Genomic DNA, 60948 nt, shown 5'->3' on the forward strand with positions numbered 1-60948 from the left:
TTTAAATAAAATGAAAAAAATGAAAAATCACATATTGGTATATAATATAGAGAATGATAAGTAAAATTTTTCTATGTATATATGTTCTTCTACATGGAAGCCAGTGTGCAAAGCACACCCTCTATTTTATTGACATGACATGAGACTTGATTTGTAAGAGATTTTAATTTTAAATTTCTCTAGTAAATTAAGTCTTATCACGTCAATTAAATAGAGTGTGTACTTTGCACACCGGCTTTCAAATAGAATATATATATATATATTTAAGAATATAATACAAATATTAAAATCTGCATATTCCAATCAGCTTAACATTTTAGGACAAGTGATGATTTCACATAGTATCAGAGCAAAAGTCCTGAATTCAAACCCTAACCCTACACTCTATCCCATTTAATTAAATATTCTATGTGTTAGGCAACCCATGAAAATGTATATTTAATTATTTGTATTATTATCTTAACATTCTCCCTCACGTGTAGGTCAGACTCTTCCGTCCCAAAAGTTTAAACTAATGGAAAGAATTAATTTGTATTATTTGTATTATTATCTTAACACTCTCCCTCATGTGTAGGTCAAACTCCCCCTTCCCAAAAGTTTAAACTAATAGAAAGAATTAGATTTAATTATTTATATTATATTCTTAACGATATAATATATATATATATATATATATATATATATAAGGATTGGAAGATAATTCAATGAATTGAAATGAACAAATATAAATCTTCTACCAGCAGCCAGGAATAGTAGCTATGATACCATAACAGATATGAATGGATATAGATCTTACCACCGTTTTTTCTTCTTCTTTGATAAAATTTGTTTTAACAACATTCAAACTATTTTTAAAAGCATAATAATTTTCAACAAAGTCAAAGAATAATATATAGTACTTTCATAAGGCATACATTTGGTCTTTCTATTTTCATTTAATACGTAATTTTTCTGAATAAAAAAATAGTAACATGATAAGATTATATATATATAAACGTCACTGGGATGGACCGAAGTAGTTAATTACTTTTGATACCCAATTAGCCCCCTTTATTGAAAATTGTTGCCTGCTTTTGCTGACTGAGACCTTTCAAGGAGATTTACCAATTGCCCTTCATGTTCTTAGGACTTTTCGGCTTTCATTTTTATAATCCAAGTAATTAGAGGCCTTGGTGAAGATCGTGGATTTCTGAAGGATGGGAGAAACCTTAAGGCAGTCAAGAGTCATAACTCATGAGCAGTATATTCTCATTATTAGCTTATTCTTATTAGAATAAAAGGGATTAAAATTTATTTTGCTTTTCCGATCCAAAAAAGAAATGCAAATTGGATACTGATATTCTAATTTCTTGTGACTATAAGGTTATACTCTTTATCTATTGAGACACTATAAGGATAAATGAGAAATGATATTTACAGTCATAGAGCACGTAAGCACCGCACAATCTCTTTAAAAAAATAAATAAATACATGATACATATGATAAAAAAAAAAATTAATTCTTTTACAAATAGACATCACTCTTTTCAAAACTATTATGTAGCGCTTGTATTATCCACAACTGTATGTAGCATCACGCAGGATAAATATACAATCTGCAAACGTTTTCTCGAGTCGAGCTAAAACATAGCTTAACCCACCAACCTTATCAAGGATGATATAATTGGAAGTCGAGCAATAAATAAATAAATAGACAATATTTTGGTAGTCCACTTCAGGCAGGGAAGAACATATTATTCATTATTTATTGTTTACTCTGTGGAAAGGAAAAAGAAAAAAAAAAAGAGTAGAAAATTATTCCTTTATTAATAAGCGTGTTTTCAGTCACAACACCAACTGGCCATGACAAGCAAAGTATGGGAATCAAACGGAAATCATTGGAAAATATCCTTATGGAAATAAGAGGAGAGAGGGAGGGAGGGAGGGAGGGAAGGGAAAGGAGGTTCAAAAGGAGGAAAGATTGAGATCATCAATTCAAGCAAGTCTTCAGATGCCACAATTGGCCTAATATTCCAGTAACCATACAAAATAATAGCAGCAGCTGGTCCTGTGTCAAGTCTACAATTATAACCAACAAAATTGAACAGCTGAGACAATAGTATCATCAAAGAGGGAGGAGGGGAAGGGGGGATGCAAAAGCAAAGAACAAAAACCTTTCCTTTGCCGAGATTATCGCGCAGTTGGTGCCATATATACACTAACTTACAATAGATATGTGAAGGCAGATACCCAGAGATTTAATTGGACAGAACAAAATAATTCTAGGAAAGAAGAAGAATAAAAGGGAAGGAAGAGAATGATGGAAAATAAAAGTACAAAAAATGTGTTTTGCTTCAAAGTCATCATCAATTACAACGCAAAATGTGGCTCCCTTCCTCCCTTTATGCTAAAATTGGGAAGCTGGTGAGACAGCTCCCTCTGATCTGCGAGCAGCCTGGCTAGAAATCGACAACTTGTCCGACCCCCGAACATTATACCTCTCATACACCCTATCACGATTCTCTGACCACCAAGCTTCAGCTTGGTGCTCACCAAATTTTCTTCGGCTGCAGATGCATTTACTATATCAGCTTGCAAAAATACAATTACCATATTGCAATATTTAAACTCAAGCTTGGACGTATAAAGTAAGGGGAGAGCAAATTGGAAATACGTCGTGGCTGCAGGGCCAGACCCAAAATACCAGGTCCGTTTATTATATGCACCATATTTAGGAGGCTTAATTGCCACAGATTTATCGTGAAAAAACCATTCTCAACCACCTAAGGTGGATAACATTTTCATGACTTCTTGTCAACACCAAATCTAAATCATGTAATTCTCTAACATTTGACACCCATTGATCCAAAGAATTAAGCTCCAAGTACCTGAAGCGAACTCGTTTGAGATCTCTAGTCCCGTCTCGCAAGGCCACAAGAGTTATATACACACCAGGCTCATACTGTTCTATCCATTCTGCCTCAACTTCATTGCCGCTAACACATAGTGTCGAATTTCTAGATCTCATTCCATTCTCACCGTCTTGGAAAGGCTCAGATGCCTTGCCATCAACTGCCTCTGATAGAACACTGCCACTTTCCTGAAACCCTCCTCCGCCATTTGGCAGCCTTACATCTGGATGTTCATCTGTTCCGCTGGAGGTTATGGGCTCCCGGTTTTGTTGGTATGTGTTAGATTCAATGTTTCCAGCCAGATCCCTAGGATGAGTTGGGCCCTGAGTTCCATTTATTAAAACAGAGTCGATTTCTGGGGTTGAAGCCAAATAAGAGCTGCTGCTTGAATCAGATCTGGAATGGCGCTCTCCATGTGTGTCTGGATAATGAATGCCATTTGGCTCTAGACCATTTGGTAGGTAAGCAGGCCTCATGCTCTCAGGGTCATAAACCCCAGGTGGCAGCCTCTCAGCCATATCTTTAAGCTAGAACATAGTGAAAGGCTGGTTAATTAAAGATTACTAGTGCATGCAATGTTCTAGCAGGGGGAAAGATAGCATTAACTGAAGATAGACAAAGAAGTTCCAAGGAATTAAGTTCCAAACCATCACATATAGAAACCAGAAAATAACCTGTGCAGTCAGTGACTTTATAACTTCTTTAGCAGCTCTAGATTTAGCAGATTCCTCTGCAGCGATGGTCATGGCCTCTTGAGCCCTTTTTGCTGATTTCTGAAGCTCCAGTTCTTGAAATTCACATCTCTGCCTCAGGCTCTCCACCTAGCCAGAATCAAAATCATCAAAATACACTGTTCAAAACTAAAATTATATATGTTTGAACACAAAAACTCTGCTGCCCGCTCTCAGAAGTTAATAAAATTATTAATATAAGCATGTGAAACATGAAACCATATACCTGTGCCCGTAACTTGAGCACTTCGTGATTCAATAGCTCATTTGTTTTCTTCAAACCATCACTCATACTTTTAGAGAAGGAAAGTCCTGATGTCGTAGGAACAGGTGTGGCAGAGCGCGGGGGGCTGGGTCTCCTCGAGAAAGGAGACACAGACCTAGAACTTACTCCAGATGGCGTGAGAGCTGGTCTGGGAACAGTTCGTCGCAGATCAACAGCACTAGACAAAACAACATCTTTCAGCTGCAGTAAAGAAGGTGCTTGAGAAGAGCGAACTAGGGAGAACGTATCAGCCTTCTTTCCTTGCTTGGCTGCTTTGCTATCTAATTGCTTTATCAAGTCCATATTAGAAGGCACTGACTTAGACAATCTTATATCAGCTTTGTCTAACCTGTCCTTGTTTTCACCCGACAAGCGAGGTAGAGCATTCTTCCGGTTATTACCATTAGCTTCTAACACCTTGTTAAGCTTTGCATAACAAGAATCACAAACACGATATGGCTTGCTAGGATAAGGAGCCAGTGCTGCTCTTAATGCTTTTCTGGAACTGCAAGAATGGCAGTGCACAAGTCCACAATTATAGCAGTTGTGCCTCTTTCTGGTAAACCCAAAAGCCTGTCTACAAGCAGAGCACTGTGACTGCTCCGCGCCAGAAACCCATTTATGAAGACATATAGCAGCTGAATAGTTTGAACCACAAGCAATATATTTTACATGTCTATCCTTTAAAGCTTCAACCAGAGTCGGTGTTTTCCGATCTTCAACATCTCCATGACCCAACCTCCCATTAGCACCCTTTCCCCATGTATAAACCTCATTCTTGGAAGTTAATACCGCCACATGATATGCACCACAGGCGATTTCTTCAATGACTTCAACAGCAAGCTTTCCTTCAACCAAGCAAGGTAACTTTCCATCAGCATGGGGATTCCCAAGTTGACCATAAACAGTACTCCCCATAGTAAAAACATGTCCCGATGTGGTCAGGCCAACAGTTAAACTGTGCCCACAAGCAATTTTGTGAAAATTGTAATCAATAAGTGCTGGCACACACATAGGTTTAAGACGAGCTTCCTTGTCCCCATGACCAAGACGACTTTTATCTCCATCACCCCATGTAAACAATTTACCAGATGAAACACTAGCACTAGACTGTGTCATGATAACCTCCACCACAGCAGCTGTATGCCACACCCCACATGCAACAGCAATTGTCCTCAAACCAGAGAGAGATTCTACTTCTCTTGGGTAGGAAACACTTTCCCTATCTCCATGGCCCAAGACACCAAATGTTCCATCACCAAAAGTGAAGAGCTGCCCCATTGATGTTACCAAAGCCGTATGCCATGGACCACAAGTAACTGAAGCAACTTGAAGTCCCTCAAGAGGACCAGAGATCCTCTTGGGTATCCAATGGCTGACATCGGTGCCATGTCCAAGGAGCCCAGCATTATGTGTACCATCTCCCCACGTATAGAGTTCCCCAGCCATTGTCACAGCACAAGTATGAAACTCCCCACAGGCCACAAAATCAACACTACTAGCAGCCAAAGATTCAACAAGACGGGGTTGACTAACATCCTTTCCAACACCATGACCAAGCCGCCCTCCAGATTCTTCTCCCCATGTAAAAAGTTCACCTTGCCTGGTGACTAGTGCAGTATGCCTGACTCCACAGGCTATATAATGTACATCCAAAACTACAGTGGACTCTAAAGGCTTGGGTAGAAGCACATCTGCTCTTGGGATCAAATAATTAGTATTTCTTTCAGCTCCGACCTTCACAACAGTATCACAGATAACTTCACCCCATATATATATATCCCCTAACGCATCACAATCATCTGGTGCAGAGCCATGACTGGAGGTACTGGGTGCACTAGAAACACTAACACGAAAAGCATCTGAACCAGATCCTTTTACTTGCATATTTGTCTCGTCTGATGCATGTGACCTTCCACAATGCACAGAATTGTCAGGCTGCGAACTCTTTGGAGACATAATTGGGTTCAAGGTGACCGAAATCTCTGGTGAGCTAATATCTCGACTAGCACTAAGTGAACTGTCACTTGCACTATTTGATGTCAAGTCTCCACTGTCCTGAAAAAGCAATTCAGCACAAGATGTGATATGCAGCTGACCATATAACAGACAACTTCATATAAACTTACCCTCAATAAGTCAGAAAACTTCATATAAACTACATTAAGCAACTTGAGTGCAACAATAATTAAAAAAAAAAAGTTTTGACTTGCAAGACATCTTGTGCCTTTTATTATAGGTAATAGTAGATTTTATTGATAACCATAGGCATAGCCCAAGTACACATGTTGCACATTTTGGGCCTGTTCATGGTATAACAGAGAATATCACTGAGCCAGATGCAAGTCAAGTATAAACAAAAAAGTCTGTAAGTTTTACTGGTAATAAGATAACAATGAGCATATTATGATCCTTCGAAACTCTAAACAAACCAAAAATGGAAAGAACAGCATTTGACCTAGAGACAAATCTTTTCCAAAAAGCTGTCCAATCTCTATTTACTACATACATTTATTCTTAGGGATAATGCTCAAACCTTTTTCAACAATGCAGTGGTATACTCCTTATGTCTAGGGAATTATACTCTAAAAGCACACAACAAATGATGAACTTAAGAAGTTTTGAAGTAGGAAGATTTACATCAAGGTAAAGGCCTCCGTCTCCCCGTCCATCAATTTTGGAGCGCCCACCTTGACCTGAAGATATTAATGCCTTGAGGCCTCCAATCCACACTTCCGCCTCAACTCTATCCTTGCAAATCTGGGAAAAGCAACAACATATTACAATCCTAATTAAAGCAAAAAGAAAGTAAATATAAAAATGACAACATAATTATAGAGAGAACTTCAAAATATTGTCACCAACCAGATCAAGGGACCGCTTTCCGTTGTTATATATAAGAGAAAAAGATAAATAGTCCTTTTCAGGACGCAGATACCGTTGGAAGACAGCCTGGTGGTAAATTAAAGCAATTAAATTAGATTCAGTTTATTTGGATAAGTTAAGTACAATAAAATTTTAAAAAAAAAAAAGTACCAAAAACTTTAAACTAGTTAGGTAGTATATGTAAAATATCAACAATAAGCATTAGTAGGATATCAAATAGAAACACAGTGATCTCACTGTTCTTTGTCCAGGAATAATTCTCGAGACAGAAGCTAACTTCAAAGTTCTTTCTTCACCACTTGAAATCCAAATTAAAGATGATTCATCCTGCCATTTTCAAATACAAAAATAAGTAGAAATTAAAAGGAATTCAACCAAGAACAGGGACTACTGTTTCACATTAGAATCAATAAGATCAAAGACAGAATATTGAGAAATTTAACAAAGAAGAAATTTATTAACAACCGTACACTGAGCCTATTACATTGAGCACAAAGCGCTGCAGAGGGATAGGAAGCATTAGACTAATGGAATTTTAAATGGTAAGTCGTACCTCTGCTCTATGGAAAACCTATACTTTTTCCTAATTAATGGCTTTTCTTTGGGGTAAATATTAAATGACTAAACTATAACTGCCTAACTTTAAAAACTGCATATCCACTAGAAAATTTTGAAATGAAGTTCACATATAGATTCAAGCGTTCAACAGATAACATATTTTCTAACAAATACATTTACTATAAATGCAATTGAGGTCATTGTCACCTAATCTTCACTGTTATTGACTTGCACTGGAAGAAACAGGTGATTCTTTACAAATAGAACTCCTGCAATTTCTAAAACAGAGCTACCCTAGCAAACCAAGATCTGGATCACAGAATGAGAAATTCTGTACACTTGCTTTCAAATAATTTATTTCTAGTTATCCCTCATTTTTCCCATTATTTAGCCCTTTCAGAGGAAACATAACAAGTCCTGTCAAAATATTATAGATTTTCAGAAATTCTCGAAAAAAGCAAGCAATCGCGAATGGTTTTAAGTTAGGGCTACTTTATTACGGTCTTACTAATTAAACAACCCAAAATTAGCTGTAGGAGAAGGCTGTGACAAGCTCTTTGTAACCGTGAGCTCTCTCCGGTATTACTTCAATTTTATGAACAGTGTTAGACAATCCATACCATTTCATAGATAACTGTATAAAGATTCTGTGACCAAACATGCACAGAAGGTTTCATAAAGATTACAGCAAACATTCCAGTCAATAGCGCCTCTGTTGTTGACCGAGTTTGAGCGTCATAATGCCATCAACTTTGATCTTTGATGCATTTAGATGTGAACCAAATTCATGCTAAATTTTGATCAGTTGAGTCTTCTAATGATGCTCTACCTGATGAGCAGAACTAGTTTTACCTTTTAAGGATCATGATTTTTTTGGGTAAATAATTGTATTGCCTAACTTGATGTTACAGCATCATTGTAATTGAATTAAAAAACACGAAAGCAAAGAAGAAGAGACTTTAGTCAGTTCTTTTATCAACATATGAACAGTTTATAATTAGAATCAATTTTCTAAGCACCAAAATATTCAAAAGAAGACTAGAGAAATAAACTTACATTTGACAATCTAAATGGACAGAACTTCGGCTTTCCCTTCCGACCATATTTAAGCAGTTGAGCACCCTTCTTCAAAGCAATTAATGCCTGCGTGGGGTAAAAGAATCAATAAAAAAAATGACAAAGAAATGAGGGCAAGCGAACTCGGTCACTAAAATGTTAAGGCCCAGAGGTATCTACACACAGCATCTTTTGACATATATCATTAAGCACAAATTCAATGAAGTTCCTTAGGAAACGTAAATGTTAGTACTCAAAAAGTTATGACCTTTCTAAAGGAATATACGTAACTATCCATAAATTAGTAAATCAGAGTCTGAGGAGCATTCTTCTTCTTCTTCTTCTTCTTCTTCTTTTTTTGTTGGGGTATGGGTCGCCTCTATTTGGATTAGCTTGAAAAGTTTACTAATTTAAGTAGCAGCCAATGAACTCTAGATAAAATGGCACTTCCCCCGTAAAGAATGGAGTCAAGCGTGAAGTCTTGGGTTTAAGAACCACTGGGTGCCTGTAACTTCCTATGTACAATAATCTCTAGCTTTTGCTATTCCGGCTTTAAGAAACCCAGAGATTCCAGAATTTCTCTCGGTGTCCACAAATCCACTGATATAAAAACCATCTTACGACATCTATAAAAGTTCTATTCATGACACTGAATTAAATAATTGAACGTCCAAAATCCTGCCAAGAACAAGTTCTTCTGTGGGTGCATGCAATAACATTTAACATCCCCACAGATACCCCACAATCACCCCTGAGACGAGAATAATGACCAGAATTCAGCACACATCCCCTTGAACCAAAGTTCCATCGTAGATGACAACCATCAGGAAACATTATAGCAAAGCCTTTCAGAACAGAGCACATAAATGTCCACAGTTTCCCATTTCAAAACCAAATTACGCTAAATCCGTCTTAAATTTTTCATTATCTGTGACCCAGCGTAGCATTAAACCTCTGTTATACTCGTTCAAATTTCCACCATTTCTCTCTCTCTCTCTCTCTCTCTCTCTCCCCCCCCCCCCCCCCCTTCTCACCCTGGTGGAAGATAAGAAAAACTGAAGCAAAGCAATGAAATTTAAAATAAAAACCAAGTCTTGCCAACAAAAGAAAACAGGAAAAGAGAATCATTTCAAGCTTAACGCAGAAAGACCGGAGAGAGAGAGAGAGAGAGAGAGACAGAGAGAGAGACCTGTTCGATGTCACGGTCTGCATTCCCGTAGCTAACAAGATCGGCCATTCCATGTGAGAGATTTACCAAAATGCCACCACCCTGTCAGATCGCTCGCCGGAGCACCGGTCATCATAGACTACCGCTGCCTCGTCCGTACACTACCATCAACTCCCGCTGCTCACATCACACGGCTTCACCGCAGATCCGAGACTCTTCTCCGATACCAAAGCCCTAGGGCCTCCACTGACATTTCCAAGTCAAAGCAAGCACTGGTTCCACCTCGTGGACTCGCTCGGAGTGGCAAAGAAATAAATACCGGTTTTCAGGGTAGGAATAAGCTGCTTACCGTCGACTAAAAGTGGTTTCGAAGGCTAGAAGCGGGTTCCGGAAAAGAAATTCCGGCTCGAAATGGATGTTCCGCTGTAAGAGAAGAACTGGACGAACAGAACGGAGGAGACAAAGGAGAGAGAAATCTCTGAAAAAGAGAGAATCGGAGTCTGTAAAAGTACAAAGAGTAGTCAAATATCAGGAAAAAAAAAAAACATATATTAAAAAAAACAAAAATGTAAATGAAACAAAAATAGATAAAAAAAAAGTAAAAAAATAGGAGAGAAAGCATGAGTGAGAGAACTTTGCCACAATCCATAAGATTGAAAATATTTAAAAAAATGTTAAATATTTAAAAAAAATTTACAAAAAACTTACTTTTCAATATATTTATATTTCAAATTTAAAATTTGAATTTAAAAAAAAATTATCTACAAAAAATAAAACTGCAAGTACATATAGCATTACTTTTAAAAAAATTAATAAATAAGATAGAACAAACTAGTAAAGTATTTATTTTTAAAGTTTTATTAATTTTTTTAATAAAAAAATGTGAATATTTTAAAATAAATAGATATTAACCATTTAAAATGAAGTGATGAACATTTTAATGGATGTTATGGTGGACGAATAATCTCCAACACGTCCTAAATGTAAAAGATATTTTTTAATTAACAAGAAATATTTTATTAAAAAAAAAAGTAAAAATAAATTCTTATGCAAAGAAAACGTTGTGCAAGTTCTTCCAAACTACGGACTACTTGTTAGACAAAAAGAATTTTAGCATTTATAAGACTATCTTGTAGTTTTCCACTTTCTCCTATTCATGTAAAGAGTAATTGGCCATATATAAAATTATGTTTCTAAGAATTTTTTATATAATATATTAAATATATAAAGATGGAAATAAACAACCTAGGCACAACCACTTTGGTTTTCTTTTTTTTTTTTTTTTAATGATGGTGGTCAAATTTAATCAATAAATAAAGATATATACATATATACAGTAAAGAATAATTGGGCATATATACACTAAACAACCTGGCTAGTTTGTTTTTACAAATCATTTTATCTGTAAAAATAAATGAGTATTTAGATAGTGAGTTGAGACGAGATGAGATGAATTAAAATAAAATATAAAGAAAATATTGTTACAATATTATTTTTAATATTATTATTATTTTGAAAATTAAAAAAGTTGAATTTTTTATTATATTTTATGTGAAAATTTAAAAAATATAATAATTAAATGAAATGAAACAATTTCATTATCTAAACGAGACTTAAGAAAAGTATTCATAATATTTTAATGGTTAAATTGTGTTGTCATGGGAGTGAATAATTTGTAACCAATTTTCAATGTTGTAATCACTAATCTTAAAGAGAAGTGATACAATTACAAAGATATCTCACAAACGTAAATTTACAAATTAATATGATTTTATATGATCTGCTAAATCTATTTCACAATAAAAATAATTTTATAATTTAACATACAATATCAAATCACATTAACTTGACAACAAAGGAACTTAGGGATGAAATAACAAACTCAAAGTTGGTAAAGGATTGGAGTTAATTCATCTCTAAAGTTAATAAAAGATCGTAATAAGTTTAATTCTTTATTTTTATCTTATCATCTCAGTCATACAAATTATCGTATTATGTGTTAAATGGCTTGTATTTGATACATCAGCTTATATAATTAGAGATAATTAAATTCATAATCAAGAATAATATTTTTCTTTTTCGTTTTTTTATAAAACAAGTATATATGAATTTTTGAATGAGAGAAGTGTGGAAAAAAAAAAAGTGGGGAAAAAAGGTACAAAAATCATACAATCATTAGTCATTTTTGTCATATCAAGCCGCATGTCATAGTCATGTAATAATTTTCTTTTAACAAATATAAACATTTATCTTACCTGAATGCCACGAGGCGACAATCTCATTACCAAGGTAGGTGAAAAATACGGAAATTAAAAATTAAGTTATTGTTTGAATAGTAAAAGTATTTTATTTTATCTAATTTTATTATTATAATTTTTCTAAATTTTTATATAAAATATAATAAATTAATTAATTTTTTCAAATCTCAAAACAATAATAATATTAAAAAATAATATTTTAACATGTAATATTTTATTTAATTTTTAATTTTTATTTCATTTCATCTCAAGTCACTATATAAACGACACCTTAATCAACCTAATTTGAACCTGAAAATTGTTTAAAAAAACTTGTGGTTTATCTCAAAAGCAAATAATGGAACCATGCATGTTCAATGATCTTTTATAGATAATTTTCAAAAGACTTGTGTTCTTTACAAGTCAATATATCAATATATTATTTATTTTAAAATTTATTATAATTATTAAAAAAAAAAGAAGGCAGATATTTTTTTTATTAATTATGTGAAAGACTTTCACACTTAGTATTAGTCAATAAATGAATTTGTAAATATATTTTTTCTATCAAGAAAAAACATTACATTCATAATTCTCTTAAATCTCTCACATCAAACATCACAACACTAGAAGATTAAGATTGTGTTTGGATGTTGAACTGAGTTGAATTGAGATGAGTTGAGATGATTAAATATTGTTAGAATATTATTTTTTAATGTTATTATTTTTTTGAAATTTGAAAAATTGAATTGTTTATTATATTTTATGTTGAGATTTGAAAAAGTTGTAATGATGAGTTGAGAGGAGTTTAGTTACCAAACAAAGCCGTACATAGTAAAAGTGTTTTATCTCATCTCATTATTATAATTTTTTTAAATTCTCACACAATATAATAAACAATTTAACTTTTTCAAATTCTAAAATAATAATAAAATTAAAAAATAAAATTATAATAATATTTTATTTAATTTTCATCTCAATTCAACTCAACTCACTATCTAAATGATACCTAATATGATAGCACCAAATACTATTTTTCTTATTTTTATTTAAGAAGAAAGAATCGCAATTTGTATGAGAGTGATTATGATTATTTTATTTTTTATTTTTTTGCAATGAATAAAAGTTGAAGAGGTAGTTGAAAAGCGGGTGAGAGAAGGATCCGATTAAGGGGTACCCTAAAGGCATTATCAGACTATCAGTATAGAAAGAAATAATTATTATTAAAAAAGAAAATTTCCATATACCAAATTCTTCAGTCTATCCTTTGGAATAAAAGAGAGGGAGATTTTGGAAAATAAAAATAATATTTATATATACATTATTTCTAGTCTTTCAAGCCTTCAAGGTAGAGCCAACTTTTTCTATTTCCAACAAAATAAAAAGAGGTGGGCCCATCAAATATTTTAATATTAAAGCATTCACCCATTAGCAAAACCCAAATTATTTTAAAGGGTGTGGCAAAGTAGTCAATGAAGTCTTATTTGATTGCTAGACAAGGGAACACAAAAGGGATTAATAAAAGGGACAAAACCCGTGGATCCATGATTTTGGTAATCGGGTCATATCATGGCTTTTCAGAAATTGAGGGCAGGAAGGTGACATTTTTAAAGGCATTAGATTTGGATGGGAACAAATAGTTTATGTGACAAATCGAATCTTGATAAATACTTCTAACATGATCACTTAACGAAGTTTATGGAGAGCATGAGGCTGTATCTGGATATTGAGGTGATTTCAGATAATCTGAATTGATCTATGTGAGTTTTTTATTAGCTTGATTTTAATTTTTTTGGATGAGTTTTCAAATTGATTGTGAGTTCAAGGAATTCTATTCATGCAAGTTCATATCAATCTGTAAGTAGTAGTGCTTTGTGAGTCCCATTGAGATGTATTTGAATGTATGAAATAAATTGAAATATATGTTTGAATGTATGTAGTAAGTTAGTATGAGTTTAACTTTTGATGTGAAGTTGAAAAGGTAGTGGATCTCATCAATTATTGATTTAAGATGAATTAAAGTGATCTTGACATCTAAACATAGTCTAATAGTACTCTATCTTAAAATTTAATTATAACTTTTTCAAATTTTCATACAAAATATAATAAAAATTTGACTTTTTCAAATCTCAAAACAAAAATAATATTCTAATAATATTTTATTCAACTCATGATCTTATCTCATTTGTGTAATCAAATTAGATCTTAATGTGCTCACATAACATATTGAATGAGTACATGATGCTAAATTCTCTAAAATAACGGGGAGATTACCTAATTATTCAATCAAAGAGTACTATCTCAACCACCAAGCCAAAGTGTTTTAAATTACAATATTTTGACTTGGACTGAAGTGCGTATTTGATTATTCTAGACAAGAAAATGCTTAGCAAAGAGGAAATATTATCTTAAAGGTTGGTCAAAATCATTTTGAGTCACGTTAGTTTACTTGCTATTTCTCTCTTTGAATGATTTTAATATGCTAAGATTTGATTAATTTGTAAGAAAAATACAAAACATGTTAAAATGACTCGTTTTACATATTACTTTGGATGGTGCATGTATTTTCAACCTCTTATATATATATATATATATATATATATATATAATATATATAATAGATTTCTATTTGTGAACATTTTATAGTTTTTAATAATTTTACGTAGTTTTAATGAATTTTTAGTTTTGGAAAATTTGAATATAACTCTTAAGCTTCCTCTTATAGAACTATTCATCTGCGTCATAAGTGATTAACATCAATAAAATTAGGTATCGTCTTCTTCTCTAAAAGAAAATCTAGTTAATTTTGTTTACCCTAAAGTCATGTTTAGATTTAGTTAGTAACCTAAAAGTAATTTACATGAACCTTCCTGTAACGAATACTTTCTCATTGAGAAAAGGTGAATAAGTAGACCCACATAACAACCATAAATTAATTAGATAATTATTTTGTACAGATTACTACTTTTGCCACTTGCCAAGCAAACGAAAGCCTGAAAACTTAGCTGTGTGAGGATGTTATGATGGACTTTCTGAAAATCTCAAGCAATTTTGAATGAAACTGCAATGTATTGTTCCATATTGAAGGAAACGTATGAAACAAAAAACTAAGGAGCAGCAAAGTTTTGAACTCATAATGGGAGTCTGAGTGGCTGCTCCTATATTAATTGGTTGTGATTTCCCACAATGATTGTTCACATGATATATATATATATATATATATATATATATAGGTAATGCTAAATTAAGATATATGTAAGTTCTGCATTTTGTTTTTTAAAAATAGAGTTTTTTATTAAAAAAATAAATTTTTTATTTGAATTTTAAATTTATTTATTTTTTTAAAAGAATACGAGAAATTTGAACACTTTAAAATTATAAATATAATTTATATACACACTTACATTTTCCATTTGAGTAATGCCATGGTAACTTCCTCTAGTGCTCGGGTTAGAAACTGTTCATGGCTACCCTACTCGATACTGATTAAAGTGTGCATTAAAGTGTTGATAAAATGGTGAGGCATTAATGTAAGAGTATTTGTAGGGTCATTTTGGTTGTTTTTTTCCCTCTAGAATTTCCATTTCCATTTCATTTCATGAGAAAAAGTTACAAAGAAAAACAACAATACACGAGGTAAGAACAAAGCAATAACTAAAACATATAGCAACAACAAAAAAAGTCAAAATAGAGCCATTACAATCTAGAATATCCTCAAATAATAACATGCTATTCTTGCAAGAATAAGAAGTACTAAACATATTGCATGAAGTCATGTTGATGCTGTTAGCAAAGATCTCTTATCGTGACGAGGCTGTAGGATAGAGGATATAGACAAAGAAAATGAGGATATCCAAGCTCTGTAATTGGTAACTAGATTATGATATTGTTCATGAAGCTAACAAAATTTGGCTATGACCGCTCAATAAGAGAGGTGGAGTACTTGGCGAGTTATCTTGGATGATATGGTGTGGAGTTATATTATATACAATTATTTTTTTGTATTCTTTTTACACTCAACTGAGGTAATTGAATAAAATAATTATTTTATATTAAAAAAAATGATGCAGTTAATCACATTAATAAAATGTATAAAAAGTACGTAAAATTAATTGAACATAAAATTTTTGCATGGTGTATGAGCATCGCGCATGTGTACACTGAAACATAAACATCATGCGTCTATAGATTGGCAGGCAAGTAGGCAAGCATGAAAATTGAGCAGGGAGAAAATTGAAAAAAAAAAAGAAGATAAAAGAAAAGAAAAATAAGGGAAAGAGGGCGGTAATAGGGTGGAAGGGGAGGCCGTGAATACTCTAGTCCCTTGGTAGAAAGCCACTAACAATATTGATCAAAGAGTTTTATTATTCATCATCTTCGCATATCACACACCACATTTATTTATATTATTCTTTTTAAATTAATTAAATTATTATATTCATCATTCATTTATTAAACAATTGGTAAGGCAAAATAAAAAAATATATATATATGTGTAGTATATGACGTGAAGATAATGAGTAAAATTTTTCTTAATCGAAAAGAAGTAAGAATTTATAGTGAGATGGTAAATTAAAAAGGTATATGGGAGTTAATAATTAATGGTGGAGACTAATAATACAATTATGAAATAAACAACTTTGAGAAACACCATGAAAGCCGCAACATTAGAATCATGTAGTAAAATTAATTTGATGGGTATAATATAGAGTATAGTGCTTGTGGAAGGGAAATTATAAAGCATAAATAAATGAAGAAAAAGATAGAAAGAGAGTGAGTCGGTAGGGGTGGTGGAGAGGCTTCCAAAGGCTAACTTTGCGTAGAAGAAGCCAAAATTGTAAGGCGGAACTAGGGCCTCTTGATTTGACACAATTACGCAACCTACATTCACATTTGTGGGTCCTAATTTACATCTATCAAGGTCTGACTGTTGGGGGCTTTTTGTATTTAATTTTTATTTAAAATCATATTATTTTATCTCACTATTTAGACTGTACTTCGAGAGTATTCCGATTCTAGTTTAGATTCTAGGGTTTTCAAAACCAGAATGACAATATTTAATACTATCTAAAATATTTATACAGTTATAATAAATATCGTGGGCTTGCTTCATATATCTATCTTTCTTATTCGAAATCTTCGTATTTATACAAAAATTTGAGTAGATTTGTTAAGAGAATATTGTAAAAAAGCTCAGCAATTGTACTTACCTTATATTCAAGTATTCTTATCTGTTAAAAATGAAAACAAACTCATGAAGTTTATAGATCCCTCCCTATATAGGTCAAAAAGTTTATGTTGAAGTTCAAGTCCAATTAGTTCCTAGAAAGAATTAAGAGTAATCAGACAGACAATCAAAGACAAGACTGATCGAAATGAAAAGGGTTCTGAGCTATTTCTTGTACAAACCAAATGAGTGCATAGATCTAGCTAGAACTCACATTGAAAACATGTATATGACAATAGAACTCACAATCATATGCTGCCGCCATTTATGACCTGAGCACTTCGATCTGTATGATGTTTTTTTTTTATTTTTTATCTTTTCTTTCCTTTTGGCTTCAAATATACACAATAAGTTTGGCAGAAATATCTGCATGTTGCTTATTTTCTGCGTCACGATCCGCTTTCTTGACCTTCTTTATTTGTTGCAATTCTGTGTTTATTTCATTTTCTTTTGTTTTGGCCATGCATCAGGTTGTATTGGAAGGTGTGCACAAAGCATGCAACAGTCTGGCTCCTGGTCCTAATCACTGTCTAAGCGAGAGCTGGTTGAGACAAAGGGAAGAGAGAGAAAGGAACCCTCAAAACTGTTGGAGACGAATGTCGAAACATGCATGAGTGCAGAAATGAAGGGAGGATTAGGTGAAAAGAATTCTGCAAAATCTTGTGCCCACATCTATTTATTTTTTTCTCTTTTGCTTTACTTTTTCTTTTCAGCTTTCTTTTATGCTAAAAGCAGTAAGGAACCATACATATACGCATGATTACGTTCTCACAACTCCGCAGACTCCTGGAAAACTCATTCTAAAAATAAAAAATAAAAATAAAAATAACCAAGTTAGAACCATATACGCCCCCTACGTTCTGTTCGGATGTTAAGGGTGTGGTTTGGATTCGAAGATGAGTTAAGATAAATTATGAATAGTAATAAGATGAGTTGTGAATAATAGTGAGATTTGTAAGTTAAAATTAATGAATAATAATTAATAGTAGTGAGATGAGTTAAAATGAATTGAAATGAGTTGAGATAACTTAATCTAATTTTAAGTTAAGTTTAATATTTAAATATCCAATTCTCAAATTATTAAACTCATCTCAACTCAAAATCTTTTTACATGTGAGATCCACAACCTTTTTAATTCAACACTTCTTTACACGTGAGATCCATAATTTTTTTCAATTTCTTATAAATACATCTAAATTCATTTTAACATTTAAATGAATTTAAACTCACTTTAAGTAGATTCATAAAATTTACTCTACTATTTCAATTTATTACTATTTATAAAAAAATTCAATTTAATTTAACACAATTCATCATTTAAACTAAACTTTATACAAGTAATTCCCAATCTGTACGTGCATCTTCAAAAATTGTCACAGAATATACGGATACAGGACCCAATTTTCAAGGAAAAGAGAAAGCTGTTTTTGGTTCAAGTGGCCCAGTGGGTGCACTTTGGGGGGGACCCAAACTTGCTGTGTCTGCATCATTCCTGACATGAGCTGCCCTTTTCCAAGAGGTAATTGGAGTGTGAGTGTGATCTTCATGTACTGCACATTCTTGGTTATGGATTTTGTTCATCATGGAGGATTTATTACTTTCTTTTCATATCATGATCGTTTGGATGAGTAAAGCTTGTTTTGGAAGTAATTCCTAAACGAGAGCCATATGGGAAACTTGGACAGTTTGAAAGAAACATATGTGACTAAAAAGAATGTATTCTTTATCTAATGGATCATGTTTCAATTCGGATTTAATATGGGCCTAAGTTGTGTCCTAAATCATTGAAATTATTTTATACCTAACTCATAATTTCTCATTTTCTTTTATCTGGATAATGCCTTGTACTCTTTTTTAACTATTAAAAACATAATAATGGGTTGTATTTTCTCGAAGAGTAATGTTAAATATAGGCTTCGGATGTATAAGTCATGCATATCTGTTTGAAAAAATAGTGTCCACTAATTAAAAATTAGATTTTTTTTTCATGTTACTCTTAGATTTGTCCACTTTCTTTTAAAGGGAATATGCAGTATTTGCATATCCTAAAACTTTACAAATTATTTGCGGTTCTTAAATGACCAAAAATATCATGTCTTTTAAAAGATTTTATGCATCATTTTTCTTGATTTAATTATCTAAGGACATGTTTGGATATTTCAAAATTTTGTGAATAGTAGTTAAATGGTACTTGGGTTTTGAAGAATAATGTTAAATACAACCTTCAGATAAGTCTTGTATGTCTGTTTGAAAAAAATAGTGTCCACTATTAAAAATTAGACTTTTTCATGTAACTCTCATATTTGCCCACTTTATTTTAAAGGAAGTACTATGCAGTGCTGCATATCCTAGAACTGTACAAATTATTTGCATTTCTTAAATGACTAGAAATATCATGTCTTTTAAAAGATTGTATGCATCATTTTTCTTGATTTAGTTATCAAAGGGCATGTTTGAACACTTGGGTTTTAAAAAATAAGACAGAAAAAGTTGAATAAAATATTATAAAGTTAAAAAACTAATTGAATATAACTTTTTTAATATTATTTTTATTTGAAAGTTTGTAAAAATTGCATTGATCTTTGTGTTTAGATAGTGATTAGATCAAAAAATTGATTTTGAAATTAGAAAGTATTTTGTATTTGAGTGACGTTTAAGAATGAAATTATGAGAAATTTTAAAAATTTTAAGAATTGTGTAAATTCTTTGTTAATCTAAACTTTCCCTAAAATTATGTGTGCTATCTGCACCATCCGGATGGGTGGCCGTCAGCCCCACCCCTCTCCCCTGCATGAGAGGGGGGAGGGGGGAGTTAGGCCCCAGGCCTGCTCCTCATATGCGAGTGCTCCCATCCGGATGGTGGGGTGAGGATTAGCCCTCAGGATCGTTCACCTCCTGTCATTGGCAAGAATTGAGAGAGAACTTCTAGAGAGAAAGAGAGTGAGCACTTCCATAGAAAGAGACACCTGAGTGCCCCAAAACGATGGCGAGAGAGAGAGAGTATGACGGTGACAGGATGAGGTTAGGGGCAACGATGACCAGATGAAACAAAGGGAAGAGATACTAAGAAAGGAAAGAAAGCGAGATGTGAGGGGGGAGGGAGGTTTTAAAACAAACTCTTATACCAAAACGACTATCATTTTGAAGAAACTCTAGGCGGGTTTCGGCTCAGCTCATTCCCAAGGCTAGGCACTTAGTTGTGTGTATTTCCATGCAGATGGATGCTCTTGCCTACCCTAGACAGAGGCCAAGCGGGGGTGGTGGATGGGCTGGATGTGGTTGCTGCCGCACAACCCTACCTAAAACTAACGACTCGTTTAGTTGATAGACTCAAGTGAGATCAATTTAGTTGAGTTTAATTTTAAACTGAGTCTAACATCCAAATCAATATTTTGAATATCGTACCGGACGTCGTACCGGTCAAGACACTGGAACGAAATATTTCGGTACCGGTACCGTTTCGGGATAGTCGATATATAAGTAAATTATATATATAAAAATTATATTCTAAAATAATAGTCTATATATAAATAAATTATATATAAATACATATATATATATAAATTATAAATAGTCTAGTCTGAATTGAGGGTTAAAAAATAAGTTTCTAGTTTGAAAAAATGAAAAAAAAAAAACACAGGCCGAAATATCTGCCGGTACGAAACAAATATAGTACTTGTACTGGCCGGACAGCCGGTATGAAAAATTTTGACCGTATTGGCCGATACGGTACGAAATTTAAAATACTGATCTAAATACTCAACTATCAAATTACTAAACTTATCTCAATTTAAAACTTATTTATATGTGGGACTCACAACTTTTTTCAATTCAATACTTCTTTATACGCGGGACTCATAACTTTTTTTAATTTTTTATAAATATATATAAACTTATTTTAATATCAAAACATATTTAAACTCATTTTATATGAATCATACAAAACTCATTTAATTATTTTAATTTATTATTATTTATAAAAAATTTAATCCAACTCAACGTATAAACGCAACCTAAATGAAAGTGAAGTTCCTTGAAAATAAATGACAAGGTCCACAATTTCTTCCGACATTATGACACAATGAGGCATGATGGGTACAGGTCTTTGTCATACATTATGTCATCTAGAAGACTTCTAGGTGTGGTGTGCATCATACCAAGCCTTCGGTTTTTATTCGTTGGCTCAAAAATTAAAAGGAAAATAAAATGCATGACAGCCAAATCTCGATAATCGATTATCTTGTGTGTGAGATTGGAAGACAGCACGTATCTACAGTTGTAATGGGAGATAACATTTTTCATTTCCGTCAATTAGATTATTATAGTCCCTTGAATCATTTTTTTCATTTCTTTCAAAATACTTAAAATATACTAAAAGAAAAATATTATGTACAGTGGAAGGAGAATTTCCCTCCCAGCCCACGAGTTGGACTTGTGCAAGAAAGTGAGGCCCGTCTCGATCCAGGCCTCATCCTCTTGTATTCTAGGATCGTCAAAGGAGCTCGGCCCACAAATTATACCAGCTAAAAGAGGGTACATCGCATTGGAAACAAGACTGAGTGGGACAAACAAGACATGCCGATCTTGACATCCCTTGTGACACCTAACATTAAAGCATCTACGCTGGCAAGTGAACGAGAAGCTTAGACAGTCCTCAATTCTCTAACGATAGGCATGAAGAGTAGCAGCACCGATCATCTACCTGAGAAGCCACTTCGCATTAATGACGCCATCTCAAACTCCACGAGCATTAAAGGCCCTGACTAGGGCTATTGTCAGGGTGACGTGAACCCCCTGACATGAGATCCCCTATAAATCTCGTATAAAAGTCGCGCCCTAAGTACAACTCTATCTAAACTCTATAATTTATCTCACAATTTGTCTAAAACGATATACTAATTTTGACATCAGAGGCTCCCCAGGCCACCACCAAGCCACACCCTTTTCTATCTACAGGTAGGAAGACATTGACTCGAGTTGCCATAATCTTGCCCAGACATATGAAACAAGACGTTAATATACAATACACTCAATCATTTTATACATGTTTTACCAAAAAAAAAATCATTTAATAAAAGTTGATCGATATTATGCATTAATTATTGGATTTTTTTATTTTAAATAATAAGAGCTAATTTAATGGATAATAGATGATGTCACGTTCATTTTTTTTTTTTTAAGCGATGTCACGTTCATATAGCATGACAAGTTCACAAAAGCATGACTGAGTGTTTCATATAATAAGAGCTAATTTAATGGATATATGAACTTGTCATGCTATAACTTGTCATATAGCATGACAAGTTCATATATAGATGTCACGTTCATATAGTGATAATAACACAGTATATCTCACTCGTTTTAAAAATAAAACTGACACAATAAATATCTAACATTTAATTTAAAAACAATATTTAATTTAAATAAGTTTACTTCCAAATTTATGTGAAATGGCAACTAGGCTCAAAATAATGAGATTCTACAAAAAATTGAAAAATAAGCAAATTTTTACACAAAACATGGAAACAAAGAGTACAAATTAGATACTAGAAGTGTTTCGTATCATCTTATCATGATAATTTTTTTAAGTTTTCACATAAAATATAATAAACAGTTCATATTTTTTAAATTTTAAAATAATAATATTATTAAAAATAATATTTTAATAATATTTTATTTAACTTTTAACTTTTATCTCAACTCACTGTCCAAACAATATTACGAGATTCTGGTTGATGGATGTGTCACATATTAGAACGGGTTTCTATTATCCCCTCGTAATAGTCAATGATAGAATATTTAGATGGGATTCTTTGATTATTTTTAAGTTTCGATATTTAAGGTTTATGACTTTAAGAGATTTTCGATTTCTTGAATTGCAAAGAGTTAAAAGGGTTCAAGACTTCAGAATTTTTGTCATTTCATTACTATGTGGGGAAAAATAGTTTTTAAATATTAATCTTAGAGAATGGACCAAATTGAATTGTGCATCAAGGGGATGATAAATTCAGTAAACAACCTAGTTGAAATAATTCATGAATCGACTCGAAAATGAAATAATCATTAATCAGATCAATTTAAATTTGTGTTGAATTTTATGATCAATGAATCGACTAAAAAATGACATAATTATTAACCAGATCAAAATGAAAATGCTAAGGAGTTCGATGAAGTACATTTATTCGATGCAATTTAGTACCACCCTAATTTAAATTTGTATCGAATTCATCGATCAAATTAAGCTTGATCCTATCCAACTACTTCATGTTATGTTGTGTTGTTTCATGTAAAAAAATTAGAAGTTTAAGGTCTCGTACGCCTATACAGATAAAATAATATAAGATGAGATGAAAATTGAAAGTTAAATAAAATATTATTAGAATTTAATTTTTTAATATAAATTTTATTTTTATCATTTTAAAAAATTTAAATTATTTATTATATTTGAGATAAGAGTTTTAAAAAGTTGTAAATATTAGACTGAAATTGGAAAAAAATATCAACGCTCTTTTCAATGAGAACGGTGCCGTTTCCTTTTGCCTTCCAGATCAGAATGTACAGTTTCTGATCGCCGCTCGACATTTCTCCGCCTCCATTTTCCATTAGATTGAAAAGCTCAGGTCCGAAAAGCAGGGGACCAGAGGGCAAAGCAAATAGCTTTCCCATGGACACCCGACTCTCGGCCTCTCTCGGTCTCCCCTTTCAAACCTCCAAGCCCCACCCACCACCTGATTTCGCTTCCCTCTTCACCCACCTGACCACCGCTCTCACATCCCCTGCAAACCCCATCTCAAAACCCAAATCCCTCTCCCGACGAAAACCGCCCAAATCACCTCTCAATCACGCCAATTCTACTACCTACCTCTCCTTCGCCTCCACATCCTTAAAACCCATCTCGGCCAAACCCCAAAAGACCCTTCTCAAGAGCCTCTCCGTCCTCGAGCGCGCCCTCATCGGCGCTGCTGGTGGTGGCATTGCCGGAGCTTTCACCTACGTCTGTCTCCACCCACTTGACACTATCAAAACCAAGCTCCAGACCAAAGGCGCGTCCCAACTCTACGCCAACACCTTCGACGCCATCGTCAAGACCTTCCAGACTAAAGGGATCCTCGGCTTCTACAGCGGCGTTTCCGCCGTTATCGTCGGATCAACAGCATCTTCCGCTGTGTACTTCGGTACCTGCGAGCTGGGCAAGTCGATCTTAGGTGGTTTCGATCGGTACCCATCCGTGCTCATTCCCCCGACGGCCGGGGCGATGGGGAATATCGTTTCGTCGGCGATAATGGTGCCCAAGGAGTTGATCACGCAGCGAATGCAGGCCGGGGCAAAGGGACGGTCTTGGGAGGTCTTGTTAAGGATTTTGGAGAAAGACGGTGTGCTGGGTTTGTATGCGGGTTACTCTGCGACATTGCTAAGGAATTTGCCTGCTGGGGTGCTGAGCTATTCTTCGTTTGAGTACTTAAAAGCTGCGGTGCTGCGAAGGACGAGTAAGACTCACCTGGAGCCCATTCAAAGCGTGTGTTGTGGGGCACTGGCCGGAGCGATATCCGCGTCTATTACAACGCCGCTTGACGTGGTGAAGACGAGGTTGATGACTCAGCTTCATGGGGAGGCTGCGAATAAAGTTGCCACGGCAATGTATAAAGGGGTTGCCGGCACGGTGAAGCAAATACTGAAGGAGGAGGGGTGGGTTGGGCTTACTAGAGGAATGGGGCCTAGAGTTGTTCATAGTGCGTGTTTCTCGGCTTTGGGATACTTTGCATTCGAGACGGCTAGGCTTGCTGTGTTGCAGCAGTATCTCAGAAGGAAGGAGCTGCGCGAGGCGTCTGTTGCTCCTGCTTGATTTGGTGGATTTGATTGGATTATCCCCCTACTCTACTCTACTGTCATACCTATGTTTTTGGTGATATATTTTCCTTCTTATTGACTTCCTTTGTTGAGGTTTTTTGATATATATTTAAGCTTTGCTTGGGCATTCTTATGCGCAAGGCACTTGGAATTGTTCTCCGTTTCCTTCGTATGGTACCCATTTTTCGTTTTATATTTTTTGAATGGTTTGTTGCTGATAGACACACCGTAGATCAATGCCACATGATATGAAGGGCTTTTTATGTCGCAGAAGCATGGGAGATGACATAACTGGTTATACACAATGAAAATTGATAATCATAGAAATTATAATGGTATACCTAAGATATCTCACTATTAAATGAAGTTATGGTTTTCTAGTGTGGAAGGGTTATGGCTTGACGGGTTTAATAATATATGTTAATCCCAATTTCAACTAATTTCTGTTTCCTTCAGTTGGTTCTTTTGTGCTCCTCTTGTAGCCATTTGTAGCAGAAGCTACAACTGATTGTTTCCTTTAACTTGCTGCATCTTCAATGGTAAATGGGGGAGTCGGGGTGGGGGTTCATGGAATGTGAATTCTAAATATTATAGAGGACTAAATAGCTTTTTATTTTGGATGCACTTGATTGGAGTTCTTTAGTTTATATGTTGTTTGGGATTCACTATCAGCAAATGATATTATGACAAGCTTAGGATAAAGATGTCTTCTGCTGGTATTTTTTTAAGTGTAAGAGATATATCAAACTATTTATTTTTGTGTTGATTGAAAATGAGAAGCCGGATACTAGATCCTCGTGTTTGCATCCAAGGAGATCTACGTTACAAAGATAGAATAATCCTCGTGTTTGCATCCAAGGAGATCTACGTTGCAAAGATAGAATAAAGTGACTTCATATGTTGCTCTAGCTAGGTGCTTACTCTTCTATATGTGTACTCAGGTTCGCCTAGTCTTTTATTCATATTAATAAAATTGTTATACAAAATGTGATTTCAGATTCAAATCGAAGAATAGTCTGTGGTTTGATTCTAGTCCTTAAAAGCATATATGTTTGCGAGGTCCCTGGTTCATATAGAATAAATATGGATGGGTACATGTATTCATCACATGGTCTTGTCAAAGTTCAATTGTTGTGAGCCATGGAGAAATTGGTACCTCTTCTTTCTCCGGAAAACTTGTTTGTGATAGTGGAACTTCTTCTACTATTCCAAGCACCTTGCTTGAGCTTTGTTTGATAGCATATAAGGCTGCTGAAGCTTGGAAATGAATACTTTCATTGGGTCTTTCTCTATGGCTCATTAATATAGGCAAACATTGATTAAATAGAAAGTTTTCATAGATTGTCTGAACCAATGGATGAGAACATTGTCTTGATTGCTTCTTAAGGTCTTACTAGTTTTTCAACTTTTGGTGGGGTGGAGAAGCAGCTTGGTGACCAATTGAACAGGAGACCCACAATTGGTGAGCACTTGCTCGGTTTGATGGGGTTTGAAATTGGGGATTAGTCAGTCGTTTATGGTTTCTCGCTTCCTTGCATGGTCTGGATCCTACCAAACATATTAGATTAGTGTGAGGGCTAGAAGTAGAGAAGAGACTTGAAATAACGTTTGATTGAACTTACACTCATCTCTGTGTGTTAGCAGTCAGACTCGATGAATCCAAATTTCAAAAACTTCTAAGTATCTGATTTCATCTCATGAACTATAACAGTGCTCAAATAAATGGATATGAACCTCTACAGAAAATGGTTTTATTGAAATAATCTAAACTTATAGATTGGATTTCAGCACACAAACCACAGTAACTGAAGGAGCGACAAAGGGTTCAATTTTTTTTTTTAGTTTTAGCAAACATTCCGTTAATCAGTAGCATCATCTTCCCATCATCTTATGATGTGACATTAGATGATTGAAGATTATTTATTATATCCTATCATCTAATGCTACATCATGAGATGAGATGATGAGAAAATGGATGATGAATAGATTTTTTTCTAATCTAAAAGGAGAGATATGAATGGAGGAACTGGGGGGCTCCAACAAATTTGTCATCACAACCAATCTAGTGCATAAAATTACAATTAACAAAAGGGCAATGATATCATGACAATGGTCTGGGCCCATATTCCGGCTTCTTCCTTCCTCCGGTACCAGGAGGTTGGGGCTTGGTTTTGGCTGGAGAGAGAGAGAGAGAGAGAGAGAGAGTCATTGAGTAAAGGAAAACGCCGGTTCATGTACTTCCTTTGGCAAAAGGGTTCAACTTGTACTACTATGTTTCAACCTGGTACCGATAAAAATTTGAGGAATCCTCCTAAGTTTGTGACCACAACTTTTGCACAAACTCTTATCAGATCTTACTCGTAACATACACGCCCACCGCATGTTGTAATAATAGTTCTATTTAGAGAGTTTTACACTACTCACCATTCGCATGTCATAATTTAATTTGGTGATAAATTTTAAAATTTGTTAGGCCTAAAAATATGATAGTTTCGTTTAATAATCATAACCATCAATCTCTCTTTAACGTGATAGGACCGTCCAAAACCCATGATTGACTTCACTGTCTACGTACCATACTCTTCCTAGAAAATCGGATTTGGTGCCTCCGATCGCTCCTTCCTCCTTTTGATTGATTATTTTCCATCCCAAGTCTCTGTTTCAAGCTTAGAAGTGGAAACGACCTGTTGCACTTCCTAGAGATACAAAGACTCACCGTGACTGAATCATATGTTGAAGATCAAGTTATCAGGCAAGAAAATCTAACCCAACCCAAGATTTGTCTGCTTTCATAGTCTCGGTTTCTGCGTTAGTAATATCTCTCTGTTCACTACGCTAGGATGCGTTCTTCTTTTCTCTTCTTCTGGGTCCATTTCTTTCTGTTCTTGAACTTCATTTTTCCTTCAAATTCTCTTCCTTCATCGCCTGCTAATAATGTCACGCTCTCTGGTGACGCCTACTTCGGAAACAATGCCATTAGTCTCACCAAAGAATCCAGCTGCGTCTCTTCCCCTTCTTCTTCTGGGGTTGGAAGAGCTTTCTACGTCCACCCAGTTCGTTTTCTTGATTCTGTGACCAACTCCACTGCATCTTTCTCTTGCCGTTTCTCCTTCTCCATCGTACCTTCTCCGGTTTGCCCTTCCGGAGATGGGATTGCGTTTTTGATAACTGCCAATACCGAATATTCTAGCACTTCTCGTGGCTCCATGGGTCTTCCGGAGCATGCCTTAATAGCAGAGGACCCCTTTTTCGCTGTGGAATTTGATACAAGTTATGATCCTTCCGTTGGAGACATCAGTGGGAATCATGCAGGCATCGATGTCAGTACGATCATATCTTTCGTTTCAGTCGATGTCTCTTCGAGGGGGATTGATTTGAAAAGCGGGAGGCAGATTACGGCTTGGATTGAATACAGAGAGGCCATCAAAATGATCCGAGTATGGCTTGGGTACTCGCAGATTAGGCCTTCAAGTCCCATTCTCATTTCCCAGATTGATCTCTCCAACCAATTCAAGGAGTTCATGCATGTTGGGTTCTCTGCTTCTAATGGCCAGGGCTCTTCAATTCACATTATTGATAATTGGCGATTCAAAACTTTTTGGTCTCTCCCCTCTGTGATTACGATGGATACTCTGGAAGAAGGGGACTGTTTCGTTTGCTTTTCTGAGGACCAAAGCATCACAAATGCCAGCATCTCTGTAGATGATCATGCAAGAAGAAAGAAAGTCGAAGAGCTAGCTTACGGATTGGGAGGATTAGCAGCATTTCTCTTCTCCGCATCTGCAATTTTTGCTGTAGTCCTTTTTTTCTTGATAAAGAGCAGAAGACTCCATATCAGAAAAAGCAAAGAAGGCCCAAGTTGTAGATATCAGACGAATAGAGCACCGGAAAGGTTGTCACTTTCCGAGATAAAGGCAGCTACAATGGCGTTTAATCGAAACAGAATTATTGGAGAAGGGGCATCGGCTACAGTTTATAAAGGGTCTCTCCCATCTTGGGGAGAGGTGGCTGTTAAAAGATTTGATAGGGGCAATGAGATTGATTGTATGCCCAATCCTTTCACTACTGAGTTTGCAACAATGATGGGTTGCCTAAGGCACAAGAATTTGGTTCGACTTCAAGGATGGTGCTGCGAGAGAAGTGAGCTAGTCCTGGTTTATGAGTACTTACCCAATGGAAGCCTCAACAAAATCCTGCACAAACACTCAAATTCAACAATCCATCTGTCATGGCAGCAAAGACTGAATATAGTTCTAGGAGTCGCCTCTGCTCTTACTTATCTGCACGATGAATGCGAGAGGCAAATAATTCACAGAGATGTCAAGACTTGCAACATAATGCTTGATGCTGAGTTCAATGCCAAACTCGGAGATTTTGGTTTGGCAGCAGTCTATGAACATAGTTCTGTGACGAGGGAAGCAACTATACCAGCAGGAACAATGGGATATCTGGCTCCTGAGTATGTCTATTCTGGGGTCCCAACTAAGAAAACTGATGTTTACAGCTTTGGTGTTGTGGTGCTGGAGGTAGCAACAGGGAGAAAGCCTGTTGATGATGATGGAACAGTGCTTGTTGATTGGGTTTGGGACTTGTGGGAAAATGGGAAACTTAATGAGGCTGCTGATCCCAAGTTGATGGGTAAGTTTGATGAGGTGAAAATGGAGAGGATGTTAATAGTGGGACTTTCTTGTGTGCATCCAGACCCCGAAAAGCGGTCACCGGTGAAGGAAGCTGCAAGGATTCTCAGAGGTGAAGCACCACTTCCATTGTTGCCAACAAGGAAACCCAGAATTAGAATTCGACCTGTTTTTCCTGAAGATGTATTTGGTGAAGACATTGATGATATGCCATGGATGACCCCAAAGAGCCATCTGAGCAAGGACTAGCTTAGAATTCTTTTATAGTTTTTCTGAGGCCAATTGTTCTCTTGATGATTCAACAAAGACTCATTTGAATCATTAGGATATGCTTTTGGATGATGGATATCATAGAGAACAGAACAGGATCTTCTGATCTCTATTGGGTATTTTAAAGATATTTTTTTTACGAGTCCATTTTGTTTTTTCTTTTCTCGTAGGCAAGTTATTTGGCATGCCATTTTACTCTGCTACTCACCTCTGTTCGAAACTCCTCTTTCCGACTTCAAAAAGTCTCTCTCTATGGCATTGTGTTGAGGAAGATAAACCAATGATTCAAATTGGGTACAGTGGCGTCCTAAAATTCTATATTCTCTTCACAGATTGAATTTGTATCCGAAATAATACCGACTTTTTTGGTGACAATTATAGAACTCTCTTCCCACAATGTTAACATTTGTTGTTTTAAATTAAAAACTCAAAACTTGAGTTGAATTGAAATTCTAAAAGTTATTAATACATAGTTATGCTTTAGTCACAAATAAAGCATATCTATAAAATTATAAAATTATTTTTATTATAAGGACTCATTTGGATAGTGAGATGAAAAGAAATGATTTTAAATAAGTTGAATAAAATATTGTTAGAATATTATTTTTTAATATTATTATTATTTTAAAATTTGAAAAAATTAATTGTTTATTATATTTTGTGTGAAAATTTAAAAAAATTATAAAGATGAGATCATTTCTTTATCCCAACAAGCCCTAAATCAAATTTAAGGTATTATATAAATATTTATTTTTCCCAAACTTTTTAGCTGCCACTTTTCAAAAAAATAACTTAAATGTATCAAAACTTATAAATATATTTGATGTGGATTATAATTTTTTATTATAAATATATATGGACACCTCAAAAAATTATTTTGAAATTACTCAAATGTTCCTGTAACTTAACACAAAGATATATCAATTCACTCAACAAATTGGTTAATTGTCAACCATGCATTTATTTAATAATAAAGCAATAACATAAAGTAAATAAATTGAATAACACGAAAATTGGTAACGAAGGGAAACCTTTTAAAGAACTATTTAAAGGTAAAACCCTACGGGATACTCAAATCCATAAAAGTCAATTTTATTATTTGAAAATCAATTACAAGCAAGTTTCAATTACAAATCTTTGTCAATTGATACTCATACTTGACCAGACAAATATGTCGTTTGTCTCTACTGCAGTAGTAGCCATAACCTCTGAAGATCTTCAAACATTGATTTTTCTCCTGGAATTCCAGTGACTGACTCACGATCACTCAATCTCCAACATGGAGCACGATCACACTTTTTGGAAGAAATAATATGAAAATTCTCTAAAGAATTTTCTCACCAAAATATGCACTGAAAAGTGTTCTAAAAAAATATCCAGAACTAAGTCTCTACAGATCTTAACCAATATGATCCCTTAAATAAATAATTCGAAAGCAGTTTGAATTGTAGTAGGACTCTGCTGAACAGAGTGACTCTATCGCGAGAGACTCTTCTAACGTGATGCTGACACCTGTCACTAAATCTTCTTAGCAATAACAATTTTTCATTCAAACTCTTCTCTGGATAATTACAAACCCTTGGAACTTGATTTTCACACTCTATACTTATCTAAAATACTTCGTAATAACTTCTAGATAAACTCAAAATAGTTATAGATAAACTCAAAATATTTTACATTCATACAAATTATAAAATTAAAAATAAGATAAAGCCTATCATTTTAGTCATATAATCCTATCCAAACTTATCAACTAATCCTAACCAAACTTTTGTATCTACAATTTTATATTATTTCTCTGTTTTGTTAATTCTGCAGGTCAGATGAAAGTCTCGCTTTTTGTTGGGGAAATCACACAGTGGAATAAATAAACATACCCACGCACACAGTGACACCAAAAATTTAACGTGGCTTGGCAACTGCCTACATTCACAAAAAGAGTTTCACTAATAAATAGTGAAATACAAAAAAATATTACAAAGGATGAGGATCACACTTCACTCAACTCAACTCTCTTCTTTTTCTTCAGAGCTTTCTCTGACTCTCTCTCTTTTCTCTCCTGTTTGGTGTGTTTGAGACTCTCGATATTTATAGGTAGAGGATGAGAATAGAAGGCTGTGTGAAAGCACACAAATTTACGAAAAATCATCCACTCTAGCCATGCACTACTGTGGAACAACTCCCACTGCCTAGCCACCTTGCCTCCTCCACGGTCAAGCAAACACCGAAGGTGCCTCTGTTTTACTTCTCGAAAATAGAGCAATTTTTCTTTTCTGCTTGCAGCCGATCAACGCAACCCAACCGAGCCACATCGTCGTCAACCTCCATCCAAACCACTGTCGCGTGCATCCTTCTCCTCGTGATTGACCATCGCACGCACCACCTTCAGCCAGCTTCCACCGTGTCTCTCTGCTCCGTGCCCAACGTTAACTTCGACTGAGTGCTTAGCCACATGGAGCCTTTGGTTCTGGTTTCTTGCTTGGGTAGGTACAACTGCACAACACTGCTGAAGTTTTTTGTTTCTTTGAATCATTTAGGTCCTCCATTTTCAGAATATACATTCATATCTTCGATATTTACAAGTTTTCCATTAAAGCCATGGGCTTAACTCGTGTTGGGCTTATTTTTGGTTAAGGCTTGGTTTATTTCAAAAGCTTGTTAATGTTTTAAGGTGTATTGGGCTTAACTTTTAAGTTGGATCTGTTTTATGATGAGCTTAGTTATTGGATATTGATGAATTTAGTAAACGAGAGTATTTTAGGATTAAGAGAATTTTTAAGATTTTAAGAAACTAAAATAGATATTTAAAATGTAAATATGAGGTAACTGTGTAATTGGAGATTTACTCAAACTACATATTTTTGTCATTAGATGACGATTGATATTCCCTTAAAACCGTTGTGAAGAAATTCAAAAAAACTAAGAAGTCCAGGTAAACGAGGTTTCTATGCTAGATTTTGCATAAAATTAAAATGGGCTGAAGTCAATTTTGAAAAATATGCATGTTTTGTTATGAAAAGAAATTTAGATCAACCTCAGTTATTTATTCTACATTACTCATGAAATTCTGTATAAGAATAAAATATTTTCTGGCATGACTGGTGCAGACATATGCTTATTTTTTTAGCATTTTGTTTTTGAACTGTACAAAAGAGAGTGAATATGAAATTTTGTGCATAAATTATATTTTGTAATCTGATTTTATTCTGTTCTAAAGATGTTCTGTACTTTGATATAATATTATGTAATTTTTGAAAACCTCTAGCATGACATTCTCTTTCTGTTTTGTTCTGACCTTAGCACGGGTGTAAAATTGTTGCCCTTGTTTGGGTTGGTACTAGCTTTTCTGTTTCCAGTGCACCCACTTTAGAAGAAAAATAATTTTTTAAGTGGCCTTTCCTGTGTGCACACTCGGGGCTCTGAGAATAATAAAGGAGAAGATTCACATTCTGTTTCTACTCGGTTGACCGTCGAGGTTTGCACAACCCTACCATGGGGTTAAACATGGTCTCTATTCTGATATGATAAGATAAGATGAAGATGTTTAGTTTTACTATGGCAAAGGAATTTTGAATAAGAATATTTTTAAACTTTTGCTCTGACATTTTTGATAACATGTTCCGGCTCTGCATTTTGAAAATTAAATGTGTTTTTGCTATGCATTCTGAACTCTGTAAATGCTCATGTTTGCATACCAGTATATGTTCTATACTTATTTAGTTGTTAATAACTCATCCCTTATCTCTATAATATTTTTCAGATAATTTTAATAGTTTAGCTGGAGAACAAGAGTAGAAAGTTTGAATAAGATGTAATGATTGTAGAGGAATAAGTGTCATTTGGTACAATTATTTATTGGGTCATATTTAGTAGAGCTATTGTTTTCGATTATTTTGATATGTTAAGTTATGGATATTTTTGAGTCTTTGGTGAGTTTTTAATTTATTTTATTGAGGATTTTCTTTAGTGTCCCATGAAAGAATATGTATATTTGTATATTTGTGCTGAATATTTTATGGAGTTTCTGGATTATATATAATTGTGCTATTTGAGAGGATATTAAGCATTATGAGCTAACTCTTCAGACCTACGGGACCGGAGCGTTACAGCTTGGTGCGAGAATGGTACATTGAATATTCTTGCTCAAGTCTAGAGCACTTTGATTGTCACAATGTACCTTGTAGTCTTTTTTACTAACCCCCAGTTCTTGGAGAAAATGCTTCATCCATAACATCTATTTTCCAACTTCTACTGCGGCAATGTACTCTGCCTATGTTGTAGATAAAGCAACACACTTCTGCAATTTGGACTGCCAAGAGACAGCTCCTCCTATAAAGGTGAAGAGAAATATCGAAATAGATTTCCTACTATTCAGATCTCCTGCCATATCTGAATCAGTATAGCCTTCCAAAACTGGTTTAGATTTCTCACATAAGCGCATTTTCGACGTACCTTTCAAGTACCTAAGAATCCACTTGACTACTTCCCAATGATCATTTCTTGAATTTGAAAGGAATCTGCTCACCATGCCTACAACATGAGCAATATCTGGTCTAGTACAAACCATTGCGTACGTCAGGCTTCCTATTGCTAAAAAGTAGGGAACTACTTTCATCTCTTCAATATCTTTCTTTGAAGAGGAACACGAGCTCTTGCTCAACTTAAAGCGGTTAGCTAGTGGAGTATTGACTTGCTTAGCATCTCTCATGTTGAAACGTCTGATTACCTGTTCAACATATTTTTGTTGTGATAGCCGCAACCTTTTAGCTTTCTTATCATGAACAATCTTTATACCCAAAATTTGCTACGCAGGGCCTAAGTACTTCATGTCAAAGGACTTGGATAGTTTCTTCTTTAGTTTGTTAATCATGGACCTATCCTCACCTATGATTAACATATCATCAACATAAAGAAGAAGTACGACAAATTTGTCATTCTGGAATCTTCAAACATAGACACACTGATCTGCAACAAGTCTTTTGTAACCATGACTCACTATGAATGAGTCGAACTTCTTGTACCATTACCTCGGCGCTTGCTTGAGGCCGTAGAGACTCTTCCATACTAGGTGATATTTCCATGTAGCTTCAAACTCTTTTGGCTACTTCATATAAATTTCCTCCTCCAAATTTCTATAGAGAAAGATTGTCTTTACATCCATTTGTTTGAGTTTCAAATTCAAGCTAGCTACCAATTCTAGTGTGACTCGAATTGACATCATCTTCACTACCGGTGAAAATATCTCGTCAAAGTCGATTCATTTCTTTTGCTGGAATCCTTAGACAACCAATCTGGCCTTGTGCTTCTTCAACTTTCATTGGCCATCTTTCTTCAACTTGAACACCTATTTATTCTTTAGGGCTTTCTTTCCTTCAGGAAGTTTCACTAACTCATTGGTATGATTTTTCTGCAAAGAACTCATCTCTTCTTGCATGGCCTGCACCAATAAGCTTCTATCAGCATGAGTTTAAACTTCCTGGAAGCTCTCTGGTTCCCCCTATCAGTAAGTAGAATATAGTCCAATTTCGGATATCTCCTCAACGGAATCAATAGGCGGCTTTTTGTTGATCTTCTTGATTTAGCTTCATCAACCAAAGGAGGTTTCTCACCATCTAATCTTGTGGTGGTACACCAGTTTCTGGTGGAGAGAGTTCTTGCTCTCCCTGCTCGACACCCTAAGCTTCTTATTCTGCTTCTGGATCTCAATCCTGCATATTCTTATTATTTGTGATAAACTGTAATGGTGCAGGATCTAGAGTATAGGAACTAAATTCTCTTGACGTTAAGGAAGCTTTAGTTCCTATGTGCTGGTTTTTATGGAACACAACGTCCCTACTTCTAGAAATTCTCTTTGTCACTGGATCCCATAACTTGTATTCGAACTCTTCATCTCTCTATCTAACAAAGATACATGGAGTTGACTTGACATCGAGCTTCTGTCTTAGCTCCTTGGATACATGCGCAAAAGCTCTGCACCTAAACACTCTCATGTGAGAGTAAGAGACATCTCTTCCAGACCAGACCTTCTCAGAAATTTTAAATTCTAGTAGTGCTAAAGGTGATCTGTTGATCAAGTAACAGACAACATGAACAACTTCATCCCAAAATGACTTTGGTAACTTGGCCATACTGAACATCTTTTTCTTTCCATGATGGTCCGATTCATTCTTTCGGCTACACCATTGTGCTGTGGGGTATGTGGGACTATCTTCTCATGTCGAATATTGCGATCAGTGCAATATGCAGCAAACGTTTTGGAAATATACTCTCCTCCATTGTCTGTGCACATGCACTTCAACTTCTTTCCTGTCTCTCTTTCCACTAGGGAGTGGAAACTCTTGAAGTGCTCGAAGACCTTGTTAGGATCAAGAGCTTACCACTAGGCCAAAAATAATTGTTGTTGGTAGAGAAGCATCTTTATTTCCTTATACACTTTGGTAGTGCAGAGCCCCACATCTATACATGCTGAGGGCGAGCATGAGAGGCTTCGCAGTGCACACAAGGTGCACCGGTGGGTTGGGCTGTCAAGCACCGATAGACTCTTATAAGTCTAGTGAGTCCCTAAGTGAGATTGCTGAATCCCATAATCCAACAATCTCCCCCCAACGACACCCTAGAGACTCAAACTCGCAACCTCGCTCTGATACCACTTGTTAGGATCAAGCGTTTACCACTAGACGAAAAGTAATTGATGTTAGTAGAGGTGCAACTTTATTTCCTTATACACTTTGACAGCACAGAACCCTACATCTATACGTGCTGCGAGCGGGCATGAGGGGCTTCGCAGTGCACACAAGGTGCACCGGTGGGTTAGGCCATTAAGCACCGATAGACTCCAATAAGTCTAATGAGTCCCTAAGGGAGATCGTTGAATCCTATAATCCAACAGACTTGATCCTTTGTTTTCATAACATATATCCAAACCTTTCGTAAAACACCATCAATGAATGTCACGAAATAACTGTTACCTTCTAATAACTATTCTTCTATGGGACCATATACATTAGAGTGTACCCGACTAAACAACTCGGATCTTCTATTCGTAGAGGAATTAAATGAGACTCTGTGTTGTTTGCAAAAAAAAAAAAAAAAGTACTCACAAAGATTTAACGTTGTCTCTTTGGCAACTTTGATGAGTTCTTTCTTCGTAAGTGTATCCAATCCTTTCTCATCCATGTGTCCGAGTCTTTTATGCCACAGATTCGGTGATGTCTCGTCTTCCACTGCATTAAGGCTATTAGAACTGATTTTCGCATGAGTCTTGTATAACATACTGCAAATGTGTCCTCCTTGCAGCTGTTCGTTTTCGGCCAAGGATTTAATACGAAAATTGTAGAGTTTTCTCCTGACTTTCCGCAGACACGGAGATTACCCTTATTGGAGTTCTTTAGAAAAAGTTATACTCCAAAGATCGAAGGGTATTTCAAGAATTTCGAGAAAGGAGCATTTCTTATTCTCTTAATGACTCATTCAATTTTCATGATATATTCAATTTATTTATTCCTAAAAAAAATAAAAAATAAAATAAAATGAAAAAAAACTCTAATAAATAAGAAAATTAAACACAAACTAACATAAAATTAAGAGCAAAAATATGACAAAACTTGTATAGAAATTACGCACATCAAACAACTCTAAAGTTAAAATTTGCTAGTCGAGCAAAAAGAAAAGAGAAAATAAAAATTAGACAAATAGAATAAGTTGATTTCTCACAATGATTGCCTCATGGATTGCATAAAAAAATTGATTCAAGTAAAAGTCTAAACATTTAACAAGTTTTTAGAATAATTCAAGAGCTTGCTTAGGTTTACAAGAAAACCTTTGATTGTGTGCGTGAGTAACCAATCTCAACTTGCTACTCTATTAACTTGGACCAATTTATCCAAACTCGATTTATTTATGATTGATCTCTACGAGAATGAACTTCTCGAAATTTTTAAATCAACTTTCTACTAATGTAGTACAAACGCACCACCAAAGATCAAAAGGTTTTAATAAAAGCTTGCAATGTTCGGCTTAGGATAATGACAAAAGAAAAAATTGGTATGAAATTCAAAACAAGAAAATTCCATACAAGCTTCACCAATGAAGAGAGAAAAGAAAAGAAAAGAAAAACTACATTTACTTCCTAGAGCAACTTATGAGCAATTTGTTCATCTATTTTTTTTTCCTTTTTTTTTCTTTTTCAATTCCACAACTCCTAAACTTATTTTTTTGTAATTTGGTTGTATTATTTGTATTTTTTTTCTTTTTTTAATATAATAACAAAACTTGCTCTTGCTCTTTTAACTCTTTAACAAACTTTTTTTCTTCTCCAATGACTAAACAAATAATAAATTTTCTTGAAAAGGTAGGATGAGTGTTTATGGGTTAAAATGTGTGGTTAATGTGGGTTAATGAAAGAAAAATAACCAATGTGTTTAAGGCTTAAAGGGGTGACTAGAGATAGATAATTAGGGTAAGTTAGAAAAACTCAAACGTTCCAAAGATGGCCTAGTTCATTTATCTAGTAGTGTGCAACCTAGGATTTCACCTCGAGAGATTTATCAAATCAGTTCTAGAGTTCAGTGAGATCTTAGAAAATATCTAATTCACATAAATATATTTTAAGCCAACAAAGCAACTTATTGATCATAGTATTGTGCAAAAGTGTTCAAAGGAATTTAAATAAATTAAGCTAACACTCGAATTAAGCACAAAACAAGACAAATTTAGTATCTTCCAAAAATCCAACTCAATTTCAATCAGGTAATATCATAATAGTGATCATCAACCCAAAAACAAAACAAAAGGAAAAGAAAATATTTTTGTGATTTTCAAAAATTTTAAATATATATGTAATTTTTTTTTTGTGAAAATAAATAGATACTCCAAAATAAAGGACCCCTACCCCAAACTTAAAGAACACATTTTCCTCAATGTGAAGAATAAAAAAAAGATGAAAAATTGAAAGGATAAAAGTAAACTTCCCTGAAAAAGTTGCATGAATGCAATGGTAGGTCTGGAGAAGTGTTACAGAAGTGCTATGATAAGTCTAGAGTAGGGAATAACATTGGAGGCAGTCATTTGGGCGCTACGGCATCGACTCTCGGGTGCGTGCGCCTGGGCGTGTTTCAAAGGAGTGTTGTGGCAAGATCTTCTAGCGCAGTGGTGGGAAGCTGCCCTGTTTTTCTTTTAGCAGACAAAAAATAACAATTTGTAAAGTGAGAGCATGAAAAAGAAAATAAAAGTGAAATAATCAGAAAATAAAAATAAAATAATGGAAAGAAATTTGGGTTGCCTACCAAAAAGCGCTTGGTTATAGTCTTTAGTTTGACATCTCATGTTTTGAATCATCGACCAATCCCAGCAGCCACACTAGAAATTTGGATTTGATTGTATCTCGAGTATCCCTCTAGGAAACAATAATAAGCATGACTAGCAAGTTGTTCCAACATTTGATCAATGAAAGAGAGTGGAAAATGATATTTTCGTGTGGCATCATTGAGCTTGCGGTAGTCTATGCACACTCTCCAACATGTGACCGTTCTTGTTGGGATGAGTTCATTATTTTCATTCTCCACCATCGTCACTCCTCCTTCCTTGGGTACTACTTGCACCGGACTTACCCATGAGCTATCAGAAATAGGGTAAATAATTCTGGCATCCAACAATTTGAGAACTTCATTTTTTACAACTTCTTGCAAGTTCGGATTAAGTCTCCTTTGTGGTTGCACCGTAGGCTTATAATTCTCTTCCATTAAAATCTTATGCATGCAAAGTGAATGACTTATTCCCTTAATGTTGGCTATAGTCTATTCCAAAGTTTGCTTGTGAGCTGTCAAAACTTGAAGTAACTTCTCTTCTTCAAGACTTATCAAAGATGAAGAAATTATTACAGGTAAAGAAGAATCATGTAAATAAGCATATTTAAGATGATAAGGAAGATGTTTGAGTTCTAAAGAAGGGGCCTCAATAATGGATGCCTTTTGTGGAGTAGTGCTTTCGCCAAATGTTATGTTTTTTGACTTCTTTTTAGGCAAGTAAGGTGGAGATGCTTCCAATTACTTATCTTGGAATTCTAGGAATCGAAAGTGCCAAATTGAACAAGATATGCCTCAAGTGGTTCCTTGGATAACTCTCTTCTAAACTTTCTACCACAAGTTCATCAATCACATCTACATTGAAGCATGTATCAGTTGTTGACAGATATTTCATTGCTTCAAACACATTGAATGTAACTTGTTCATCTTGCACCCATGGTATTAGTTTTCCTTGTTGCACATTTATGAGAGTTCTTCCCGTGACTAAGAATGGTTGACCAAGAATAAGTGGGGTTTCTCGATCTTCCTCCATTTTAAAACAATAAAATCTTCAGGAAAAATAAACTTGTCAACTTTAACAAGAACATCCTCTACCATGCCTCTTGGTCGTTTAATGGATCAGTCCGTTAATTGAAGTGAAATGGTGGTGACCTTGACCTCTCTTATCCCCAATTGTCTGAAATAGAAAAGGACATCCTAGCACCTAAACCACACAAAACTTTTTCAAAATAAGAGTTTCCAATGGTGTAAGGAATAATAAAACTCCCTAAATCTTTAAGATTTGGTGGCAACTTATTTTGCAAAATCGCCGTGCACTCTTCAGTCAACTTCACGGTCTCATACTCTCCTAATTTCCTCTTGTTTGATTAAATCTCTTTCATGAACTTCACAGAGCTAGTCATTTGTTCCAAAGCATCTGCAAAAGGAATGTTAATATGTAACTTTTAAAAAAATCAAGGAATTTAGAAAATTGTTTATCTAGCTTATTTTCTTTTTGAAGTCTTTGAGGAAAAGGTGTAGGAGAAACATAAGGAGAAGTAAGAGAAGAAGACTCGGGAGGATTTTCTGAGTTTTTCACTGTTGGGCTCAAAACAGGGGTGGGCACAGCAGCCTTGGATGTGGGCACTTCGACTCTCATAGTCAGCTCGTCTTTTCTGAATTTTTTCTCTCTCTCTCTTGTAACTTAAGCTCCATTCCACTTCTTAAAGTAATGGCATTCACTTCTTCTTTCGGGTTGTTTTCCATGGTGCTTGGAAGTGATCCTTGAGGCCTTTCAGACATTAATTTTGTCAATTGACCAATTGTCATTTCAATGCTTCACATAGTGTTCTCATTGTCCTTTAGAGCAATGTCATGATATTGAAATCTAACATCCACCTTGGCCATAAATCTTGCCATTACCTCCTCCATATTTGACTTCTTCTCTTGTTGTTGATTTAAAAAACTTGGTGGAGGCTTGGCAACATTTTGGGAGTTGCACAATGAGAAATTTAGGTATTTTCGCCATCCATGTAAGTGTTGGAATAATGATTGTTTTGTCGGTGGTAATTCGATACAAAATTTGCTTGCTTCGAACTATTGCTGGCAAATGGGTTTCCCACATGACAATATACTCCCGTATGATTTCCTGAACAAAATTCACAAATTGAATTAGTAGATTGGATGGAACTCACATTGATATTGTCTAATTTCTTAGATAGAGTTACACCTTGAGCAGCTAAAGTAGGAAAAGAATCAATTTTGTGAACTCCCTAGGTTCTTTTTGGTGTCACTCGATCCACTAGCCATCAGTAATTGTTAGTTGCCATCTCCTCCACCAATTCTTATGCATCTTCTGGTGATTTCTTCATCAAAGTCTCTCCGGCTGCCACATCAATCATTATACGTGTTGTAGGTTGCAAACCATTGTAGAATGTTTGCACTTGAATCCAAACAGGAAGTCCATGATGTGGGTACTTTCTAAGCAATTATTTATACCTCTCTCAATCTTCATAAAGCAACTCCATATCAAATTGGACAAAATTGGTGATATCATTTCGCATCTTCACTATTTTGGCTGGGGGAAAGAACTTTGCTAGAAACTTTTTAGTGAAATCGTCCCATGTAGTTATTGTTAACGGTGGAAGTGAGTTTAACCATACATTTGCCTTGTCTTGGAGGGAGAATGGAAAGAGTCTCAATCTAATAATATCATCAGAAACTTCGTTATGTTTAAAAGTATCACATAACTCCAGAAAATTAACTATGTGAGCATTTGGATCATCATGTGGCATGCCACTGAACAACATCGTTAAATCCACCATTTGAAGAATAGTTACCTTTATCTCAAAGTTATTGGCTTGAATGGTAAGCCATCTAATGTTAGAAGTAGCTCTGGTGACCAAGGGGACAACATAATCTCCCAAAGTCCTGTTTCCAAGTTGATCTTCCATTATTTCGTTTTTGGTTATGGAATCCTCCTCCTTCTCCTTGTTCAAACGATGAAGGGTGCGTTTAATTTTAGGGTCAAAAGGTACTAAATCCAAGTTTCGAGTATGTCTCGTGTACAACTCGAGAAACCCGAAAAGAAAAGTAAAAACAAAATTAACAACTAATACTAAGATAAAAAAAAATTCAAATTAACCCAGAATTAGTTTGGTCTCAAAAGTAATAGAAAATAAATAGTCATCTGCAATGGCGCCAAAAACTTGTTGTGAATTTTTGCAAGTGCACGAAATCGTAATAAGTAATATAGTGATAAAGAAGAATGTCGAACCCATGAGGACTATTTACTTATTAACTATTGAAATTGTCTAATTCTAAATTATTTAAAAATCAAGAAAAGTGGTGGATTTTGAATTTGAACAAAAATAATTGAAATTAAATCAACAAATGAATAATTGACCAAACACTTGAAAAGAAGAAGATTTCACTCAAGAAGAAAAATACTACGGCATCCGACTCACCTAACCAATCAAATTCCAAATCCTAACCATACATTCAATCAATTATAATTCTTTTTGACGGCGAAATATTCTAACTTATCTAAGACACTCTCTAGAGTAGAATTAGAATTACCCAACATACGATAACCCACTATATGACTATGTGAATTTAAAAGCATTTGGGCACATGAAAATTAATAATATTTCACATAAAAGTCGCAGAAATCATGTTGGCACATTCTTGTCTTTTGTTCAATTCATGACATACAACATATGAAGCTAAACTACATGCATTATCTCTCGAATTAACATGTACAAAAAATACTCAATTATTGGCTAGATAATTAAAGTATTAAACTCAATGATGTATACTCAAAAGGAATGATAAAATTGTGATCACATAGAAATAAGATTCAGGATTGTCATGGAAAGGCTACATCATAACCTTAGCAATAGAAATTAGTTCATAATAGAATCAAAACAAACCATAATAATTCTGGAATTCATAATGAAATTATATAAAGAGAAGATGAAAGAGTTAAAAAGAAACAACATGTAGATCGAGAATCTCAATTGTTGACGAACTCCAATTCTGTAGATTTTCGACTTCCAACTTGATGCACCATTTCCTCCTTGAAGATATTCGTTTTTGGCCAAGGCTTTAGCATGAAAGTTGTAGAGTTTTCTCCTGGCTTTCTGTAGACACTGAGATTGACCTTATTGGAGTTCCCTAGCAAAAGTTATGTTCCAAAGACCAAAGGGTATTTCAAGAATTTTGAGAAAGGAATGTTTCCTATTCTCTGGATGTCTCATTAATTTTCCTAACTCTTTCAATTTATTTATTCCTAAACAAAAATACACAAAATAAAGAAAAATTCTAATAAATAAGAAAATTAAACATAAACTAGCATAAAATTAAGAGTAAAAGTATAACAAAACTTGTATAGAAATTAAGCACATCATCTACCACCCACTCAACATCGTGACTTGCAATGTGCAGACACGTCTTGTCATTGGTGGAGAGTACTGCTATATCTCCCGAAAGAGGGACAAGAGTTTCACCATCCTCTTTCCTCAGCTTACTACTTTGACCTTGCTACCTTATAAACTTGCGGCAGTTTCTCCTCATGTGGCATTCTTTGCCACAATGGTAACACTTCACGTTACCCATCTGTGGTTTCTGCTATTGCTGGACCTTCCACGTGGTTGAGAATTCCTTCTGTTTCTTCTTCCACTTCACCCTCTGTCATTACCTTGAGGTCTCTCTTTACTCTCGGTGACGAGGACATGAAAGTGATTCATGCCTGTTTCTTTTTGTCTGGCCTCTTCATTGAACAGGGCATCTTTAATCATTGTCATGGTAAGTTTCTCATCTGGAGTATAGTTACTTAGGGAGACCACCAGTGTCTCCTAACTGTCTGGTAATGAACTGAGAAGTAGCAGAACTTGTTCTTCATCACCAAGATTCAACTTGATGGACCTGAGCTGGTTAACTAGGTTTTGAAATTCGCTAGTGTGCTCGACAACAGAGGTGTCACTCTTCAACTTCAAGTTAACAAACAGTCTCATCAAGTAGGCCTTGTTTCGAACAGTCTTAGCTTGATACACATCCTCCAACTTCTTTCAGAGGTCATATACATCTGTTTCTTAGGCCACGTGGTGAATGATACTATGGTCGATCCATTGCCTGATCTGACCGATAGTCTTCTTGTGCATCTTTTTCCACACTTGATCTGTGACTTGATCTGGCTTCTTCCTTTCATTTTCCAAGGAGTCAGACAGATTTTTACAGTTTAAGAGATCCTCCATCCGAGGTCTCCAAACACTGTAGTTTGAGATAGTCAACTTTATCATGGTGCCTGATGCTGAATCCTTCAAGGACTTAGACTGATTCTAAGTTCAAAATGCAAGTATAGGATCTTCGAGGTTGAACCTTGCAAAACGGACAACACCGTTGTGTCCGGAATGCCTGATGTTAGAAAAGAGTGTTCTTTCTTACAAAATCAGTCTCAAATAGCACAAGGATGAGCAAAAGAACCAAAAACAAGAACTCTATTGCGGGTGCAGTGCATGACAACGCGTAGGCACGTGTGGTTCACGTGCCTTCTAGGGCCTAGTGCGCATGGGTGTCATGCGCCAAAGCCTCTCTGGATCGCGTGGAGTGCGTGGGGGCACGTGCAATGTCCGTTCTGCCTCTAGTTTTCACTTTTTTTTTTGTCTCAATAAGAAGAACACAGTGATATGCTCAAATTTACAAACTAAGCAATGCACTAAAAACGAGTTTTCTGCAAAAACTCATCCCAACAATCGCTCTGATATCACTTGTTGGGAAAATCGCATAGCAGAATAAATAAACACACCCACGCACACAGTAACACCAAAAATTTAATGTTGTTCGGCAACTGTCTATGTCTATAGGAAAGAGTTTCATTAATAAATAGTGAAATACAAAAAAATATTACAAAAAAAGAAGATGACACTCTACTATACTGAACTCAACTCCTTTCTTCCTTTTTTTTTTTTTTTTTTGGTCTCTTTAAGGCTCTCCCTAGCTCCCTGTACTTCTCTACTGCTTGGTGTGTTTGAGGCTCTTGGTGAGATGAGAATAGAAACGTGTGAAGTTGAACGCACGAAAATTTGCGGAAAATCGGTTTAATTTGTTGACTTTGTTGGCAAACAAGCCCACGTGGGCTTGTTCGTGTAGGTGGTGCGTGGACTCCATCACTTTTCTCAAGTTTTCTTTTCATACATAAAGTTGTCGGTTGCATGCTGACCGTATAATTTGGTCGCGCATACGGCGCACCACTTATTAGCAATCTCGCTCGCATGCACCGCACGCCTCTCAAGTCGAAACAATCCTAAGCTCACTGCTCTATATCTCTCTTTTAGGGTTAATGCCATTCCCATATATTTTTCACTCTCGTAGAAAGTGTTGACAGCATTACGGGTTGGAACATTGAAACTCTCTCCACAATGGTTTGCATTTTTCACTTCTAAAATTGAAATCTTTTCGCTTGTTTTCAGTTACTGAATGTTAATTTTTTTTTTTCCTTTTTTGAATGTTAGTTTTTTTCCTTTGTAAAAATACAACTTTTTGTGAAGTTGTTGGGGATATATTTGCTATGTCTGAAATGGGTTTGGTGGAAATGAATGATATTTATGATTAATTTCTGGGTTTGTATACAAACTAGGGTTTGAATTTGATAGCTTGAGTTGTGAGATTTACAAGCATTGTGATTTTTTGGATAGACTACATAGAACAGGTTCAGAGGAGTTACCTTTGTTTCTGGCTCTCCTTTTCCAACTGGTCTTTCATCTTTCCGCTTCCTTCGTATTGCTTTCCAGGATGGGCCTAGTTGGCAGACCAGGCTCTGCTGTTAGGAAACTGGATTCTGTTTGACCCCCACTTCCATCACCTCCTCCTTCACTCCTGCCTATATTATCTCGAAAAATCACAGATTCCCTCAATTTCGTCCCCGAGAATATCTTTTCGGGACCTTCCATAAGTGCCACACCTGCATCAGAATCTACAGATTCGTCCACTGATTCCTTGTGGTCAATTCTTTCCTTTCCACCAATTGATTTCCCTTGGGGAAAGCCTTCAATCTTGCTCTTCCCTAAAACGGGTCCACTGATTGAGTCATCAACCACTGCCGTGCCTGGCCTGGTTTTTGGGTTGCTCCCCTTTTGTTCCACCCCCTCCAATGGGCTGTATCAGTTTGATCACCTTCTTCCGGCTCCTTCGATCTTAAGAAAGCCTTCTTCCTAATCAGTTCGGCTCTCAACTGTAGACCAAACTGTTGTTCTGGCCCTCTGCTCATTTTTGTTTACCAATTTTTTTGCATCCCTGAGCTTGGTGTATTACACAACCACAATTGAAGCACATTCGAGGGAGTTTTTTGTATTTCACTGGGACCCAACTCCTCTTCCCTTGCAAATTCACAGTTCTTCCTCTAGCCAGGGCTTTTGTCAGATCAATTTCAATTTTCACTCTTAGGAATTTCCCCATCCTCCTGCACATCAACTTCCAGTACATTTCCTACGGATTTTCCAATGAGAATCCCGCTGTCACTATTGATACAAACCAGAGGAAGGTTATGAAATTGAACCCAAAATACTTCTATTGTGAAATTCAACAGACGAGGTTGGGAGAACCCATCAAACGGTTTTAGCACCAATAAGTAACTATTGAACAGCCATGGTCTGCCCTCCATGACTCTCTCCTTGTCTACTATGGTCACGAACGTAATAATGAATAAATTGCGCTTGATTTCTTTGAAGGACGCTGATTTGCTCAATTTCCATACTTTTGCCATTGTTGTTCGGAGAACTTCCTGCCCAATGGTTTCGATCGGCACAAATCTTCCCCACTAGACTCCTTTCTCCCTTACGTAATACTTCCTCTGATAAGCCTTCATTGAGATCAATCGAAGAGTTTTCCTCTTCAGACAAATGAAACTGATCCAATACTTCCTCTAGTCCCTCCATTAACCCTCGTCCTAGCACCCTATTGACTTATCACTCCTACCCTCACAGAGAGTAAGCCAAGACTTTTTGCTCCACCTCTTCCTTAGAGAGACGGGAAAGAGAAGAATTAGTACCCTAAGTACTTATCAATTCAATACAAGCTTTGTAATTGGATTAATAGTTTGTTAGGATTTTGTGGTTTTGAGTTGTTCCAATACGAGGGGGCCCGGCTTTGCATTCAAAGAAAATTATATATCTCGGTTGTACGTGTAGGTTTCTTTGTATCAATGTGAGGGAAGCACAGAATTAGAACACGTATGCTGGAACAGAGGTAAACCGTGGCTCTTTGTATGACTTGGAAGTTTGGAAAAAGGATATGGAGTCTTCACTAGAGGACATAGGTTATGTTTGTTTTATGCGCATGTCCTTTTCATTACCTTGTCCACACATGGTTTTAGTACGTCTTTTGATTACCATGTATGTCTTTTGAAAAATTCTGCTTGGAAGCTGGTGTGCAAAGCACATCTTCCATTTTATTGACATGGTAAGACTTGATTTGGTAGAAAAACCTAAAATTAAAATCTCTTACAAATCAAGTCTAGCCATGTCAATAAAATGGAGGGTATGCTTTTGCACACCAGCTTCGAAGTAGAAGAACTCATGTCTTTTTGTGATTTCTATCCATGCCTTGTTCCTTGTATAAGTCTCACTGCTCCTTTGACGGAACCATTGTACATTAGCCACTGGTTACTGGTGTGCCTAATTTGTTTTTTCATCTGGTCTTAGACATATTTACATCAAGTTCACTTGTGTGTTCAGGCTGTCTCATGAGTGACTTAACCCTTATTTGTCAGTTGTTTGTCTCTCTTAATCATAGTTAAAAGAGGAGGTTTGGATACAATGAAATAATCATTGTTTCTAAACATTCGGCTCAAATGCTGCTCTCTGTGAGGTCTGCAATAGCTTATTTATCATCATTCCTTTGCCCTAAGTCTATAGTTCCCATGTACCACGTCCTTTACTTAGTATTATAATTGGTTTTGTTTACGTGATATACCAAATTGAATTTTTGTCGTATGTTCACTTGTTCCTTATGTAAAAGGATCATGTAACAGTCACCATTTATTCCCTAACGCCATTCCCCATCCTGGTTTAGCAACAATCTCTTTACTTTATGTTTCAAGTTCACACATTCCTTGTATACATATTTGTATTGGTGTTATTTTTTGTTTACATAAACTTTTTTGAAGTTTTCCAGCTGTGACTGCTATCATTGAAGGAATATAGTTAGGATGGGTTGTAATAATGCATGTCTTTGGTGTGGGCTTTGGGGCCTCACACACACACGCACGCACTTGCAATATGTATGGGTAAAGAGAGAGATGAAAAGTTGTGTTACTTATCTGTAGATGTATAATAGTTATACGTAGATATAAGATGGCAATGCTCCAATAACTGTTACTTTTTTTTGCTGTAGGTGACTATTTGTCAGAAATGTGGTGACAGAGGCTTCTCTGTGGCTTTAATCTACTGTGCAAAATGCCAGGTTTCTGCTGAGCATCGGTATGACTTGTTGCGTTTTTTGTGGTGGGTGTTGGTATGCGTCATTTGCAATATGTGTGCGTGTGTGTTTATGCTCTAGAGGGTGTCTGCATACACGTATGACAGTAATAGACAGTATTTCTGATTCTGTTCGTTTGGATGCTTTGTAGAATATGAAATAAGTGCTCCACTGCTGCTGTATTAGTTGTTTGAACACATAGGAAATATAAATAGCATCACAAAGAGTGAAGTTGTATTGCTCCGTGGATTCCTGTTTTGATTGGACTTGTTTCTTATTACTCATAAAAAAAAATCATTTGGCTTATTTTAAATGCTATGACTACATTAAAAAAAAAAACAACTTAAAATGGGTGAAGCTTTATATTCAAGAGAACGGATTTCATGTGGTTGTATTTTTTCTATTAGTTAAGGGCTATTTTTCGACTAAGTTTTCTTTTGGGTTTCCCCAGCTATTGCTTGGATGTACTGCCAGCAACTTTTGATGAATATGTTACTTGGTTTTGTGACGATTGTGAACCAAAGGTTGGAAAGCTATATACTATCAACTTACCTAGCCCTTTCCCTCCTAGAGTAAGACATTCTGTTGATTCAGAAAATAAGCAAGCAGTCCAATCTAGAATAGGGTTAAATAAGAATAATAACAACATCCAAGGATTGAAGGATAATGAGAAATTTGAAAAGAAGAAGAAGAAGAAGAAGAAGAAGAAGAGAAGGGACATCGGTGTCTCTGTGGTTGAAACGGATGTGAGAATATGTGATAGTATTCCTTCCCTTCAACTGAATGAGACACATTGTGGTGAGATCTGCAAAAAAGGTCAGAAGCTTGGACAGGGGTATCCTAAACTCCGTGACATCCATTGTGGTGAGAAATGTGAAGAAGGTCGGAAGCTTGGACAAGAATCAGGACTCCATCTGAAAGATGGAGCCAATTTGGATGAAGGTGCTGAAGATGTTAGCTCTTCTCTTCAATGCATGAAGACACATGGTGGTAAGAATTGTGAGAAAGATCTGAAGCTTGGACAAGAGTTTCGACTGGATCTGAAAGATGGGACCAGTCTTGATGAGGAGATTGAATCTCTTAAAACCTCTCAAATAGCTACTTCCAATGTCTTAGAACGCCATGTCCCTTCACAGCCTATCGTTGATCCTATATGGAGGTAGTCTCTTTTCGTTGACCTTCTCTTAAGTAATACTTTCACATCTGAGGCAACTTGTAAAGTTGTGCTCTGTTTTTGTCGACAGGGGTAGTTTATGCATCTGCAACAATAGTTTTGACCCTCTTAGCATTGTAGCCCATTTGTCTAGCTTAGCATGTTCTAAAGTCTGTGAGGAGACAAAATTGATACCGGAGTTGCTTTATGCCGAGTTGCTTCTTAGGTCTCAAGTGTGGCCAAAAGGTTTTGAGAAGTGGGGCCCAACTGATCAGAGTATTGCTCTTTATTTCTTTCCAGACAATGAAAGGTGATGTTTATTTCTTCCTCTCATTATTGTGATTGGATTCCTCTAAATGTTAATACTTTTGCAGTGATGAAATTGCTTGTGAGAGGCTGGTAAAATTGATGATTGGTCAAGACCTTGCATTGAGATCTTTGGTTAAAAATGCAGAACTTTTGGTTTTCCCTTCGAAGAAACTGCCTGTGCAGTATTGGAGTGAGCCCAATTGTCTTAAATTTCCACAAAGCAATCCTGATTTTGTTTTAGAGAACTTCATTTTAATATCTTTTTTTGCATGAAGTAAAACTCTTTGTTTTTTAAAGAAGAAAAAATGATCGATTTGCAGGATTTCAGGGGAAGTTTTATCTGTGGGGTGTGTTCAGGCAAAAAAAGCAAAAGCTTCACAGGTAAAAAACCCAGGTGTCTCTGAAGTGGAGAAGACCGATACAAATGCCTTAAGCTGCGATCGGTGGATTTCGATACCAGTTCGTTAAACAACAATGGTAGTTATGGTTTCAAGTTAAAAGTTTTGGTTTTGCTCTTCAGAATGTAGATATCACTAGTGATTTTGGTGAGGTCCGAAAACTTTAGTCATTTAGGCTGACACTGCTGAGATTAGAAGTCAATCAGGGAACAGAGCCATGAATATGGAGCAGGAATTGGAACTTTGTATGCTTAAAAAAATCCATGAGTATCCCTCTAATCCTTGAGTCGATCTTTTGGCTGGTCAAGTGTACACATGGAGGTGGGATCGATCATGTTTGACAGAACTCATTTCTTGAACTAATCATCATGGAGTTATTAAATTCATTGTTTTCTGTTTACATTTAGGTAAATGGTCATGGAAAGTAGATTTTATGTCCTGTATAATGTTTTTGGTTATTGTGAGGTCAAGCCCATGAAAATATTATCACTCATATATAACATTTTTTTAATAAATGTATGCTCCAGGATGATCAAGAGTTGCAAAAGTTGAAACCCATTTAGGGTCAGTGAATAGAAAGCGGCCAATCGTTTGACACAAATTTCAAGCAAAAGTGGTCTTAAACCCATTGAATTGAAGCAGTGGTCAAGATTCCAAGAACTCATCCGGTTCCTGATCAGTGTTTGATAAGGTAGCAATTGGTCATGGACTAGATGGTGAATCTTTTTCAGAAAAACACATTTTTAATAGAGTTTGGGATATTACAAGAAAAGATCAAACCATCGTGAATGAGCTCTAAAAGGCCTAGTTTGAAAGTTCAGAACTTGACTGCATAAAAAAAAGCAGCGACTGGAAAGACTTCCCCAGTCATGGGTGCATGTAAATGAAAAAAAAGAGAAATCATCTATAAAATATGAGACATGTTGCACTTTTGACAACATCCCAAACTAAGCCAATGGTATAATTATGACCTATGCCTTCAATTAGTCCGGAAGATTATACAAAAATAAACTTAGAAGTTGATATGATTTCATGTGATCTGTTAGATTCACTTTATAATAAAAATAATTTTACAATTTGACATATCACATTAATAAATTACATTACTTTGTGGATTTATTTTATGGTTAAAAGTATTTCTCAAAAAATATTACGTGAGGTCTACAGCATTCAATGTATTTAATATGGTGTCAACCTTTTTCTATTAGAAGTGGACCATGATCTAATCCATCTAGAAGGAACGTGACTAGGAAATTATCTCAGATAGCTGGTTTACGACGAAGTTTGTGTTATGCCTACCAAAACCCAAATGTTGCTCTCAGTGACTAGTACTTATAAGGTACCAATTAAATTAAAAATAAAAAAAATTACAATTTGATCTTTAGTAGGGCTAGCTTTTCCTTCCTAAACTTCTCTTAATCCAACCATGCACTCCCATGTAGCTTTGGGCAAAAGAAGAGTTAAAAAAAAAAAAAAAACAATTAAACAAGTGATATTTGAATAATATATATATATATATATATATATATATATATATGTATGTATGCTGAATATCTTGACTTTCCAACCCCCAAATAGATGTGTTCATACATATATATCCTTGAAGTTTTGGAAAGGAAGTGGGAAAGTAAAAAGGTTTTGTCGATTCAACCTGAAGAAGGTCAGCGCACGTTGTTTTACAAATGAAAAATGATAATATGAACACCAAATGTGGGCCACTCATAAATTTTTATTTATTATTTCTTAATTGTTAAGGAAGTACGTAACTATTGTTGAATGAAAAAAATCTATTCATCATCATCTCATGATTTGACATTAGATGACAGATTTATAAGTGAAATATAATAAATAATTTTTATTAATCTAATGCGAGAAGATGATGAGAATTGAGATGATGAGTAACATTACTCGATAAAGTGATCAAAGCTGGTTTGCATGAAAATGATTAACTTATAAAGCCAAGCAAGCAGATTAGGATGATCAATATTTAAGCACTTAATTAATTTGAGGTGCATGAGTATGCATGGATGATTAATATTGAACTAAAACTTAAAGTTGAGCTTCCATGTAATTAATTAATTAAGCTCAAATTATAATAACTTTATTGTTTATTAGGCGGCTAATTTTAAGCACGCGGGTTTGGCAATCTTCATGAACATGTTGATCTGACAGACAGAACCAAAGAAAGTAGGCCTCCATTATTAGATCCAGGAAATGATCATCAAGATCAATATAATTACAAGAGTTATGAACATATATATGCACATACGACGTTAAAAAATCGAGTAGAAGCGATAATTAAATGATCAGTCGCGCGTTAGTAATAAAACATATAATATATAAAATTTTATTTATGAAATAGAAGCTAATTTGCTGCTATTGATCAGTCACATCATCGCGTTCTTTCATTAAGTACTAATGCTTGTTCATTAAGTATTGTCAATTACTCTCGTCCATTCTTTTTAAAAAATGTGGTTAAATTTAGAGAATAATAATATACGCTATATTTTCATTTCATTACGTAAGATGTGGCACCTCACATTTATTACTGTTGGACTGAGCTTATTTTGTCTAATGAAGGGCTTTGAAATGAGTTTTCTACTGAGTCATGACCATGGCCAACCGTATGATCCAAAAAATAAATAAATAAATAAATAAATAAAAGAGGGCACCATTTTTCTTTTAATATTAATAAAAGAGTTATTCTATTCAGTAATCTTAGATCACACATCTGCTGATGTAGGTGCTTATTTTTATTTTTAATCTTTTTATTCTTTCTCCCTCAGTGGGTTTGTACGTGGTATCTAGAGCTGTTGAGTAGAAATTTTCTTAATAAAATTACGATGAAAATGATTATTTGCGACAAATAAACATATTTTTTGTAGTTAGTTATAATCTTGACTTTGCTGATTGGACTCTTCATTATTCCCTTTATAACATTTAAAAAACATTGAAAATATTAAGCTCATTAATCAACCATGAAAATTCTGAGCACTCATGATTATTTGGACACTATCTAGATATATAATTTGACATGGTATCATATATAATAGATCGCATGGTCGGTCTACTTGAGGAAATCTAATCCGCTAAATGAGGCTTAGAAGTTACAAAATTCTTAACACGTTTTTAGGAAAAATCAAACCTAGTTTCTCGGGGTAGCTTTCCAAAGCTGATGATCATATTTGAAAGGTTTATTATGGTTTGGAATGGGACTGATAAAAGAATTGCAACCACACATTCTGCAAGTTGATCCTAAAATTGTAAGGTGTCTAATTATTTAGCTTTCTTCAATGGGCACGTTGACCATGATCATCAGTTTCTTAAGACCAAATACCATGATGTAATTAATGGCAATGAAAACGTCATACTTTTTTAATTTATTAGGTTGTAAATTATTTCTTTACATGTGTACAATAATGTTTTACATTGTATTTTATGTTTTACAGTTTTTTCTTTAGGGCATTTTAGTCTTTGGTCATTAGCAAGGTTAAAATAGTCTTTCTCTTTCTTGTATAAATACTTGTACCATTTACATTTAATTCAATTCTTTTGATGATTTTAATCCCAGACGGCTTCTTGAATACGTCTTGACTTCTAGAGTTTCTTCGTTCTTGATATGGTCGATCGGGGCCCTAGTACGTAGTAGTTAAGGAGTATATTACAAACCTTTTTGGAAGCAATATCAAGCATGTATGCGTGCATGCCTGGCTTCTACAAGGCCAATTAACGATGGATCGAGGGACAGTAAAAAGAGAAGAAGATGATGGAAATTAAGCATGCGTTAATTAAGTAGTTTTAGGTTACGTTTGGATAGTGAGGTATTTTTAGATATTCTGTGAATAGTAGTGCAAAAGTAATGATAAAATATTGAATAGTAGTGAATAATTTTAAAAATTAATAATAAAATAATAAAAAATAATAATGTATTATTCTCAGTATCCAAACTAGGCCTCAAACTCAATTAACTAATTGGAGGCAAGTGTAAAATTTGTACAAAAAGCATAAAAAGATCATAGAGATCATTGAGAAATGTTAATGTTGCAAGTTAATTACGAGACATAACAAGAAATGAAAGCAATTGAGAAAAGGGCGTGATTTGAGGCAAATAGTCCAGAAGTATGGCCCACCAAATTAAAACTTGAATTTGAAAACAGAAAATTAATGCCATTAAGAAGTATTCAAAGTAGCATCGATCTCCACAATAATACCCCTTTCTGTGTATATATGATCTTCTTCTTGATCACCATTGAAGCTATACAAAACAAAATTAAGAAAATATCTCAGTCTCAGTCTCATCTCCCGTAGCGCGCAACAGGGAAGAATAACGAATATGATCAATTGCCAAAAAAACTGTTTAATAAGTTCTCATCAATATCATCATCATCATCTATGGATATTGGAGTTGTAGGGTATATCAATACTGGAGGTGAAACGGATGGAGTTGTACTAGGGTATGTCGATATTGGAGGCGAAAAAAAGTTTGGAGGACTAGGCTGCATGAAACTTCCTTCCATGCCAAAAGAATTGTTGAATGAATACTGATCTATGGATGGTGTTGTACTAGGGTATGTCATTGGAGGTGAAACAAAGCTTGGAGGACTAGGCTGCATGAAACCGCCTTCCATGCCAAAAGAATTGTTGAATGAGTAACATGAATTATTAGGGTATGTCATTGGAGGTGAAACAAAGCTTGAAGGTCTAGGCATGAAAGTACTACCTTCCATGCCCAAAGAATTGTTGAATAAGTAATTTATCGATGGAGTTATACTAGGCCGGTACGTAATTGGTGGTACTGAAACTAAGTTCGAAGAAATTGGCATGAAACTACCTTCCATGTGATTGTTCGTGCCACCATGAAGCAGTACAGGGCTTAAATCGGGAAGGAAATTACTAAGATGGGTCGGAACAGATGGGGGGGAGAAAAAGTTTGGTGGAATTGGAGGAAGTGTAGTTGGCACTGGTGACAGTATTCCCGGAAAAGAACCCATCATCTCAACCCCGCGATCAACACCAAATATCCCTGCCATGCCACCCACGTCGACGCCACCAGCTTCTTGCTGTTTCTTCCCTTGATCAAGAGCCGCCGTCGACGATATTGTACCATTGTTGTTGCGGTTGAAAGGGTTGCTAGACTGATCAACGTTGGATGTGGAAGAAGATGAAGACGAGGATGATGATGGCAATCCGGTCAGGCGTTGAACAAGAGTTTTGAAGTTTTCTGGGCTGACGTGAATTATCTTAGGTGAGTCCAAGTAGATTACGACCGGCTTTCGAGGCTGAGAGTGTGGCTGCGCCGGGGTATGTTTCTTGATCTTGTGGGATTCTTTGTTTATTCTGAGACGCGGGGGACGAGGACCTTGGAGCTCTCTAATTCTTGGTGATCTGCCGGCGGCAGGGATGCCCGACAAAGAATCCATGCTAGCTGGCTCAATCTTGACAGTTAACACATAAAGATATATATATATATATATATATATATATATATATATATAAAAGAAGAGAAAGTCAATCGAGTAGTAGGACTGATTAATTAATGCAAGAAAAAGATTACATATAATAAAAAGTGGTCCACTTGGAGGGGATGTTAAAGAAATGGTATGTATTGGACGGTTTCGTACGTGATGGTATGAACTGGTCTATACTTTTGTGGAAGTTGGAAGGGGTCGTTTGCAAATCACAGATCAGGGAGATGATCAGGACCTGGCATCCACGTAAGCTTATATATGAATTTTGTCCGAGAAGAGTTATAACATGATTACTTTTCATCTTGAATTTTATAATTTCAAGTTGCACAGGTAGATATATATATATGTTGGGTTTCATTTAACTTATGAAACTATTTAAAAATCTTATTTTTTATACACTCAGCACATCGCTATATAGAAATTTTTCATGTCAATTATATTAAAAAATATTAATATATTTTTTTTAAAATTATAATAAATTCTACTTATAAGTAGTGTACACACCAATTTATGTATAACAAAGATCTTTAAAATATGTAACATCAAGTACCGGAAAAATCATGATAACAAAATTTAAGATGAAAATTAAATGTTCTACTGGTCATTTTGTGTTGGACAAGTCAATTACGTACTAATTAGCTATCTTGTCACAAACATGGTCAAGATGACTGAATCATACATGATGTTTCAGCAGTAAAAATTCATCATGTGGGCCTCTCCTATGGCAGTATGGGTGGGAGCTTCAAAGAAGATCAGAGCCGCATGAATGCAGTAGGACTTATTTCTCTGGTCTTTGAGCATATATCCTTGTTGTTGCCCTTGGGGACTGGTATTTGTGGGGTTGTCATCATCATGTGAGTGTGAAAGTTCAGAATTCACACACACACATGTATAATTGCCGGGGTGCACCAAATAATATCCACATCAGTGTAGATAGTTTTCTTTCACTTTCTTTTAAGTATTTTTAAAATAATTTTAATTATTAAAAAAAAATATAAATTTATTAATAGTCACTTCCTTAACTATTAAAAAAAATAAAATAAATAAGTAGACGCCCACATTTGAGAGCTACACTAGTATTTTCCTATTTAATTTGCGGATAACATTAAAGTTTTTGTTCAGGTGTGCTCTGATTAAGATTTTGTTTACACTCAACGCGCTGAGTGAATTATTTAAAAGACCCATACATTAGATTGGGAACGTGAATACCAGCCAGTACTGCCATGCACATACAGGCCGTTCCCCAAGGAATATCAAGCTAAAAATCAAATGCTCGTGCAGCAGAACTCAAGAAAACTGAGCAGAGTTGCATCAAAGAAATCAGCCGGTTACCATGCATACACAAATGAAGCAGATCATTACAACTCCACAGCAACGCATGCAGGCTCATGCTGGACAGCATCAGCATCAAGTGCGACAGATCATCCCAAACAGCATCCCAACCATGCATAACACTTATATTATTATAAGCAGCTAGCAAGGCTAGCAGAGAACATCAACAGCAAGGCTAATTGGAAGACTAGCAGCATGCATGGAAAGCCATTGCAAGCATAAACTTGACAGCACAGATCAGAGCAGCAAATTAAACCATCAATCTAGTCTCTAGATATATATATATGGACTAATTAACAAGATAGATGCACAAAGTAAATACGTTTTGTTTTTTCACAAAATAAATAAATTGCTAACTATATATGTGTGTGTGTGTGTATTATATATCCTCGCAAGCAGATCGATCCTCAGGAGTAAGGCTCTATGCTAGCTCTTATAACAAGCCTTTGTACGTATTGATCTGCAGAGGGGAACCGGATTTTCGTGAAGAAATCAACTTAATTATATATAATGCAGAAATCAATATGATCAAGCAATAAACCCTCCACAATGCGTGCGACGTACTAACGTCGCGGCCATTAATTAAAGTCAATGAATATCTTAAAGAAAGGGTTACTTCAAGGAGGAAACCATAATATATATATATATATATATATATATATATATATTTATAGATATTAAAGCAGCTTCAATTCCACAAAACATGATTTCGAGATAAACTAATAACTAATTTTCATCCAATCCGATCATGCACGTGGGACCTAGACAATCTTATCCATTTACAATCAATACATACTCCGGGTTTCATAATATTTTTTGGAAAAAAACATTAAATTAAAACCGGACATCCCATGCTAAGGGATTTCATGACCTAAATATTTATAAGGTTGGCAACTTCGAATTAATTTAAAATCTCTAGAATATATATATTTCTACCTCTTTTAACATGATGATCTCATGACCTTCTTATACGTACGTAATTAAGAAGAATAGTACGTACTTAATTTGCTATATATTTTCAGAGCAGAGGGCATGCATGCATGCGTGCATGGATGGTTATAGATCTCTTGCCATATGCATGCATGTGTGCATTGTACGTAGTTGGAGTTGGACTATTATTGCATGATCTGGAAGCAGGCCGGGTTGTTGCAGGTCTCGTTGGATGACGCGGACCATGAAAAAGAGTCGTCTATGACTATATATATGTGTGTGTGCAAGGCACATCAAGAAGCTAGGGGCCGGTAATTGGGACGAAAAAGCTGCCCGTGGCAATATATTTTGTTGAGGCAACGTTGCATGCCGGTCGTGATAGGGAATCAGATCGATGTTACATCAAGCGCTTTACACAAATTAGAGCACCTAGCAAATTCTAAGTCCATATATAAAAGAAAATGAATTGTATAATCTGCATGAATGTCAAAGGAGTTCCTAGATCAGCTTGATCCTAATTTTCTTTTATCTTTAATATATAATTAGTACATAATAATTTATTGGCGTGTAATATATATTTTAAGTGATTGACTTGTAAAATGAGTTAAATGCATCATATTATAGCAGGCCGTGTAATAATTAGGGATTAAAAAATTTAAAATTTAAAATAGCATTGATCAATGAAGAAAATTAATCAAGAAAATATATATGATTACAAATTAATTAATGGTTAATATTGGGGATATCTCATCAGACTGACTTGTAAGAGTGTTGAATAGATCATAATTAAGTCGTGATAAGTTTAATCACATTAATAAATGTTTAAGTACCAAGTGAAATTGGAATCATGTATAGGTGATTATAGGAAATCCCAATTGTCACCAGCTAGCTAGCTAGCAGCTTGTAATTCTCTCTTGGAGTCTTGGGTCTCCTAAATGCAACATGAAATATCATGATAATTAATAGGTTGCGTCTTTAATTTTGTTTTTTTAAAGAAGGTTGGGTTGGGATACGAGGACTTAATTGATCTTTAAAATCCCTCATGAGAAATAGGATAGATGTTATCGAATTGTAAAGCTATATATACTATTTGGTAAATGGTATTAGCTAGTCCCAACCTAGCTAATTCTTTTTACGTGCGTTACGTGCCATCATGCATATAAAAAATCAGGCCGTCTTTGAATCTTGACAGCTAAACATATTTGTTGGAAGTCTGAAGTTTTACAATAAGAGCATTAAATTACTTCTACTATAAAATTTATGGTGTTATTACTCGTATGGATCAGTCATGGAAGTTAATTGTCATGGTACAGGTTCCGATGTCAACAACTTAGTCCTCTTCTCCTAGTGACAGACCACAAGAAAGTCTTGTCGGGAGTGGCTCAATGAGTGTTTAAGAAGGTCTTTTTTTTTTTTTTTTTTTTTTTTTTTTCTTTCCTTCTCCCTAAACAACCATGCTTAATATTGAGATAAATTATAATAATAGGTATATAATGTCTCAAGGAGGAGGGTGCTCTTTCTTGTCGTCAATAGATAAAAAATATCTAGGATTACTTCAATACATTATTGGGTGGGACATTTTTGCAACGAATAAAAAAAGCTGACGTGGCTTTGCTTTTTTGAGCTCTGGTCGGGCAGTCTCCCTAATCCCTCTGGGAGGTTGTGGTCCCACTGCGATCTTCTAAGTTGATTGAGGATGAAGTTTGTATTCTTTTTTTGAAGGAAGAGATTGATAGATCAGTAGAACCGTTCAAGTTTTCGTTGGTTTTGAAATTTTTGTGACAATGTCCAACGTTGGATGTCATTCGATCGTTTATTCGAAGTCATTCGGGCTTGGTTTCGTAACAGTTGTTTCCTCTATGCCTAGGCCACCGAATGTGTTTATTAGGCTATCTAATGAAGAAGATTTTTTTAAGGCTCTTTCTAGAGAAGCGATTGATATTGATGGGGTGCCTTATCGAGGGTTTCATTGGCATCGGGACTTTAATGAAGATAGGGAGCCATCCTTGGTCCCAATTTGGGGTTGTCCTTCCAGGCTTGCATCTGAATCTTTATCATGAGTCCTTTATGAGAAATATTACATCTCCAATTGGAAGGTATTTGCGATGAAATAACTCAATGAAATGTGCTACGCGGGCTGATGGGGCTAGAGTGTGTGTCGAAATGGATGCAACAAATGAACCTCTTCATGGGCTTTGGAGAGGAATTCATCATAAACAATCTAGTTTGTACATTGAGATTGTTTATGAGACCCTTTCGGCGTATTGTTGTAGATGTAATACTCAAGGGCATAATACTAAAACTTGTCATTGGCGTGATGGGGGGAAAAATGAGATGGAGAGGGATAGGAAAGAGGGGGAGAAAGTGGTGCAAATCTAGGTTCTGAAGACACAAGAAGAGGGTGAAAGGGAAGATGCTGAAGGTTGTGAGATGAGGTTGAAGAGCTTTGAGGGGTGTTGGGTTTCTGGGAAAAGGGAAGGAGGTCAAAATTTAGGCCTGTGCACCTTTTATGTGGAGGTGATTGTGGATCCAATGCAAGTTCCGTAGGTGGGGGAGAGTGGTGCTCTACCTTTACTTGTGGAGGATGGTGTTTCTACTGGTGCTTTGACTTTACCTTTACTTGTGGCTGAGGTCGTTGTTGAGAGGGGAGAGATGGAAGGTGTTTCTATTAGCGATAAGGAGGTGTGGAATGGAAATCAGGATCTGTTGTTAGTAGAGGAGGGTGCCCTGTCTCTTGGTCTTTGGATGGTCCCCTGCCTCGTGGATTACGAAAATTGGGAATTGATGCAGGGCCGGATGAATTTTTTCACAAGGAGATGGGTGGTGCAA

General features: G+C 35.4%; 5 protein-coding genes and 1 long non-coding RNA gene across 8 annotated transcripts; 3 read left to right on the plus strand and 3 right to left on the minus strand.

Annotated features, from left to right (window-relative positions):
• Positions 1 to 2162: 2162 nt before the first annotated feature.
• On the minus strand, positions 2163 to 10075 carry LOC121242062 (PH, RCC1 and FYVE domains-containing protein 1-like). Its single transcript, XM_041139954.1, has 9 exons — positions 9577 to 10075; positions 8388 to 8474; positions 7011 to 7100; positions 6753 to 6839; positions 6528 to 6647; positions 3849 to 5945; positions 3566 to 3712; positions 2868 to 3418; positions 2163 to 2546 (listed from the first exon to the last, which is right to left on the minus strand). Exons 1-9 carry the CDS (start codon positions 9622 to 9624, stop codon positions 2387 to 2389), a joined length of 3387 nt encoding a protein of 1128 aa, XP_040995888.1. The 5' UTR covers positions 9625 to 10075; the 3' UTR covers positions 2163 to 2386.
• A 13447-nt stretch (positions 10076 to 23522) lies between these two features.
• Positions 23523 to 24994, plus strand: LOC121242063 (protein MITOFERRINLIKE 1, chloroplastic). The gene has a single exon (XM_041139955.1). The coding sequence runs from the start codon at positions 23684 to 23686 to the stop codon at positions 24860 to 24862; it is 1179 nt and encodes a 392-aa protein (XP_040995889.1). The 5' UTR covers positions 23523 to 23683; the 3' UTR covers positions 24863 to 24994.
• Positions 24995 to 27258: 2264 nt separating this feature from the next.
• On the plus strand, positions 27259 to 29904 carry LOC121242065 (L-type lectin-domain containing receptor kinase S.6). The gene has a single exon (XM_041139956.1). The coding sequence runs from the start codon at positions 27708 to 27710 to the stop codon at positions 29751 to 29753; it is 2046 nt and encodes a 681-aa protein (XP_040995890.1). The 5' UTR covers positions 27259 to 27707; the 3' UTR covers positions 29754 to 29904.
• Positions 29905 to 31626: 1722 nt separating this feature from the next.
• On the minus strand, positions 31627 to 49740 carry LOC121242067. Its single transcript, XR_005935883.1, has 4 exons — positions 49731 to 49740; positions 43903 to 43908; positions 38077 to 38086; positions 31627 to 31830 (listed from the first exon to the last, which is right to left on the minus strand). It is a non-coding gene; the product is annotated as an uncharacterized LOC121242067 (long non-coding RNA).
• LOC121242066 lies at positions 45287 to 50775 on the plus strand. 3 transcript variants are annotated; one of them, XM_041139959.1, is made up of 6 exons: positions 45626 to 47365; positions 48446 to 48531; positions 48981 to 49688; positions 49774 to 49992; positions 50057 to 50181; positions 50312 to 50775. In XM_041139959.1, the coding sequence occupies exons 1-6, from the start codon at positions 47345 to 47347 to the stop codon at positions 50374 to 50376; spliced, it is 1224 nt and encodes a 407-aa protein (XP_040995893.1). In that variant the 5' UTR covers positions 45626 to 47344; the 3' UTR covers positions 50377 to 50775. The 3 variants fall into 3 exon arrangements, with proteins under 3 accessions (XP_040995892.1, XP_040995891.1, XP_040995893.1); XM_041139958.1 differs by lacking the exon at positions 45626 to 47365 and adding an exon at positions 45287 to 45477 and having other exon boundaries at positions 50057 to 50775; XM_041139957.1 differs by having other exon boundaries at positions 45619 to 47365; positions 50057 to 50775.
• Positions 50776 to 54726: 3951 nt separating this feature from the next.
• LOC121243121 lies at positions 54727 to 55809 on the minus strand. The gene has a single exon (XM_041141178.1). It carries the CDS (start codon positions 55807 to 55809, stop codon positions 54727 to 54729), a length of 1083 nt encoding a protein of 360 aa, XP_040997112.1.
• Between the last annotated feature and the right edge of the window lie 5139 nt (positions 55810 to 60948).

The sequence above is a fragment of the Juglans microcarpa x Juglans regia genome, chromosome 8D (genome assembly GCF_004785595.1).
Source record: "Juglans microcarpa x Juglans regia isolate MS1-56 chromosome 8D, Jm3101_v1.0, whole genome shotgun sequence".
NCBI lineage: Eukaryota > Viridiplantae > Streptophyta > Magnoliopsida > Fagales > Juglandaceae > Juglans > Juglans microcarpa x Juglans regia.

Bases quoted from the DNA above. Each gene is read 5' to 3' on its own strand.
- LOC121242062 (XM_041139954.1), bottom strand. From the start codon at position 9,624: ATGGCCGATCTTGTTAGCTACGGGAATGCAGACCGTGACATCGAACAG. The intron at 6,648-6,752 runs GTTGGTGACAAT...TGCTTTTCCCAG, and splicing joins GAAAGCGGTCCCTTGATCTG to ATTTGCAAGGATAGAGTTGA. The intron at 5,946-6,527 runs GTAAATCTTCCT...TTGCTTTTTCAG, and splicing joins ACGGAGGCCTTTACCTTGAT to GACAGTGGAGACTTGACATC.
- LOC121242063 (XM_041139955.1), top strand. From the start codon at position 23,684: ATGGACACCCGACTCTCGGCCTCTCTCGGTCTCCCCTTTCAAACCTCC.
- LOC121242065 (XM_041139956.1), top strand. From the start codon at position 27,708: ATGCGTTCTTCTTTTCTCTTCTTCTGGGTCCATTTCTTTCTGTTCTTG.
- LOC121242066 (XM_041139957.1), top strand. From the start codon at position 47,345: ATGGAGTCTTCACTAGAGGAC. The intron at 48,532-48,980 runs GTATGACTTGTT...GGGTTTCCCCAG, and splicing joins CAGGTTTCTGCTGAGCATCG to CTATTGCTTGGATGTACTGC. The intron at 49,993-50,056 runs GTGATGTTTATT...ATACTTTTGCAG, and splicing joins TTCTTTCCAGACAATGAAAG to TGATGAAATTGCTTGTGAGA.
- LOC121243121 (XM_041141178.1), bottom strand. From the start codon at position 55,809: ATGGATTCTTTGTCGGGCATCCCTGCCGCCGGCAGATCACCAAGAATT.